General features: G+C 49.8%; 3 protein-coding genes across 3 annotated transcripts; all 3 read right to left on the bottom strand.

The window, feature by feature from the left end:
• Window positions 1-6,149: 6,149 nt before the first annotated feature.
• LOC144248440 (uncharacterized) lies at window positions 6,150-8,367 on the bottom strand. The gene has a single exon (XM_077790608.2). It carries the CDS (start codon window positions 7,994-7,996, stop codon window positions 6,659-6,661), a length of 1,338 nt encoding a protein of 445 aa, XP_077646734.2. The 5' UTR covers window positions 7,997-8,367; the 3' UTR covers window positions 6,150-6,658.
• A 19,593-nt stretch (window positions 8,368-27,960) lies between these two features.
• Window positions 27,961-29,231, bottom strand: LOC144248779 (olfactory receptor 14J1-like). Its single transcript, XM_077790774.2, has one exon. The coding sequence runs from the start codon at window positions 29,214-29,216 to the stop codon at window positions 28,284-28,286; it is 933 nt and encodes a 310-aa protein (XP_077646900.2). The 5' UTR covers window positions 29,217-29,231; the 3' UTR covers window positions 27,961-28,283.
• Window positions 29,232-65,624: 36,393 nt separating this feature from the next.
• On the bottom strand, window positions 65,625-68,434 carry LOC146767119 (uncharacterized). The gene has a single exon (XM_085581101.1). The coding sequence runs from the start codon at window positions 68,067-68,069 to the stop codon at window positions 66,624-66,626; it is 1,446 nt and encodes a 481-aa protein (XP_085437227.1). The 5' UTR covers window positions 68,070-68,434; the 3' UTR covers window positions 65,625-66,623.
• Between the last annotated feature and the right edge of the window lie 2,264 nt (window positions 68,435-70,698).

The following is a 70,698-nucleotide window of genomic DNA, read 5'->3' on the forward strand; positions in this document are numbered from 1 at the left end:
TGGCCTTTCCTTTGGGCTAGGAGTCTCTGAGAGTTTTCTGGAATCCTGGCCTCCAATTATCTGCTGTAATTAGTCCATGGAGAGGCTTTGTCAGGAACAACACTCAGTGGGGCCCATTAATGCTTCATGGTACTTCAGTTCTTTTAAGGTACTTGGTGTTTCCCTTTTTCTACAGACTCTATGAGAGGTTTGTGCAATCATGGCCCCAATTATCTGCTTTAATGACTCCCTTTAGAACTTTATACTGACACTCAGTGGAGCTCATGAATACTTTTAGATTCTTAACTTTTGTAAGGTACTTTGGATTTTCCTTTCCACATTGAGAGTTCTTTGCGCCATTTTCAGTCTCTGAGAGGTTTTTGTGCCATCCTGGCCTCCAGGTCTCTCCTCCAAGGACTCCATGAAGAGCCTGTGGTATAGATGGACCTTTGCAGTTCCCATTAATGCTTTAGACTCCAACCACTTTGGGGTTTTTCTCTGACTTTGACTTCGGGAAAGGTTTGTGCAATCTCCTCTCAGGCCCTGAGGTTCCAGGGCTCAGCTCCAAATGCACCCCGGGGCTCATTAGGGTCAAGCAATTCCTTACAAACCATGGCTCTGCCTTGTTTTCTCTCTGCTCTGGTGCAGTTCATCAGGAAGTTTCTGTAGTGGTTTTGGTTCACCGTTTTGAGATGTCTTGGCCAATGCATCAATTAGTGTGGTGGGCTCAGTGCTGGCTAATTACCAGTGCACTCACTAGAATATACTTACTCATTTCCTGCTGTGAGATAGGATTAGAAGAAAGGGAAAGTGGTTTCAAAATTTTAAAAGGGTATAAATAAAATTGTATTAACAATAACTAAAGAAAGAGTAATAAGAATCAGAACAAAATTTTCAGAACATTTCCTCTCTCCATAAAACCTGACAATGTAAAGAGACAAAACCTAAAATTTTCAGTCAGTTTACCACCTCTAAAATAGTCTTTTTTCACTTCACTTAGGGAGAGAAGTTCCTCTTGTTAATGTTATGGAGACTTATCCACAAGAAAACAGTTATCTCATGAGTTTTCATTTTCACAAATAGCAGTGGCCTGGAGAAATCTGCAATCGTGAACTCCCTCCCATCTTTTCCCACTTTTTCCCACAGCTGTGTTTATGGGCCAGGCCAAGTTATGGGGTATTAGTTTCAAAATGAGCTGTTTAAGAGCAAAGGTTCTCTTCATATGTTTCTGAAATCATCTTCATCTCTGGGAACAGAGGTCTTCTTCTCTCCCTGAGGGCACAGGGTCTCATCACTGTTCTCCCTTTCTCTGTTCAAACCTCTCATTGGATCACAGCTACTTCAACATTTGCTTACTTTAGCATGGAGGCCTTTGCTGAAACAAGTCATCTCCCCATAATTTCAATGCATTATAGTGAAAAAGATAGTCTGATGCATCAGTGACATCCTTCTCCATAGCTTTACAAGAGGATTCCAGCCCCAAGATCAAGGCATCTCCTCATCCCTCCCATCTGGGACTCAACTTCCCCTTCCCTGCCCTCGGTGTGTTCATGTTGCTCCTCTGTGTGCCTGCCCTGTGTCCTTTTCTCTCACGGGAGGGAGGATGGCAGCACTGTCAGAGTCAATATCTCCCAGGGCTGCAGATGGTTCCGTGCGCCCGGCCGGGCTCGGTGCTTGCGGCCGGAGCTGTTTTGCCATGGAGGTTTCTGCAGCGGCTGCGCTGGGGCTGTGTCAGGCTGGGCCGCGCTGGGGCAGGGCCAGGATCTCAGCAGCCAGGCCAGAGCCCAGCAGCAGCACGGCCGGGGCCGATGGCTTCTCCTGCCCTGCCCGCCGGCTGCGGGCGAAGCCCAAGGGCGGCAGAGCCTTGGCCGAGCCGGCCCGGCCCGGGGCTGCTCCTGGGGCCCGGCGGATCCTGGCCGGGCCCGGGCTGGCGGCGGGGCAGGGCTCGGCAGGGCCAGATGTCAGCACCCGCAGCCACGGCCCGGCCTCGGCCCCGCGGCCTCCCCTGCCCTGCCCGGCAGCCGATGGCGCCTGGCGGCTCCCTGGGAAGGGGCCCGGCCCCACGGCAGGAGCCGCCCGGCCCCACGGCCGAGACGGGGCTGGGCCGGCCTCGGCACCTCTGTGGGGCCAGAAGGGAGAGAGACCCAGCCAGGCTTTCTCATCTGTAACTTGTGTCTGCACAGAGGCGTCTGCAGCTTCCTTAGTGCTTTAACAGACTGTCAGCTCTCAAAGCTAATTACTGATTGTTTTTTGTCAGACACAGAGGAAACTGCTAGAAGCTTCTCCCAGGACATCCCTTCCGTGATGCAAAACCACCATGGCAGCACAGAGCACAGAGCTCCTTTGTCCATATGTAGTGGCTATGTGCCCAAGGGCTCAGAACCCCTCCTTGGGAGATCTCTGGGCCCTCTCCAAGGTGTTTTCAAATGAAAACATTCAGCTCAGAGTCTAAGAAAATCACCAGATGACAGGGCCAGCATGACCTGTCTGTCCTGGCTACTTTTGTGTAGGAGCATCCTTGGATCTACGGAAATTGGGAGGCCAAATTCTAATTTTGGCCATGGTCCCTGGACATGAAGGCCGGTTCTTTACCACAGGAATGAAGGAACAGTGTGCCAATGTTTCCTGGGGGAATGAGAGGTGACCACCAGAGGACAAGGACAGCCAGAGCTTGCAGGCTTCCAGGAGGCCCTGAGGTGTCACAATGCCCCCTTGGTGACATGAGGCCCTGAAGGGTAGGAATGGTCTCCATGGTTCCATCAGGCCCCACAGAGTCATAATGGTCTCTGGGTCCATGATGCCCCGCGGTGTCACCATGGCCCCTTGGTTCCATGAGGTGCCACAGTGTCACAGTGATCTCCATGGGAAGGAAAGAACTGAGCCCCAGTGTGGCAGGGGCAGCCACCTGAGGCCAAGGCCAGCCAGACTTGATGGTACTGGCAGATTTTGTCTGGGAGCAACCCTTGGATATAGGGAATTTTATAGGTGGAATCCAAATTTTAGACATGGACACTTGGAGGAGGATGGTTCTTTCCAAAGGAAGGAAAGCACGGAGCACCAGCGTTAGAGGGGCAGATGAAAGGCGGCCACCAGGGGCCAAGGGCAACCAGACCTCTCTTTCCTGGTAGCTTTTGTCTGAAAGCAACCCTTGGATATAGGGAATTTGGGAGTTGGAAGTCCAATTCCCGCAATTTCTGCATAGATAAGGACGGTTATTTTTTCCATAGGGAGGAAAGCACTGTTGTGTTCTGCTGCAGCAAAAGGCACAACAACTGCCCCAGGCCCCAGAGTCTCAGACCTCAGGCAGACACCAATGACCAACAGGGAAAGGAAGGCAACAGGACAGGTCTTGGTTTAGAAAACTGAGGATTCTTCATTTTCCCAGGGACATACACAAGAAACGAGGTGGTAGGGTCAAGACTTTTATATTACAGGGTAGGGGTGGAGTTTAGGATCAAGGTCCAATATTAAGAGGAGCAGGAGACTGCAAAGGGGTGGATTGAGGAGGACAATCAATGGAAAAAACTACAATGGGGACATTGCAGCACAATTTAAGCCAATAAGGGTACAGAAAAAGAAGAACATTCTGGGGCCATTCCTCATTTGATCAGATAGGGTAGAGTGTCTTTTCCCAGGTTTTCAAGGGCACACCCCACAGCGTGGAGGGGTGGAATCTTCTTTAAGTCACGCTCTCGCCGGATGCTGTGTCTGGGTAAAATTCCCACCTCATTGGGCAGGGGCACTCTACACCTTTGGTGCCATTATTTCTTTCTCCAGCTGTTTTATGCAATGAAATAAAACTCCAGCATCTGTGGAACCACCCTTCAATCCTTCCCAGGCTACTCCTGTTCTGTCCTCAGTCTGCACACAACTGAGCCCAGAGCCTGCAGCCTCTACGTGTTCGTTATGTGATGAAGCCTTCAAACCCCATCTTGGGAGATATTTGGGTCCTCCCCAAGGTCTGTGAAAATGGAAAAATAGTTATCAAAGTTATTTTCTCCCAAGTCTAGCAGTGACAGAACAATGGTCAATATCTTTAAACTGAATGAGAGTGCATTTAAATTTGTTAGAAGGAGGAAATATTTACAGTGATGAGAGTGGCACAAAATGGCAAATGTTTTTCCAGAGAAGTGGATTTCCCATCCCAGGAATGCTCAAAAATCAGGGAGTGTGTGCAACCTGACCCAGTGAAATCCCCTCCCCTCCCCAAGGATGGAATTCCTGTTGTGTGGGTTCTTGGATGTGCTGGGTGCCCTCACAACAGTTCTGGCCAAAATGTCTGCTGAGGGCAGCCAGGCTGCTGCAGGGCAGTGACCTCACAGCCATCACCATGGCAGCCCTGTCCCCTGGGCCTGGCTCTCCCCTTTCCTCTGCCCCTGCCTTGTCTCTGCTGGCATGAAGAGTTTGTTGATAATATCTTGTCCCCAAGGTGCTGGGCCAATGGCTTCCCAGTCAGGCTCCTGGAGCAGAAGTGGCTTTTCAGAGCCCAGCCAGAAATGAGCCCTGAGGCAGCAGCTCTGCAGCGCTGGCCACCAGGCCGGGTGCCAAGGGAGGCTTCTGGCCATGCCCTGCAAGCAGCTGCTGCTGCCAAGGTGCCTTTGGTGCCTCGGGCTGTCCCTGGCACAGCTCCCAGCACGGCACTCTGCCCTTGTGCCCGAGGCCTTCCCTGTGCTGGGGCTGGCCTGGGGCTGTTCCTGCAGCGGGACCTGTCCTGCTCCTGGCACAGGAAAGGCAGTTCCTGCTGGAGCAGGAGGCGCTGCCTGCAATGGGCTCAAACAACTCCAGCAAGGCCCTCTTGACTTCAAAATTGCTTCCTAGTGCAGAATATCCTATAATTGTTATAGATTCTGGACTGTGGAGTAAATAACTCTGGTTAAGAGCTTATTATCTAATCACGATCTGATTGTATTTATATAAATATATCTGGTATTCCATCATTAATCCTGTAGAGAAAATTGCATTGACAAATTGTTCAATTCTATCCTGTCCAATCATTTATACATAAACCTTTGACAAATTCTGGGGCTGGGTGTGGATTCAGTCACTCCCAGTCTTTTCTCTTAAAAGGAATTGTAGAAGTCTGGAGGCCCTGCAGGGGTTTGAGGATCCATGGTGGCTGTTGGGTGTCATTTTTCCATCTCATGACTCAGCAGGAGTTTCTCCAATAATGAAATAAAGCTTTTGCCTGAAGCTCCCACTCTGCACATGACAGGAGTATGTGTGACATCCCGGCTCTTTGGCAGCCTGGGGACTCCTGGGATGTCACTGTGGAGCCCCCGTGAGTGCCTGTGACACATCAGTGCCTTTGCAGCCCAAGGTTTCCTGGGATGTCACCATGGAATGGCTGTGACTGCCTCTGACCACACGGGTCTTGCCATCCCCAGAAACCCTTGAGAGGGCTCCATGGAGCCCCTGTCTCTGTGTGTGACACTCCAGCTCTTAAAAACAGCCTGGAGACTCTTGGAAAGTCCCCATGGAACCCCTCTGAGGGCCTGTGACAAATCTCATCCTAAGGAGGCAACCATCACCAGGAAACCCTGTTGCTATGGTCAGTTTCCATGGCAACCATCCCCACCCCTGTTGCTATGGTCAGTTTCCATGGCAACCATCCCCAGCCCCTGTTGCTATGGTCAATCCCTGGGCAGCTCCATGGAGACCCCATGCCAGGGGTGGTTGCCATGGACACCAGCTCAGGCCTGGAGCCCGTTGCCATGGCAACCATTGGCACTCCCATCCCCAGGGTCATGGATCCCAGAACCACAGAATTGGCTGAGCTGGGAGGAATCCATCAGGATCCTCGAGTCCAACTGCTGGCCCTGCACAGGACACCCCAACACTGCCAGCCTGGGCCTGGCAGCGCTGTCCAAACGCTGCTGGAGCTCAGAGAGCCCTGGAGCTGGGACCCTTCCCTGGGGAGCCTGGGCAGTGCCCCAGCAGCCTCTGGGCAAAAACCTTTTCCTGAGATCCAACGTAAGCCGGCCCCAACTCAGCTGCAGCCGCTCCCTCCACTCCTGTCCCTGGGCACCAGAGTGAAGAGGTTCCCTCAGCCCCAGCCAGGGACCCGCTCCCAAGGCTGCTGCCATGGCCACCAGGGCTGGCACCAGCTGGGATGCTCGGTTTCCACGGGCTGGGGTTCAGGAATGGCATTTCTCAATTTCCTGCTCCTGCTAAAACCTTGCATGCACTCATTGCCCTCCCACCTTCCATTGAATGAAAAAAGGGAAAGATCCCAGGCTGGGATAAGAACAATTTACTGGGAATAGCAACGAGATGAGGAACAAACAGGAATAGAAAAAAAATTGACAACAGAAGGGATAAGAAAACTATTTACAGGGAAAACTACATCACCATCAATTGTATCTTCCTGGCCACGTGTTTCCTCCTGCATGGAAAGGACACCCGTCTCCTCAGGGAAAGACAGAGAGAGTCCCTTTCCTGCCCCTGGCAATGACCTGAGGTGGGAGTGAATGTAGTGACAGGGCCATGGCCAGACCCTCATGTTCTTCAATCCCACATCAGGTCATTGGTAGGGGCAAGAAAAGGGACATATGTCTTCCCAGCATGGATCACAGGGAACATGGATCACCAGGGCTCTTCCCAACATTGTCCTCCAATGGGGAATGAAGATGGATCAGTGCACAAAGCTCTTCCTGCAGCTGGGGAATTTTCAGGACTTCCCTTACCAGTGGCTCCGTTGGTGTTTGGTCAAGTGAGAGCTCCGGGTGAAGCTCTTCCCACACTGGGGACACAAGTAGGGCCTCTCCCCAGTGTGGATGCGTTGGTGGCTGACAAGATGGGAGTTCTGCTTGAAGCCCTTACCACAGTCGGGGCAGAGGAAATGCCTCTCCTCGGAGTGAACCCGCTCATGCAGGAGGAGATTTGAGCTGCTGTGAAACCTCTCCCCACAAGTGGGGCACATGTAGGGCCTCTCCCCAGTGTGGATGCGCTGGTGCATGATGAGGTGGGAGTTTTGCTTGAAGCCCTTCCTGCAGTAAGGGCAGCGGAAGGGCCTCTCATCCGTGTGAATCTGCTGATGTACAAGGAGACTGGAGCTGCTGTGAAACCGCTTCTGACACTTGGGACACTCATAGGGCCTCTTCCCAGTGTGGATGCGTTGGTGGCGGACAAGGGCAGAGCTGCAGCTGAAGTCCTTCCCACATTCCCCACACTCATAGGGCCTCTTCCCAGTGTGGATGCGTTGGTGGCGGACAAGGGCAGAGCTGCAGCTGAAGTCCTTCCCACATTCCCCACACTCGTAGGGCCTCTCCCCAGTGTGGATGTGTTGGTGGCTGAAAAGGGCAGAGCTGCAGCTGAAGCCCTTCCCACATTCCCCACACTCGTAGGGCCTCTCCCCAGTGTGGATGCGTTGGTGCCTGATGAGGTGGGAGCTCCAGCGGAAGCCCTTCCCACACTCCCCACACTCATAGGGCCATTCCCCGGTGTGGATCATCAGGTGTCGTTTCAGATTATTGATCTGCCTGAAGCTCTTCCCACACTCTGAGCACTCGTAGGGCTTCTCCCCATCATGCTGCTGCTCAGGGACCACCAGCTCCGAGCTCTGCCTGGAGCTCTGGCTGAAGCTCTGTCCACCTTCCTGGCCCAGAGTGGGTCTTTCCTCCTCAGAGCATCCTGGGCTGGGCTTGCAGCCCCTCCTCCTGTGGTGTCGCTGGGGATTTTCCTCCCTGTTGGATTCCTGCGCTGTGGAGTTGCTTAAAACAGCTTCTTCCATAAGGTTCTGCTGCAGGGATTTATCCTTCCTGGTCTCCATCCTCAGCTCCTGCTCTGGGGTAGGAAGGACAAAGAGAGGATGGTATTTGCCTCCATGCCACAGGGAAGGGCAAGGAGATCCCCCCAGGGCATCCCCAGCAGGAGGGCACCAGCAGCGGGGCTGTCCTGCAGCCGGGGGCTGTGCTGGGCTGGGAGATGGAGCAGGAGAGAGGGGGAAAGGGGCACTGACTTCCTCCTCACCTGCTTGTGGGTCCTGAGGCATCTTCCTCTTCCTCACAACCTTCTCCATGTGGCGAATGTTTGGGTATGGGAAATCCTGTTTTGGGAGGAAAACAAGTGATGAGCAAAGTGAGTTTTGTACTGGCTTCAAAGCAAACCAGGGGGAGAGTCTAGCCAGAATGACAATTGAATAAGAAAATTAAGATCAAAGCAATGATACAGAAACGCTGGTTTAAACTCACAGAATCAGGATATAACCTGACACGCCGTTGCTCAGGGTGGTGGTAGCTGTCTAATGAACTGGGGGCTGCAATCCGGCTCTGAAGGTCCAGTGGTGCTTATGGAGCTCTTGTCCTCTGGGAATCCAGTAGTCAAGGTGGTTGTGGTGTTGCAAGGGTGAGATTATATCCAGGTAGGAATGCTTGGTTCCTCCCCCTGGGCGGAGCATCCCACAATGGGATGATGTAATTTTATCAGTGCTGCAGTGACACTCAATGGCCCATTAAGAGAAGATGGCCCCTGGAGGGTGTTATCAGGGCTGAGCCATGGAAGAGATAAAGAACACTGCCCCACCTGTTGATAACAGTTTATGGAGATGGGGACTGAAAACACTTTTGGTTACATCTGACACTGTAACCTGAAACAGTGAGGCAATCCCTGCTCGGGGTGGGGGGTGAACACCACCCCCCTTGCCCAAACTGGCTCAGGTGTAAAACCCCCACCCTGGGAAGGCCACGCACACAGGGGACAATGGCACACTTGCCCCGCCCCATGGGACATTTCTGTCCCTGTCACTCCCTTGCTCTCCCCCCTTTTCTCTTTCTTTCCATCTCTCTGTACCTCACATGTACTGGTCAATAAAATCCACTTTGGATTTGGTCTTGTTAGCACCTTAATTGGGGCAGAGGCATCTCTCTAACAATTTTGTTAACCAGATTGCAACATTATTTTGGCAGAGTGACTTCAGGGCACTGTTGTCTGATCCCAAGTGCCTTTCACAAAAGCCTGGTTCCCTCCTCTGAGGAGCTTGTGGCTCTTTCTGGAGGAAATCTTAGAAACTACAATGTAGCTTCCTCTTGAAATGAACAGGGTCTATGCCTTTATTAGTGTTCATCTCTTTATTAAAAAGTCAGCTCGGCGGGGGGGGAGTTGTAGCTTCTTCTGGTAGCCGAAGGGTGAGAAGGCTGCAGAGTCTGTCCCTGGAGTCTCCGTGGCATGCTGGCAGCCAGAGGTGAAGAGGTGTCCAGTCTGTATCTGAAGTCCGGATCAGCAGAGCGTCCTCTCTCCTTTCCTCCTGGCACACTGGTAGCCGCAGGGTGGGGGGATGTGCAGAGCCTGCTGCCGAGGTCCAGCAGCAGCTATCCCTCTCCTTCCCTCCTGGTAACACCAGGAAGAGTGTCTGATTCCTTGTGCCTGCTTCCCACAGCCCAGTCCAATCTGGTTCTCTGCAGTTATAGTGACAGGTTAAACACAGACTAGGGATGGGGTTCCCTTTTCCCCAACCAGCACACCCATCCAGCCCCCTCCACTGTGCCCCTCTTTTTCATTTTGGGGTGTTTTTCATCCCCAAAAACCCTCTCCCATGATTCCACTGGCTTATTTTGCATTCTAGTCCTAGTTTGGGTGGGGGTGTAGGTGATTCCCAGGAGCGATTAGCTAATTAACATTTCAATGTCAGTACTTAGTTCGAGCCAAGTGTCCCTGCCAGGCTGTTTTGTTCATAACACGCTGAGCAACTTTTGGGAGAACTTATGAGGAAAATTGCTTTTGTGGGTGGCCATTGTAAAGAAAATATTTTGTTGTCCTTCTCTGAAAAGTTTGTTAAAATCACTGGAGGAAAGGGAACAAATGATACCAACGAGACTGACAAGGATCATTCACCACGCGGTGAGGAACACAAGGCTACTAAAGTCCTACAAGAAGCCCAGCTCAAGTAGCTAAATTCCCAAATAACTCCTGAATTCACGGGCTTTTGGGGGAGAAGCATTATTTTCTTGGTCCCTCTCACCTTTGTGACAGCTACACAGACCTTTCCCTTCCTTTTAATAATCTGTATTGGGACAAATTTCGACTTTTCTTTAATCAGAACCTGCCAGCATCTGAGCTGGAACTGTGCTGGAACTGATGAAATTTGGAATTGCCACAGAATTGCCTCTGTTGTTGGTTTATTAATGTTTGGGATTTGTTTGCATTTTCAATACAAGTGACTTGTGGGAAGAGCAAATCTTCCTCAAGGCATTTTATGGAGGGTTAAATTTGATTTCTGCTGAGTTTGTTTTGTCCAGTGCTCAGAGGATGCTCAAGGGGTCTCTGGTTTTGGTTTGTCCCTAATTTTCTTCCAATTTGTCTTTATCACTTAAAAGCACTTGAAAAATAACTAAAATTGTTATTGACCAGAGATGTCAGAAGTCCCACCATTTAAGAGGTATTTGAGGTGGAATTTACTGTTTGGGAACATATTCTGGAGGATTTGTGGGATCTTGGGGGATATCTGGTAGTATTCTCCATATCTTTGCACTCCAAATAACAAGGTGGATTTGTCTGTCACCTCAAAATGACTGAATCCCACTGGAAACCCCTCAATCTAACCCCAAAATTGCTCAATCCCACCTCAAAATGGCTGGTTCCCACCTCAGCCCCATGCCAAAATTACTCAATTCACAGTCTCAAGGATGAGATGGGGTTGGAAGGAGATTGGGAGAAGTGAGATCCAAATTTGAGGTTGTGGGATCAGAATTGTGTGGGGCTGGGTGGTTGTGATTTATTTTGATAATAAATAAAACGATCAGAATTATTGATTTCTGTCCCATTCATTTTCTGTCAGTTCTGGTTTGCTTTTCAGAGTGCTGCCTTCTCAGCTGATTTTGTGACCTCCTGTCCCAGACTGAAAAGCAAGATGTGTTCTATTTGCCATCTGCATGGCAGTTGTCCTGTGTTAAGTGGGCAGTTTTCCTTATCTCTTCCACAATCAATCCTCCCTCAGGGGAGACATCTGCTGATAATGGGCTATTGAATGTCACAGCATGACTGATAAGAACTGTTGTGAGATGCTCCACCCAGAGGGAGGAGCCAAGCATTCCTACCTGCATCCAGTCTTGAGATTCTGGCCCACCAACACAGCTTTTCTGGGCTGGATTTTCCAGAGGAACAGCTGCCTCTTGCACTGCCTCTTCCGGAGAAGACACTCTTCTCTACAGGATCACTACTCCAACAGAACCACACCTATCACTCCAGGAGGACTGCAGCCACAATTCCAATTGGACTGTGACCAACAACCCGTTCAACAGAGTGTCAGGTTGTATTCTGGCTCTCTCAGTGTTGTTCTGGTTCACTGCATTGTTCATATTTTCATCTTCTTCCCTAATAAAAAACTGTTATTCCTCCTCCCATATTTTTACCTGAGAGCCCCCCTTAATTTCAAATTTATAACAATTCAGAAAGAAAGAGCCTACATTATTTCATTTCAGGGGAGGCTCCTGCCTTCCTTAGAAGACACCTGTCTTTCCAAACCCAAACACCTCCTTTCTCTCCTGCCTTCCTTTGCCTGCTCTGTTTCTCTCTCAGTGTCTCCCTTGAGCCAGGGAAGCTCCCACCAAAGACCCTGCCCTGATTTAATTCCCAATCCATGAGATGCAACAACCATGGGTGAAGTTAGGAAGGCTGGTAGTGAAATGTCACTGTAGGATCTTGCTCCACTTGGATTGTGGCTCCTAGTTAAGAGCTTTGCCTTCAAGAGCAGGAACATCTTTTCCTGTCTGGGAACTGGAATTCCAGCCCCTGGGAGTGTGTGCCATGGATCCCAGAGGGGCATTCCCGAGGCTCCCAGGGTTCTGCTCCTGCCGTACCTCCCAAGGAGCTCTGCAGGGCAGGGGACAAGGTGCAGCAGCTGTGTTGGTGCTCAAGTGCCACAACGGCCCCTGGTTCCAGGAGTTTCTGCACTGCCAACAGCGGTTCCTGGGTTCCATGATGCCCTGCTGTATCCCCATGGATATTTGGTGCCATGAAGTTCTTCAGTGTCACAATGCCCACCTCGCTCCATGAGCTTCTGCAGTGTACAAATGCGCTCCTTGGACGAGCAGTGTCACCATGGACCATTGGCTCCATGCAGCCCCGCTGGGTCACCATGGACTCCTTGGTTCCATGAGGTTCTGGGGGTGTCTCCATGGTCTCCTTGGATCCACAGTGTCACAATGGACCACTGGATCCACGTGGCCCTGCTGTGTCACCATGGCCCCTTGGTTTCATGGGTCCCCAGGGTCACAATTGACTCCTTGCTTCCATGTCACACCCTCAGTGCCAAAATGGCCAATTTGTTCCATGTGGAACACAAAAGATTGATAGAAACATTGAGCAAATCCTGCTTAACACAGCTAGGAACATCTGTTTGCATTCCAAAGAGAGGTTAAAGGTGAGGCTGGCACCAGCAGCTTCCATCTGCAACAGAGATCCAGGGAAAGGACAGGGACAGATAATTCAGCTGGGAGACTCAGAGAATTCTGCTTCCAGAGATCAGCTCTGGTCATACTGTCCCTTGTAGAAAGGTGACACCACTCCAGGCAGCCTGTACTGAGCAGGTGGCTCCTGAGTGGGGTTTGTTGTTTAGGAAACCTGCTCAAGCTTTTCCATTCTTTCTTTCTCAACAGGAAAACTTCTCCTGGACGTGTGTGCAAGCAGAGCCCTTAGGAGAGCAGGTGGGACATGGTGTAATGGGCTGGGACATGGAGCTGCAGAGCTCAGGGACAAGGTTCTGCTGCAGGGCACAGGGATGTCAGTGCCAGGTGGGCAATGTCAGACATGGTGAGGCTGGGGGTGAGGAGCAGCTTGTCCAAACAGGGTCAGCCCTCAGGGGGCTCATTCTTCTACATGCCCAGACCTCCTAAGGAGACAGTGAGCATCAAGATCACTTCTATCAGCTCTTCTCTGAACTGGAAAATAAAAAATACTCTGTTAAAATAAATAATTAATGTTCCATTAAATCTCTTTTCTTAAAGGATCTTTAAACTGACTCCAATCTGCTGTACAGGGCCTGAAAACTTGTAGACAATTGCAGGAAGAGGAAGCCCGCCCCACCGAGGGCTTTGTGTACTTTAATGAGCCCTACAATGGATCTTCAGCTGAGTCCAGGACCCTCAGGCACTGAGAGAAAGCTGAAGAAGCTGCTCATGAAGTCAGGAGCAAAACTCCAAGTCCCTTGGAGCATCACAGAGCCCCAATGAGGGCAGGGACTGCCAAAGGCTCCCAGGGACTGGTGAGAGCAGATCCTTGAGGCCAGGATTGCAGGGAGCCCAAGGCTCAGAGCAGGGAACTGCAATGCTGAGCAAGGCCTGGGCTTGCTGGGGGAAGCAGAAAGGCCAAGCCCTGAGCCCAGCCAGGCACAGCAGGGCCTGTCCCTCACGGGTGGCTCGGGGCTGTTTGTGGGGCAGGGGGATGTGAGGGGCAGCAAGGACAAATGCCAAAAATCTGCAACCCCTGCCAGTCTCCTCAGTGAGGGGCACGGGAGATCCAAGGTACAGCCCCTCTGTCGTGGTTTGACACAGAAAGAGAATTTTTTTCCCGAAGGAAGAGGTCAATTTAGATATTGACCAATTGAAGTTGAACACGCCTCTGAGAACACAGAGGAGTTAAAAGCAGAATTCCCAGGGGAACTCGCTCTCTTTGGTTCTGGTCAGCGTGCAGTGCAAACTCTCCCCTGCCCAGCCACGAGCTGGGTGGGAGAGGGGAAGCCCCATGGCCTGAAAGGTAGGTCCCAAGGGTGGTGGAAGGACTGGAACCGGGCTGGCCCCTGCAGATGGAAGGGTGGAAGAAATCTGGGATATCTCCATTCCCCCCCCCACCCCAGAGTTTCTCTCCCGAGAAGGAGAGAGAAAAGAGACAGTGGCAGTCAGCGGCGGGGGGAAGCTGCAAGGTGCCCAGTTGCGTGGGAGTTGCTGGATGTCCGGGCATCGAGCCATCCCTGGGAGTTCGGACTTTTAACCCTTCCTTGAGAAATGAAAGCTTGTGAATTTTTCCTTCCCCTCCTCGGTTTGAAAGAGAGGAAGAGGGACACCTTGGACCCTGGGATGTTAGAAGGAGGAATTCTAGATGGGAGGGGGACAAGGAGTGGCTTTTGGCTGGACTTTTCCGTGTTAGCCACAACCTGAACCAATCTTCTCCTTCAAGAGGGACTGTGTTTTGGGAGGATGCCAGTGAGTCAAGAGACCTGCTTCGGCTGGGAAAAAGACAAAAGTGAACAGAGAAATGTTAGGGGGTTTGTGGTGTCGCCCCCTTGTCCTGGAAAGGAAAGAGAAGAGAAGAAGATCTCTGCTCTCGAGCCCTCGGCCCCAGGGGAAAATGGGGGGGACTGTGGTCCCAAACAATGAAAAACTGAACTGTTGTTTTCTCCCCTCTTGGCAGGGCATCCTTGAAAGGAAAAATCCTAAAAGCAGTCTGTCCATCCATGCATTGGTGGTGAGAGCACTGTGCATGGAAAGGAGAAGGGTCACCATGGCAAACTTTTTCTCTGGGCGGTGCCATGTGTGACATGGAAACACAGGATGTGGAGTGTGTTTCTTGGGGGGTCTGTGGCACAGGGGAGACTCTGTTCCCTCGATGGACTGAGTATCGATTGTTTGGAGGGTGGAAACCTGATTGGGGTCCAGATTGTGTCTCACTGTGGTTTGTTGGAGTTGGGTGGTGGGGGGAGGAATGTTTTGCAAGGTTTTCATTTGATCTTTGTGTGCTTTTTTTTTTCCCTTCTTTAGTTTTCTCTTTTCTTTTGTAGTAGTAGTTTAATAAAGTTTTTTTCTGTTATTAAGCTTGGGCCTGCTTTGCTCTGTTTAGCTTCCACTTCACATCATTCAAGGGAGGGATCACATTTTCATGGGGGCACTGGCATTGTGCCAGTGTCAAACCATGACAGCCTCCGAGGAAAGTTCCTTCTGTGGGCCCTCCAGAGGTGCTGCCCGAGCCCAGGGACAAAGGCCTGGGTGCCTCTGTCCCTGCCCAGCCCTGCCCAGCCCTGCCCAGCCCTGCCCATCTGTCCTGGGGCTGTGCCCCCTGTGCACGCTGCTCCTCTGCCCTGGCCGGCTGCACTCGCCCATCCCACTGTGCCCCAGCATTTCTCACCCAGCGTTTCTGTGCCCTCCCTGGGCTTCCTGCACTCAGCGCTGCCGGCTCCTGGCACACACAGCCAGGCCAGGAGCCCACCCTGCCAAGGGCCTTTGGAGCTGGGCGGTGGCTGCGATGGCTTCTGAGCTCAGCAGCTGCTCCTGGGATGGCTCCATGGAGACCCAGCCCAGCAACGCTGCTGTGCATATTCCCTGCTGAGGGTCACACACCGGCGGGGCACATTCCCTGGCTGCAGGATTCGTGCCCGACCCAAGCACTGCTCTTATGGCTCCAGCACTGCTTTCCAGCAAACACAGGGGAAGGCAAACTGTGTGTAGCTCATGGTATGTTAGAGTGTCTAAAACTTGGTAAGTCACCAGTCTTAGAGGTGACATGCATTTGGAATTTATAAGATGGAGAACAAGATGGAAAAGGGGAGCATAGAAATAAATAGGGGAAAATATTTCAGATTGTTTCTTTTCATTTTCATTTCACTTCTGGAAAGCTGTTTTAGTTTTTCAGGAATCTTCTCCATAGTCCTCTTTGCTCTTCTCAAGAACCCTTCCTGGAAAATGAGGTCGAGCTCCTGTCACAGGATGTGCCACCAACTGCAGCTTCTCTTGGCTTTCCACACCCTGTGTGCTGCTGGACTCTTGCAGCAGAGCAGGACAAAGGTTTGGATAAGTTGACAGCTTGTGCTTTCTTTAACTGGTGGACTGGGGAGTTGTGCTGGGGGTAACGTTTTCATTGTTACTGTTGTAGGCTATGAAAACAGGAGGTGGTACCAGGAATTGTTAGGAAATACAAACCTGTCTGAATTCAGAGAAATAATCTCAAGCCTGCAGCCCAAAGTGGAGAGTTGTGTAATAATAATAACTCCAGCCTGTCAGTGGACATCTTGAAAATGATCTGGAATGTGAAAATGCTCTGATAGAGGGAGTTTGTTTCTGAGTTCAGTGTAGATGATTCCACATCTGGTGCATTGATGCATAAATCAAGAGTACAATCAGTTCCTGATAAGCACTAGAACAAGCTGGACCTCTCAGAGTAGCCGACTGAAAGAATCTGAAAAGGAGAAATGCAGGCAATGACTCGGTGAACCTTGCCTGGAAGAAAGGTGTTTTTCTTCTAATAATTACTAGTCCATTCCCATGGCTTTTGGCTTTATTAACAAGCACATTTCCATCCCAGATTCACCATGAAATGAGAAGCCTGAGCTTGTGGAAGTGCCTGAAAGATGCCCTGTTCCTCTGCAGGGACACTCAGGCTGGAGCAGGAGCCAGAGCCCACTCTGGGGAAGCCTCCTCTGAGCTGGAATTTGTGCTGTGCTGGGAGAGGAGGAGGAGGGGGAGAAGGCTGGATGCTGTGTGGCAGGAGCAGGAGGTTTGGGCCGCAGGACATTCCGTCTGCGCCGCTGCCCCGCAATGGGCGGCCGTGCCCGGGGCTCTGGGCCTGGCCCCGCGTGCGCTGAGCTCCCTGGGCTGGGCTCAGGCTCCCGCTGGGACTGGGCACAGGCTGGGCTCTCACTGTGCTCACCAGCAGGGAAAACACATCTGGGCTTTGACATTTCCTGCTGCTGGGAAGAATAATTGAAGCAAATTGAGAAGTTCTGGTTTCTGTTTCTCCTGGTGGATGTTTAAATTTAGTTCCACACTGCAGAGGCAATTTCTGTAATGGCCTCTGTCAGTTTATTCTATTTCATCAGCACCAGCAACAGGGCTGTGTTCGAGTACTGCAAATGTGACCTGTGTGGCTTTAATTCCCCTCACCTTAGTGCTCAGGAACTGGTGGGCATTCCAGTATCTGCTGATCTTTATGCCTGCAACAAAAATACTGACTTTGCTGTCATGAAAGCACTGTGGGTAGCACCAACTGAAAGAGGCACTTGCAGTTTTATGGATAAAATTCAGGTGGTAAGTAGCAGGGCAAGAGCAGCCGTGATCTGCAATTCCCAAGGCGAAGGCAGCAGCAGCCTCCTGCTGTCAGCTCAGGGTGAGTAAAACAGCGCTGAAAACAGCGCTGGAGCCCGATCCTTCCTTCCCCTGGGGGCTGGCTCGGGGCAGCACAGGCGGGCCCTGGGGAGCCAGGGCTGTGTGCGGGTGCTTGTTGCTCTGCTCCAGAGTCCATCTGGAAAAGCCCTCGGCAGCCGAGGCAGGAGCAGGCGGGAAGGGGCCGGCGCTGCTGCTGCTCCTGCCGGGAGCCCCGGCCGGGCCGGGCCGGCGCCCGCTGTGCTGCGGCTGCTGCTGCTGCCAGAGCCGGGCGGGGTCGGGACAGGGACGGACACGGCACAGCAAAGGCCGGGGCTGCAGGGCTGCTGGTGCTCGGCCAGCGCCGGCACAGAGCTTCAGCCCGCAGCCAGCCCAGAGCGAAAGGCTGGGAAAGGCTCCATTCCAGCCGTTCTTTGCTCGGCACTGGGAAGGGACTGAAATTAAAGGAGAACAGCAGGGCCCGACCCCTTCTCCTTTGGGAGGAGCCCCACGGCTGGGGCTGTGAGGGGCCATGAGGGGCTGTGAGGGGCTGTGAGGGGCTGTGAGGGGCCATGAGGGGACATGAGGGGCTGTGAGGGGCTGTGAGGGGCCGTGAGGGGACATGAGGGGCCATGAGGGGCTGTGAGGGGCTGTGGGAGGCCAGGCACCTCATGGAGCCAAGGATCCATTGTGACACTGCAGATCCAAGGAGATCATTGCTGACAGCACTGAACCTCATGGAACCAAGGGGCCATTGGCACAGCAAGGCCTTGTGTAACCAAAGGGACCATGGTGGCACTATGGAACCTCATGGTACCACAGGTCCATTGTTACACAGCAGCCACAGCAGGGCCGCAGAACCAAGGAGATCATTGTGACACTACACAACCCCATGGAATCAAGGTGTCCATGTTACACTATTGAACCTGATGGAACCAAGGGTCCACTGTGACACTGTGGAAACAAGGAGACGGCTGTTGGCAGTACAAAAGCTCATGGAACCAAAAGTTCATTGTGGGGACTCATGGAACCATGGAGACCATTATGTGACATGGGCAGTGGGGAAAAAGGCACACAATCAATATGATTGATAGCAAGCTCCAACTTTAATCAAAAAGCCACTTAGCTTATATAGGTATTCTACAAGCATAATCAGCAGTAAGATCTCATTAGTTAATTTACAAAGGTCTTTGTTTTATTTCTCCTATATGCAGTTACAGCTGCAGACAAGTTTCTCAAGCTAAGTTCTCATCTCTAAGTCACGTCTTCCAAGGACATTTCATCTTTGTTGAACATATCTTGTCTTACAGCCTGTTCTTGTACAAGCATATCTTCAAGGCTATGCCTGGCCTTATTATCTCATTCCTAGACCTTGTACAGAATGTGGTTTCCCAGGCCTAGACACAGAGCCTGGTTCCCAAGCTCTGTTCCCGGGTCAGACACAGCCTGATTCTGGGGTCTTAAACAGAGGTTTTTTGAAACAAGTATTCCATAGAATCATGGCCTTGTTCCAACAACCATTCTCCAAAAATTATGACATTTCAGGACTCACTGGAACCAAAGGGGCCATTGTGACACTGCGGTGACTTGTATAACCAAAGGGTCATTGTAGCATGGCATGGCCTCATGGAATCAAGGGGATCACAGTGACAATGTGGGGCTCCATAAGGGGCCGTGGGGCTCCATAAGGGCCCGCGGGGCTCCATAAAGGGCCATGGGGCTCTATAAGGGGCTGTGGGTCTCCATGAGACCACGGGGTCATTCTGATTGTGGAACCAAGCACACCATTGTTACACTATGGGGCATCATGGTACCAAGGAGGCCATTGTGAAGCATGGGGGAACCTGCTGAGACTATGGTGACACTTCAAGGGACACCATGGAACTGCAGGGCCTCATGGAACCAATGAGACCATTGTGACATGGCCCAGCCTCATGGGAGCAAGGGGCCCTTGTGACACTGTGGGGCCTTGCAGAACTGAGGGGCCATGGTGACCCTGTGTGGCACCATGGAACCCAGGAGAGCTCTGTGACACTGCAGGGCTCTGTGGCACTGAGGACTCATGTAACAGTGAGGAGCCCAATGGAACCAAGGATCCATTCCGTACTGCAGGGCTTCAGGGAACCAAGGTGCCAGTGTGACACTGTGGAACCAATGAGACCATTGTGACACTGCGGGGCTCCATGGAACCAATGAAACCATTCTGACACTCCGCGTCCCCATAGAACCCAGGGGCCATTGTGACACCACAGGGCCTCACAGAACCAAGGCAACCACTGTGACACTGCCAGGTCTCATGGAAGCAAGGGGCCATTGTGACACTGCTTCCCCATGGAAGCAAGGGGCCAGTGTAACACATCCAGGCCTGGTGGAACCAAGGGGCCATTGTGACCTTGGGGAACCCAACAGAACCAAGGGACCATTTTGAGACTCTGTGACCTCATGTAACCAAGGGGCCATTGTGGCATTTTCCCATGGAAACAAGGAAACCATTTTGACACTGCAAGGCCTCATGGAAGCAAGGGGCCATTGTGCCACTGTGGAGCCAAGGAGACCATTGTGATATCACTGGGCCTCATGGAAACAAAGATCTGTTGCAATCCTACAGGCCTTCATGGAACCAAGGAGAAATTGTGATGCTGCAGGGCCCCAAGGATCCAAGAACATGGAACAGGTCTGGCTGGCTGGGCCTCCAGGGGTTGCATGACTGGTCCAAGTGACCTTAGTGTGTTGAGGGTTGTTTCTCATCTGTCCCTGAAACCCTAGAGTTCCATGCTTTCCTTCCTGTGGGAAGAACTGTCCTTCTCCTCCAGGGGTTCATGGCTGAAATTAGGATTATTCCTCTAAATTTGATTATATCCAAGGATTATTCCCATGTGAAAGCTGCCAGGACAGACAGCTCTGGGCTGGCCTTGGCCTCTTTGGGGCCACCTCTCATCTGCCTTCAAAACACTGGGGGCTGTGCCTTTTCTTCCCATGGAAAAAAAATATCTTTCATGGCCAAAATTGAGAATCCACCTCCAAAATTCCTTATATCATGGACAGCTCCCAGACAAAACCTGCCAGGACTGTCTAGGTTCCCTGGGCCAGGTCTCATATGCATTTCAAACACTGGGGCTGTGTACTTTCCTTTGTATGGAACACAACTGTCCTTCTTGTCCCAATGCCCATAGTCAAAAGTGGGATTTGGCCTCCCAGATTATATCTATCCAAGAATTCTTCCCTGAACCCAGGTCTGGCTGGCAGGTCTGGCTGCCTTGCCCTCCTTGGGGCTGCCTCTAATCAGCCTTTGAAACACTGGGACTCCACCCTTTCCTTCCCATGAGAGCTGTCATTCCAGTCCAGGAACCCACAGCTGAAATGGAATTCCAACCCTAAAACTCCCCATATATCCGAAGGCTGCTTTCAGACAAAAGCTGCAGGTACAGACAGGTCAGACTTGCCTTGGCCTCTGGTGACAGCTTCACATCAGCCTTCAAAGCCCTGGGGCTCTGTGGTTTCCTTCCTATAGAAAAGAACTGTCCCTCTTGTCCAGGCGTTCTTGGCCTCAGGCACTTCACCACTCTACAGGGACAAAGGAGCTCTGTGCTCAGTGGGGTGGAGACAGAGGAGAGCAGAGGAGAGCCCTGGGAAGGATTGAAGGGTGATTGCAGAGATGGTGGATCCTTCTGACATAGCAGAGAACAGCCAGAGCAAGAAAGAATTAATGCCAAGGGCAGCTGGAGAGGCCCAGACCGGACAGCAGGAGAAAGGAATTTCCCTCCCAGGGCAGGGCTGTGGTGCAACACAACTCCAGAAGGAGCCTGGAGCAGCCCAAGGCTTTGTGTGGCCAGGCAGGGGCAGCAGGAGGCAGAGCTGCCAGCAAAGGAAGGGCCAGCGAGGTGGGGCAGCCGGGGGTGACGACAGCCTGCAGGGACAGAGGCACAGGGCAGGGACACCGTGGGACAGCCTGGGCTGCAGAGGGCTCAGGGATGTGCAGCAGCTGCAAGGCCCTGACAGAGCCAGCCTGTGCAGCCCTTTGGCCATGGCTGCTGGCCCTGGGCCTGAGGCCACGAGGGGACAAGTGACCCTTGCAGCCCTGGGGCCTCAGTGCCTCCTTGTCCCTGCTCAGCAGCCTGGCAGGGGCCGCCCCATGGTCCTGCCCTTGGCACTGCACATCCCCACATGCCAGTGCCCATCCCGGGAAGAGCCCTGAGCAATGAGGGAGGGACAGGATCTGCCTTGCCAGGGGCTGGGGCTCAGGCCTGGGCCCTTTTCATTCCTGAAACACATCCAGGTTTGCTCAGCACCAGAGACACCTTTCCCTTGCTTGTCCCCAGCTGTCACCAGTGCCTCCAGTGTTCTGCTCTGACTGGAACCTGGGGACACTTTCTCAGTCCTGTTCCTGACAGGGATATTTTCAAAGTACAAGAACTTCGGAGTTTCAATGTAACTGAGGTCTTGAGGGTTTTGTGACATCACTGAGGCAATTGTGACATCACAGAGCTGGCTGTGATGTCACAGAATATGGTGTGAGGCCATAGATCAGACTCTGCCATCATCGAGGGTGGCTCTGTGGCATCAGAGAGAGGGTTGTGACATCACCAGGTGGCTGTGACATCATAGAGCAGGCTGTGTCATTGCAGGGTGACTTTGTGACATCATGGAGTCTTCTGTGACATCACAGCACTGCTGTATGGCATCACAGGGTGACATCATAGAGCTGGATCTATGACATCACAGAGGCTGTGTGACATCACAGAGATGTCTGTGTGACATCACAGAGAGCTGTGTGACATCAAAGGAACAGTGTGACATCACAAAAAATATCTTTATGAAATCGCAGAGATGTCTGTGTGACATCAAAGGAACAGTGTGACATCACAAAAAATGTCCTTATGAAATCGCAGAGATGTATGTGTGACATCACAGAGATGTCAGTGTGACATCACAGGGACAGTATGACATGACAGAGATGGCTGTGTGATGTCATGGGGGTGTGACATCACAGATAAGTTTGTCTGACTTCACAGGAGTGTATGACATCTCAGGGGCTGTGTGACGTCACAGGAAGGCTGTGTAATATCACCATGCTCTTTTAAATGCTTTAAAGTTATTTTTAAGGTTTTCTATGCCTCCTAATGGTATATATGTCTTCTAGATTTCTCATACACTGTTCATGTAAATACTAATTGCTGTACATTCTTCTTTATAAGAAGGGAGAAATGCTGGACTGTTAGTTTAACCAGTGAAGTTAGAGAAGTAGCAATTACATCCTCCAATCCACTGCCACTGTGGACATTGTGACACTGTGGGGCCTTTGAGACCAAAGGACCAGTGTGACACTGTGGGGCACCAGGGAACTATGGAGGCCATTGTGACACTGAGGGGACTCATGGGATCATGAGGACCATTGATACACTATGAGGCCCCACGGAATAAGCAAAGCATTGTGACACTGGGAGTCCTCACGGCACCAGTGAGACCATTGTGACCCCCTGGGTGACCACAGAACCAAGAGGACCATTGTGACACTGTGGGCCTCGTGAAACCAAGAGGCCTTTGTGGCACTGCAGGGCTGTGGAACCAAAGGTCCATTGTGAAATTGTGGGGCCTTGTGTCATCAGCGCTCCATTGTGACACTGGGCAACCAAAGAAGATCATTGTGGCACCACAGGGCAGCATGGAACGTAGGGGCCATTGTGACATGATGGAACCCCATCAGGCCAAAGGTTCATTGTTATACTGCAGGGCTTTCTTTGGTTTGGAAAGACAGGTGTCTGCTAAGGAAGGCAGGAGCCTCCACTGTAATGGGAAAAAAAATGTAGACCCCCTCCCTCCGAATTGTTATAAATTTGAAACTAAGTGGGCTCTCAGGCAAAAATATGGGAGCAGGAATAACAGTTTTTTATGAGGGAAAAACATAAAAAGATAAAATAAGCAATGCAGTGAACCAAAACAACACTGACAGAGTCAGAATACAACCTGACACCCTCTTGGTCAGGGTGTTGACCACAGTCCGATTGGGAATTATGGCTGCAACCCTCCTGGAGTGTCAGGTGTGGTTCTGTTGGAGCAGTGATCCTATTGAAAAAGGGTGTAGTCTTCCTCTGAAGAGGCAGTGGAAGAGGCAGCTGTTCTTCTCAGAAAATCTAGCACAGAAAAAGCTGTGCTGGTAGGTCAGAGTCTCAAGACTATATATGCAGGTAGGAATGCTTGGCTCCTCCCTCTGGGCGGAGCATCTCACAATGGGATGCTGTCACTTTTCTCAGTCATGCAGTGACATTCAGTAGCCCATTAACAGCTGATATCTCGCCAGAGGGAGGGTTGGTTTGTGGAAGAGATAAAGAAAACTGCCCAAATAAGGGAAGATAACAGCCACACCTCTAGCAGATGGCAATGGAATACATCTTGCCTTGCAATCTAGGACAGGGCTGCAGGGAACCAAAGCTCCAGAGTGACACAGAGGGGCCTCCTGTCATCAATGGTCCATTGTGACACTGTGGAGCCGGGGGAGATCAGGAGACCTTTGTGACACAGCAAAGCCCCAGGGTCCAGACGTCCATTGTGACACTGCAGTGATAATGGAACAGAGGAGTGACGTGTCAGTGTGGGGCCTGGGGAACCATGGAGACCTTTGGGACACTGCAGGGCCTCATGGAATCATTGGGACCTTTGGGACACTGCAGGGCTGGCTGGAACCTAGGGGCCATTGCCACACTGTGGAAGCCCATCAAACCAAGAGCTATTGTGACACTGCTGGAGCCCATGGAATCAAGGCCCTGTTCCAAGGTGCCACTGTGACACTATGGGGCACCATAAAACCAAGGGAACCTGAAAGAGGTCTGGCTTTGCCTCCTGGGGACCACCTGAGTCGTCCAGCTGACCTTGTTATGTGGAGGGTCTCATCTGCTGCTGAAACACTGGGGCTCCCTGCTTTCCTTCCTATGGAAAAGAACTGTCCTTGTCCAAGTGCTCATGGCCAAATTTGGGTTCCACCTCCAACATGGCCTATTGTGACAGACTGGGGGAGATTGTTGGCTGGAAACATTTCATGTGTGGGGGAGGAAGGGGCAGGTCCAGCCCTGCCCTGCCCTGGAACCCCAGCCCTGCTCTGCCCTGGAATCCCAATCCCCTCAGAGCCTCTATCCCAGCCCAGCAGTGTCTGCCAGTCCCTGGCACAGCACAGGCAATGCTCCACAGCCACCTCTGGAGCCCCAGCCCAGCTCCTGAGTGACCAAATGACCCCAAGTCCCACCTGGGGGAAGGGCCCAGGAACACCAAGGGGTATTTAAGGCTGACCACAAGGCAAGTGCACATCTTGACCCTACCTCCTCTTGGAATTTCCATCTGAACATTGCTGGAATCCAAGAGGAGGTAGGGTCAAGATGTGCTTCTCTGTATTTTATTTTTCTCTCTTTCTGTATCTACCTCTTCTATTTCTGTACTCTTGCAAATATTGATTAACTTTAAATTGAACAGGCTTAGAGTTTGTGAAGTTGAATGGGCCAAGTTAATGCTTAGAGAAGTTTTTTTTATTGATTGAATGCCATATTAAAATGTTTGCCAAATTTTCTCTGATTTTTCTAAATTTCCTAGTAAAGGCTGTTTTGTTGTTCAGAGCTCCTGAGAAACTCTTGATAGTATTGCTCCAGTGCATCCAACTCAGAGGACACAAATTATTGTCATTCCTTTTAAATGTCTCCTTGAGAAAGTTTTTTAGTGAATGGGGCTCAGGGCTTGTCAGTCCTGCTTGGCACAGCCCAGGCAGGGCTTTCACAGCCCCATCCCACACCATTTCCCAGCTGGAGCCGCTGGTGCCTCTGAGTTCTGCTGCCCCAGCCCCAGGGACGCTCTCCTTGTCTGCCATTCCCCCAGGGTCTCTGGGCAGGGATGGCCTCAGTGGGGGCTGCTGACATCCTCAGACACTTGGAGGCTGCTGCTGAATTTTACTGCTCCAGAGGCTTCTTCAGCCTTCAGCTCTTCAGTTCAGGAATTCAGTGCCCCAGGGTTCATTAATATTCAGAACACCTTAAGGAATCAAGCCTCTGGAAACAATTTGATCTAAGTTTTCAAATCTTCTGCAGCTAAGTAGAATTCAGAAGTGTATTTGAAATATATTATATGTAGCAAGTCAGTGAGAAAAGATTTCCTAGGTCCTATTTAGGTTTTTTTTCCCCTTTTAATTCACTGTTATGTGCAATCTCCTATTGACACTGAATCCAAGCACCTCCTCATGCAATTTGAATAGATATGAAAATCAAATGTGGGCGTCAGAGGCTGCCTGGGGCACAGGGACCATGAAATAATCAAGTTTTCAATGATCTGTGAAAGAAGGAGGAGCAGCAACAAAATTTCCACACTGGAATTTAGGAAGGACAGCCTTTGGCCTATTTAGGATGCAGATTTGGGGAGTACTGAATCAGGTACTGATTTTTTAGGGGAAACAGCCCTTAAAAACAAAGGGGTCCAGGGAGAATGGACAGAGTTCCAGAAAGTAATCTTAAGGGGGAAGGAGCAGCCTGTACCAGTGAGGCAAAAATATGACCTGGTGAGGAAAATGACTGTCCTAGCTGCCCATGGAGACTTTGTGGGAACTCAGGGTAAAGAAGAATGTGCATCAACTTTGGACAGAAGGTCAGGCAACTTAACAAATGTTTAAGGATGTTGCTAGGTCATGCAGAAAATAAAGGAAAGAGGTGAAATCTCACTAAGAGATTAACCTGGCCACTTCTGTGAAAAATAATAAAAAATATTTTTATGAATAAATTAATAGCAAAACGTGGGATAAGGAGAACCTCAACTCTTTTTTGGATGCAGAGAAAAATAGAGTAAGTAAAGATAAGGAAAAGGCAAAACTATTTAAGACTTTGTTTGTCTCAACTTTCAATATACGGAGAGATTGTCCTCAGGACAAGAGTTCTCCTGAGCTGGTAGATGGGCACAGGGAGCAGAACAGCCCCCTGTAATCCAGGAGGAAACAGCTGGTGACCTGCTGAACCACTCAGATGCTCACAGGTGTATGGGATCAGATGGGATCCATCCTGAGGGGATGAGGGAGCTGGTGGATGAGCTCCCCAAAGCTGCTCCCCATCATTTACCATCAGTCCTGGCTCACCAGGGAGGTCCCAGAGCACTGGAGGTGCCAGTGTGAGCCCCCCAAGAAGGGCTGGAAGGAGGATCTGGGGAGCTCCAGGCCTGTCAGCCTGACCTCGGTGCTCGGCAAGGTTATGGAACAGATCACCTTGAGAGCCAGCACCGGGCACCCACAGGATGGCCGAGGGGTCAGAGCCAGCCAGCGTGGATTTAAGAGGGGCAGGTCCTTCCTGAGCAACCTGATCTCCTTTTATAACCAGGTGACCCACCTGTGGATGTGGGAAAGGCTGTGGATGTTTCCATCTGAACTTCAGCAAAGCCTTGGACACTGTCTGTGACAGCATTCCCTGGAAAAGCTGCAGCCCACGGCTGGGGCAGGTTCCCTCCTGGCTGGGAGATGGAAGAGCTGGCTGGAGGCTGGGCCCAGAGAGGGGTGGGGATGGTGCTGCACCCAGCTGGTGTCCAGTCCCTGGTGCTGTCCCCAGGGATCTGTGTTGGGCCCAGTCCTGTTTAACATCTTCACCGATGATCTGGGGGAGGGGATCGAGCCCACCATCCCCAGATTTGCAGGTGACACCAAGCTGGGTGTGAGTGTGGATCTGCTGGAGGGCAGGACAAGAAGACACAGCCTCCAGCTGCACCAGGGGAGGTTTGGGCTGGACAAGAGGAAGAAGTTGTTCACAGAAAGGGTGAGTGGGCATTGGAATGGGCAGGCCAGGGGGGAGGTGGCAGAGTCACTGTCCCTCTCCAGTGGCACTCAGTGGCATGGTCTGGGTGACAAGGCGGTATTAGGGCATTGGTTGGACTTGATGATCCCAAAGGTCTTTTCCAGCCTATTTGATTCTGTCATTCTGTGATGATTGGGACACTCTGGGGCCATTGTGACCCTGCAGGGCCTCGTGGAGCTAAGAGGACCACGGTGACACTGTGCAGCCCCATAGAACCAGGGCTCCACTGTGGTGCTCTGGGGCCAAATGGAACCAGGGAGTCCCTGTGACACTGGGTCCTGGTGGAACCACAGAGGCCATGGTGACACTGCGGGGCCTCGTGTGACCGAGGGGTTTCACCACTGTGACACTGCCAAACCAAGGAGAGCATTGGGAGAGTCCAGGGCCAAGTGGAACGAAGGGGCCCTTCTGACACTGCGGGGCCTCATGGAACCAAGGGGACACTGTGACACTGCAGGACCTTGTGTAACAAGGGCCACTGTGACACTCTGGGGCCTCAGGGAATTTGGAAGGCCGCTGTGACACTGTGTGGCCTTGTGAAAACAAGGAGTCCATTGTGACACTGAGGGGACTTGTGGAACCACAGAGAGCATTGTGACAGTGTGGGACCTCATGTGACCATGGGGCCTTTGTGACACCCTGGGGCCCCATGGAACCAAGGGGCCACTCTGAAACTGCGGCACCACGAGAACATTGTGACACTGTGAACCCCATGGAACCAAGGAGTCCATTGTCACATTTTGGGGTCCATGGAACCAAGGAGACCAGTGTGACAGTGCAGGGCCTGGTGTAACCAAAGGGACATTGTGACACGGAGGGGCCCCTTGGAACCAAGGACATCTTTGCAGATGACACCAAGCTGGATGGGAGTGTTGATCTCCTGGAGGGTAGGAGGGCTCAGCACAGGGCCCTGAACAGGCTGGATCCTGGGCCCAAATCCAACAAGGTGAGGTTTAACAAGTCCAAGTGCCGGGTCCTGCACTTTGGCCACAACAACCCCTGCAGCGCTACAGGCTGGGGACAGAGGGGCTGGACAGCAGCCAGGCAGAAAGGGACCTGCAGGGACTGATGGACAGCAGGCTGGACATGAGCCAGCAGTGTGCCCAGGTGTCCAAGAAGGCCAATGGCTCCTGATCTGGATCAGGAATGATGTGGCCAGCAGGAGCAGAGCTGCTGTGCCAGCACTGATCTGCCCCAGCTCTGCACACAGACATTGCTGCTGCAGCTCCAGAGAAGGCAACAAAATGACATCTTTGCAGAAAACTGTGCTGGGAGATCCTTTAGTTCCTATACATCCACTGAGAGCACAGCCCCTAATTGACACAGTGTGTGGCCACAGGGAAGGTGAAGAGAATCAAAATGAGAAATGGCACAAACCATGACATTTTTTGTCGACAATATTAAAATATAAAAAAAAAGGAAAAGAAGCTCCAGAGGAAAACAACAAGAAGTATCAAAGATGACTTTTATTACAAATGATTTGCCAAAATTGGCCAACTTTTTAATGTTCTTGAAACCATCCAGTCATCAGTCTCTTCAGTGCAGCCTTGAGCTCCTGGTTCCTCAGGCTGTAGATGAGGGGGTTCAGGGCTGGAGGCACCACCGAGTACAGAACTGACACTGACAGATCCAGGGATGGGGAGGAGATGGAGCGGGGCTTTAGGTGAGCAAACACTGCAGTGCTGACAAACAGGGAGACCACAGCCAGGTGAGGGAGGCAGGTGGAAAAGGCTTTGTGCCGTCCCTGCTCAGAGGGAATCCTCAGCACAGCCCTGAAGATCTGCACATAGGAGAAAACAATGAACACAAAACAACCAAATACCAAACAGGCACTAACAGCAATGAGCCCAAGTTCCCTGATGTAGGATTTGAAGCAAGACAGTTTGAGGATCTGGGGCACCTCACAGAAGAAGTGGCCCAGGGTATTGCCATGGCACAGGGGCAGGGAAAATGTATTGGCTGTGTGCAGCAGAGCATTGAGAAAGGCACTGGCCCAGGCAGCTGCTGCCATGTGGGCACAAGCTCTGCTGCCCAGGAGGGTCCCGTAGTGCAGGGGTTTGCAGATGGACACGTAGCGGTCATAGCACATGATGGTCAGGAGGGAAAGCTCTGCTGAGATGAAAAAGACAAAGAAAAAGAGCTGAGCAGCACATCCTGTGTAGGAGATGTTTATGGTGTCCCAGAGGGAATTGTGCATGGCTTTGGGGACAGTGGTGCAGATGGAGCCCAGGTCGCTGAGGGCCAGGTTGAGCAGGAAGAAGAACATGGGCGTGTGCAGGTGGTGGCCGCAGGCTACGGCGCTGATGATGAGGCCGTTGCCCAGGAGGGCAGCCAAGGAGATGCCCAGGAAGAGGCAGAAGTGCAGGAGCTGCAGCTGCCGCGTGTCTGCCAGTGCCAGCAGGAGGAAGTGGCTGATGGAGCTGCTGTTGGACATTTGCTGTGGCTGCACATGGGCACCTGTTCATGGAGAAAGGACAGTGAAGAGTTAGAGGAGATACCTGTAACCAAAATCAAAGCCATTTCCCATACACCCTCCTCTGTAGCACACACAGACCCATTTTGTGTTTAAGAGTTATGGGGATTTCATTATAATCTCCCCAATATTTTCCCCAGTATTCTTGGATATCGAAATCTCTGCATATCTATTTCCCGCAGGGAGAACAGAGCGAGTTCTATGAGGCAAAGTGAGGACTTGAGAGTGAGGGTGTATGCTTTGTCATTCTGACCTATTCAGATTTCCCTCGGCTTTACCCTTTATCAGCTGCAAGGTGATCACCTTCCCACATTTTCCCATAAAAACCCCCAGGTACTTCTGAGAGCAGATGGATCCACCACAGCCCAGCTCCACATTTGTTGCGAAGGACTCACATTGATCATTTCACCAACCCTACCACATTTTCAGTCTCAAAACACCTTTGCCTTCACCTATCAATCTTATCACTCAGAGATGCTCTAGGACAGGTTTGCACCCTGGATTGAAGCTCCCAGCTTGGACTGAAATCTCAGGGACACTTCCAAGTGTCCCTCTGATGGCACTGGATGAAGGGAGGTGCAGCTCCTTCCCTGGCTGCACTGCCAGCATTGCCCAGAGCCGGGCACTGGGGACAGCTGTGTCACCCTGAGCCAGCTGTGCCCCTGCCAGAGCCCCCAGTGCCGGGCAGCTGCTCCCAGCCCTGTGCTCTGCAGTGGGAACTGGGCCCGGGGCTGCAGAGCTGCCCCACGGCTCTGCTGCAGCTCTGCCTGCACAGGAGGGGCTGCACGCCTTGGAGCCCCGGCCCTGAGGGCAGAGGCTTGGCTGGGGCACAGGAGGGAGGGGGCTTGTGCAGAGGGAGGGGCTGCACTGGAGGGGATCCTCTGGACATCTCTAAACTCTCCCTGCCTCAGCATTTCTGGGATTCGTTCTCTCCCCTTCCCTGATCTTCTCTCTGCTTCCCGGAGATTTTCCTCCTGCAGCTATTTCCCTGTGCCTGATCTCTCCCTGCCAGCACTCCCAGACCCCAAATCTCTGTGCACTCTCCTTGGCCTGACAGAACCCTGCCTGTTTGCAGGGCACGGTCTGGGGGCAGGTTCTGTTTGCAGCTTGGAGAAAGGACAGCTCAGACTGAGCCTGATGGCTCCAGCAAAGGTGATGCTGCTGCTGTCCATGGGCAGAGTGGCTGAAAGCACAATAGGGATCTCCTGTGAACCTACAGATCACTAAAAGTAACAGTTCAGATGTCTCATGCACTTGTCAATATTCATAATCAACCTTTAATATTTATCCTTCTTTCCTTGCCTCTCTTCAATAGTAGACAGCTGACTACAAATTCTTAGGAAATTTCCACATTTTTATGAAAATCCTTGTCTTGGAAATATTCCATGACTAATCAGAAACCCTCAGTATGTCAGAACTACATGAGCATTTCACCTCCCCTGCACCAGAAACACTTAGTACTCACTGGGTCAGTGGGCATTGGGATGTTCCAGCTTTAGGAGATCTCTCCAGGAGCTGCAGCTGCATTGTCCTGCAGCCAGAGGTTCCTGTGCCAAGGGCTGGCAGTGATTCTGCCCCAGGCACTTCTCAGCCCCTTCCCAGCCCTGACTGATTGAAGCTCTCTGCGCCTCTCTGCTGTGCCCAGGCTGGCTGCAGGCAGTGCCCCAGCCCTGCTGGGCTGGGAGAAGAGCTGCTCAGCAAGAGAAATGTGCTTTTGAAGCTCTGCTTGGTTACCAGGATCACCCTCTGTGCCAGGAGCCCGGCCCAGCTCAGCAGCACAGACACAGCACAAGGACTTTAATGACCCTCTGGGGCTTTGTGCTCAGGCCCTGAACATCAGGCCCTGAGAGGGAGCTGCAGAAACCTCTCCAGAACTCAAAGTCACAATCCAACTCCAAAGTTTCTTGGACTTTTAATGGGTCCCACTGAGGGACATGACTGAGAAAGTGTCCCCAGGCCCCAGGCAGGGCAGAGAACTGGAGGCACTGATGCCAGGTGGGGACAAAGAGAAGCCAAGTCTTGGTGCCCTGGGGCACAGCAGGGTCTGTGCCACCAAGGGCTGTGAGGAGACACCTTGTCCTGAGGCCCTGGGGCCTCCTGGCACAGCCTCAGCCAGGCTGGGCACTGTCAGCCCCTGGTCCTGCCCTCAGCATCCCCCCCATGCCGACATCCCAGTGGGGTCAAGGATCTGCTGGAAGGAGTCCCTGGGGAGCCTTGGTCAGGAATGGTCCTGGGGCTCCTTCATGCTTCCATGGACTGCAGGATTTTCATAGGACTTTGGGTTTGGCTTTTGTCTTGCAGTTTCTGAGAGGTTTGTGCAATCATGGCCTCTAATTATCTGCTTTAATTAGTCCCTGGAGAGGCTTTGTCAGGAACAACGCTCAGTGGGCTCATTAATGCTTCAAAGTACTTCAGTTCTTTTAAGGTACTTGGTGTTTCCCTTTTGATACAGACTGTGTGAGAGGTTTGTGCAATCATGGCCCCAGTTATCTGCTTTAATGAGTCCCTTGGGAGCTTTGTACTGACACTCAGTGGGGCTCATGAATACTTTCAGATACTCAACTTTTTTCAGGGTCTTTGGATTTTCCTTTCCACACTGAGAAGTTTTTGTGCCGCTTTGAGTCTCTGAGAGGTTTTTGTGCCATCCTTTTTGTGCCTCCAATTCTGTTTTCCAAGGTGTCCATGTGGAGCCTGTGTTGGGCATGGACCTTAGTGGGTCCCATTAGTGCTTCAAGACTCCTTGGGGTTTCCCTCTGCATTTGACTCCTTGTAAGATTTGTGCCATCTCCTCTCAGGCCCTAAGCTTCCAGGGCTCAGCTCCAAATGCAGCATGGGGCTTATTAGGATCAAGCCAGTCCTGACAAACCATTGCTCAGCCTTGGTTTCCCTCTTATCTGAAGCAGTTCATCAGGAAGTTTCTGTGTTGGTTTTGGTTTGCCAATTTGAGATTTTTCAGTTAATGCATTCATTGATGTGGTGTGTTCAGTGTTGGCTAATTACCAGTGCACACACTAGAATATACTTACTCATTTCCTCCTCTGAGGTAGGATTAGGAAAATGGCAAAGTGGGATCAAACTTTAAGAGTAAAGTTTATTAACAGTAACTAAAACAATGAGTAATAAGCAGCAGATCAAGACTGTCAGAATACTTTCCTTCTCCATACAACCTGACAATGTAAAGAGACAAAACCTAAAATTTTCAGTCAGTTTACCACCTCTAGAATAGTCTGTCTTCACTTCATTTAGGGAGAGGTGTTCCTCTTGTTAATGTTATGGAGACTTCTCCACAACAAAACAGCTATCTCATGGCTTTTCATTTCCACCAATAACAGCTGCCTGGAAAAATCTGCAATTCTGAAGTCCCTCCCATTTTTTCACAGCCTTTCCCACAGCTGTGCTTATGGGCCATGTCAGCTAATGGGGTATTAGTTTCAAGATGAGCTGTTTAAGAGCAAAGGTTCTCTTCATCTATTTCTGAAATCATCTTCATCTCTGGGAACAGAGATCTTCCTCTCTCCCTGAGGGCACAGGGTCTCATCACTCTGCTCTTTGTCTGTTCATACTTCTCATAGGATCATAGCTACTGCAACATTTGCTTACTTTAGCATGGAGGCCTTTGCTGAAACAAGTCATCTCCCCATGCTTTTCAATGCCTTATTGGGAAAAAGAGAGTTTGATGTATCAATGACATCTTTCTCCACAGCTTTAGCAGAGGATTTCAGCCCCAAGATCAAGGCATCTCCTCATCCCTCCTATCTGGGACTCAACTTCCTCTTCCCTGCCCTCGGTGTGTCCATGTTGCTCCTCTGTGTGCCTGCCCTGTGTCCTTTTCTCTCACTGGAGGGAGGATGGCAGCACTGGCAGAGTCAATATCTCCCAGGGCTGCAGATGGTTCCGTGAGCCCGGCCGGGCTCATTGGCCAATTCTAAATTTGGTCATGGTTCCTGGACACGAAGACCCATTCTTTTCCTTAGGAATGAAGGAACAGGGCCGCACTGTTTTAGGTATAAATGAGAGGTGACCACCAGAGGACAAGGCCAGCCACAGCTGCCAGATTTTCTTCTGAGACATACCTTAGAATATAGGAAATACTTTCGGTAGAGTGTCAGTTTCAGCAATGGGCATCTGAAATGACAAAATATTCTTTTCCATACAAAGGAAATCATAGAGCCCCAGTGCTCCAGGAGCTAAAGAGAGGCAGCCCTTGACATCCCAAGATCAGCCAGACCTGTCAGGTGGCCCCTGGGAGGCCAAGCCAGACAGACCTGGTCCATGTTCCCTCACTTCCATGGGGCCCCACAGTGTCCCAATGGTCCCTTGCTTCCAGGAGGCCCTGAGGTGTCACAATGCCCCCTTGGTGACACCAGGCCCTGAAGGGTCAGAATGGTCTCCATGGTTCCATCAGGCCCCACAGAGTCATAATGGTCTCTGGGTCCATGAAGCCCCATGGTGTCACCATGGCCCCTTGGTTCCATGGGCTCCAGTGGTGCCACAATGATCCCCTTGGTTCCATGAGGTGCCCACAGTGTCACAGTGATCTCCATGAGAAGGAAAGAACCGAGCCCCAGTGTGGTGGGGGCAGCCACCAGAGGCCAAGGCCAGCCAGACTTGATGGTACTGGCAGATTTTGGCTGGGAGCAACCCTTGGATATATGGAAATTTGGAGGTAAAACCCCAGTTTTGCACATTCCTTTGTAGACAATAATGAGGGCTCTTTGCCATAGGAAGGAAAGCACCAAGTGTTTCAAAGGCAGATGAGAGGCAGCCCCCAAGAGGCCAAGGGCAGCCAGACCTCTCTCTCCTGGCTGATTCACTTGTGAAATCAACATCCTTGGATGTTTGGAATTTTGGAGGTGGAATTCCAGTTTTGGCCATGGGTGCCTAGACAGGACGAATTATTTTTTTCCTTTAGGAAAGAGAAGTGCAAAGTCCAAGTGTTCTGGAAGAAGATGAGAGGTGGCCACCGTAGGCCAGACCACCCAGACCTGTCTCTCCTGACACCTTTCGTCTAGGGGCTGTCCTTGGACACAGGGCATTTTGGAGGTGGAATCTCATTTTTGGCAATGAGCACCTGGACAGGAAGATGAGTTTTTTTCAAAGAATGAATGCACAAAGTCCCAGTATTTCAGAGGCAGATGAGTGCCAGCTCTCAGGAAGCCAAGAACAGCCAGACTTGTCAGTCCTGGCAGCTTTTCTCTGGGAGCTATCCTTGGATATAGGGACTTATGGCGACAAATGCCCCATTGTGGCCATGGGTGCCTTGTCGAGATGGATTTATTTGTTTTCCAATACGAAAGAAAAGCACATGATCCCAGTGTTTGAAATGCAGATGAGAGGTGCCCTTGGGTGGCCAAGGCAGCCAGATCTGTCTCTCCTGGCAGATTTAATCTGGGAACAATCCTTTAAATATAAGGAAATTAAGAGAACAAATCCCACTTTTGGCCATAGACCCCTGGAGGAGAAGGACAGTTTTCTCCCACGGGAAAGAAAGTCCAGAGCCCCAGTGCTTCAGGGGAGATGAGAAACAGCCCTTGAAATGCCAAGGTCAGACGGACCTGTCAGGTGGTCCCAAGGAGGCCCAGCCAGCCAGACCTGTTCCATGTTCCTTTTGTTGTGTGGGACCCCACAGTGTCACAATGGCCCCGTGCTTCCATGAGCCCTTGCAATGTCACAATGGCTTTGTGGTTCCACAAAGCCCTGATGTGTCACAATGGTCCCTCGGCTCCATGTGCCCTCGCTGTGTCACAATGGCTCTTCTGTGACACTGCGGCTGCACAAGGTCACCATGGACCTTTGGTTCCTTGGGGTCTCTGAGTTCACAATGGTCTCCTTGATTCCATGAGGCAGCACAGTGTCACAATGGCCCCTTGGTTCCATGAGGTTCTGCAGTGTCACCGTGGTGTCCTTGGACCTCCATTGTCACAACTGACCCGTGGTTCCAAGAGGTTCTGTAGTGTCACTGTAGCAGTCTGAGGCCCTGCAAGGCCTCCCTGGCGGTCACTCACCTAAGATAAGAAATGCCGAGTCACGGTGATGGGAGCAAAGAAGCCCCTTTTCTGCATTCAGACCCTTGTTATCTCTCTGTAAGGCTATTGGGTTGTATTCTTCCCAGCTGTGGTGACTGGACAATTTCCAGCACCCCAGTACCCTATATAAACACCCATTTCTGTCCAGTTCGGCAGAAGAACTGACACTGCATCCCTTCAGAGGAGCTGGCAATAAAGGACATTGCTGTGGAACCGCATACAGCCTTCTTCTCTCTCTCTATCCCTGTGTGTCTGCCAGAGGCACTTGTGAGCGCAGAGCTGAAATCACTGAGAGCTGAACTCACAGAGCTGAAATCACTCCAGAGCTGCTCGCTAAGTTGCCTGTGGCTGGGAGCTGAACCGAGGGACCCAGACAGGCTGAGCCTGACAGCGCAGTGCTATCCGGGACACCCACGGCAGTGGCAGCCCGGGGGTCAGATGCACCCCTGAGCCCCAGTCCGCATTACGCCTGAAGGGAGCACTGGCATCCTGGCACCCCTGAGAGCAGCATTCCCTGTGAATCATTACTGCCTCAGGTGCACTATGACCCCTGGAAGATAACTCCTCCATTATAGAAGAAGTTATCTGAAGAGGTGTCCAACGAACCTGCACATCGCAATCTGGGACGAGGTCCTCAGGAGTTGGACTGCATACCACTCACCCAGCAGTACTTTTGATCCACATTTGGCTGAAGAAGTGTGAGTTTAAAACAGCCTTTTTGCATGCTTTTATCTTGGGTCATTTTTTGGGTTTAATTTTTTTCTTTTTCTTTTTCTTTTTCTTTTTTTTTTTTACTGCTGTGGGGGCAAATGGAACTATACTGAAATGGGATCAAAATTTAGTAAATTAAAACGATCCCAGAATGAGACTTATATTTACAAATCCTAGAAATCCTGTCTGCTAACAGCTTTTCTTTCTCTAAAGGCAATCTTTCAAAAGCTAACTTGAAAAAAATGATAGAATAGAATAGATAATTTCCCAGTTTCCAGATACTAACACACAAACTATTGGTTTAGATTCTTTTTGAGACACAGTCAGGACACTAATATACGCTTTCCAAACTAATGAAAACTCTTCTGTACCTAAGTTTCTACCCCTATTTCACTCAATTACTAAAGCAGTCTAAAAGACAAATTCTCTGCAGCTTCCTTCTGCTGAGGAAATCCCACCCTTATCTTTCTCAACAGACACTATCCCTTCAAATGCTGATTTGCCAGATAACATTCCTCTCTCAATTCCTGGGACGGGGAACACGGAAATTGTCCCACCCCACCCACCCGCGGGGTCCGTGGAGCCCACCCATCCCCCGGCTCCCCCTCGGCCGCGGCAGGCGCGGATTCCGCTCCCGGTCCCGCAACACGCGGCGCGCTGCGCGCCCCGTGCCCCGCTCAGTGCTCGGCTGTAACTGCGTCGGTTTCCATCGGGAACGCCCTGCCTCGCTCCAAAACCTCCTCGCAGCCCCCGTGACTGCCCCAGCCCTGCAGCCGTGCCTCCCGGCCCCGCTGCGGCTCTCCCCAGCCCGCTCCCACCCCTGCCCGCCCAGCCCCGCCGGGATGGCAGCAGCTCCCCCAGCCCCACCGCCTCCTCTGCCCCGCTCCTCCCGTGCCCTCTCCCCAAGCGCTGCACCCACCCACCCACCCTCAGCGCCCCCCGAACGGCACCTCCGAGACCCCCACGGGGGCACTCCGCTTCCCCACGCACCTCAGCCCTGCGCAGGCTGTGCCACAGCGGCGCTGCCATCGCCGCTCCACTGCTGCCTCCCTCTAGCCAAGCCCAGCCAGCTGCCCCCTCGCACTCTGTCCAGCCCCCACACACCTGCAAACCCTTGTCCAACACGCTAAAAAAAGCGCAGTGCACCTCCTGCTCGCTCTCACTACTCATCTGAGCACAGTGAGTCCGACTCTGACACAGAGGACATTGATCCATGGGCTCTAATCAAAATGGAAGTGACTCGGGCAGGGGATTGGGAACTAGCTCAGAGAATTTCTGCCTTCCCAGCAATTTATATAAAGGGGAAAAAAGGTGGGGCCACCACTAAAACAACGTGGGAACCTAACACAAAGAACTGATACAACTATTAAATATAGCCAAAGAACATGGTAGAAGTTCACATATTTTCAGAAATTTCCTGGAAGCTCTCTTTTCAGCACATATTTTGGTACCTCACGACTTTAAAAACATTTCCCACTGCCTTCTTTCCCTGGCAGAATATATGCTATTGGAAAGGCATTGGAAAAGACAATTAAAAACATTTCAGAGACTTATACTCAAGATGCAAATGGGCCAGATTTTACAGTCCAACAGCTAGCTGGAGAAGGGGATTTACAGAAACCCTGTGAGCTGTGAGAACCCCAGCCTTGGTCAGGGGTCTTGTGTGGTGGTAAAGTCTCTCCTCCAACCTGTGCTTCCAAAGGAAAACTCCGCAGTCTCTTGTTGTTCAGTCTCAAGGCAGTTTATTGCGAGTTATCTAAAAGATTGTCTTCTCTGGCTAACTGCGGTTTGGTCAGCAGCCCAGGCAGAGGCACACACACCCCTAACATCCTCTCTGTCTTCTGTCTTCTTCTTCTCTCCCCCGTCCCTGGCTGCTGCTATTTTTATATGATATATTACATGTTATATGTTTACAGTTTTTCCTCAATACCTACTACCTATGTTACAAGGTGCTTTTCTACTCTAAACCAATCCATAAGTGCCAGCATCACCAAGAACATGGGGGCAAGGAAAAAGAAGGAGGAAGAACAGGATCAGCCCACTTTCCTCCATCTTAGAACTTCTGACCCCCATGTACAAAGTGAAAACCCCCCTGTACAGGTGCTAAAACCCCCATGTGCAATGCTAAAAAAATTCCCCTCTACTTTATAACTACTTTTACTGTACTATCTAACACTTTGTGACTGTTCCACCTCCAAAGTTGGTAACTCATTCCATGGCTCAAACTCAAAATCGCAGCTGTTTGCAGCTGCCTGCCAGGGTCTAAAATGATTCTGACCAAGGCCTGGAACCTCTAAAAATGTCTGAGAGAAATTTTGAGTTCCAACACCTGCCCTTTGTCCTTTTCTTTCACTGGAGGGAGGATGGCAGCACTGGCAGAGTCAATATCTGCCCAGGGCCTGCAGATAGTTTTGTGACCCCGGCTGGGCTAAGTAGCCAATTCTAAATTTGGCCATGGTTCCTGGCCATGAAGACCAGTTTTTCTCCATAGGAATGAAGGAACAGAGTCCCACTATTTTCGGGGCAGATGAGAGGTGACCACAAAGGGACAAGGCCAGCCAGAGCTGCCAGATTTTGTTCTGAGAGAGACCCTTGAATATCAGAATTTTTTTGGCAGAGTGTCAGTTTTGGCAATGGGCATCTGAAATGACAGAGAGTTCTTTTCCATACAAAGGACAGCACAGAGCCCCAGTGCTCCAGGAGCTAAAGAGAGGCAGCCCTTGGCATTCCAACATCAGCCAGACCTGTCAGGTGGCCCCTGGCAGGCCAAGCCAGCCAGTCCTGGTCCATGTTCCCTCACTTCCATGGGGCCCCACAGTGTCCCAATGGTCCCTTGCTTCCAGGAGGCCCTGAGGTGTCACAATGCCCCCTTGGTGACACCAGGCCCTGAAGGGTCAGAATGGTCTCCATGGTTCCATCAGGCCCCACAATCATAATGGTCTCTGGGTCCATGAAGCCCCATGGTGTCACCATGGCCCCTTGGTTCCATGGGCTCCAGTGGTGCCACAATGATCCCCTTGGTTCCATGAGGTGCCCACAGTGTCACAGTGATCTCCATGGGAAGGGAAGAACCGAGCCCCAGCGTGGCAGGGGCAGCCACCAGAGGCCAAGGCCAGCCAGACTTGATGGTACTGACAGATTTTGTCTGGGAGCAACCCTTGGATATAGGGAATTTTAGAGGTGGAATCCAAAATTCAGACCTGGACACGCAGAGGAGAACGGCTGTTCTCTGCATGGGAAGAAAAGCACAGAACACCGGTGTTTCAGGGGCAGATGAAAGGTGGCCACCAGAGCACTAAGGCAGCCAGACCTCTCTGTTCTGGTAGCTTTTGTCTGAAAGCAACTCTTGGATATAGGGAATTTGGGAGGTAGAACTGCAAGTACGGCCATTTCTGTGTAGATAAGAAGGACGGTTCTTTTCCATAGGAAGGAAAGCACAGAGCCCCAATGTTTCAAAAGCAGATGAGAGGCAGCCTGTGTGTTTCAGAAGAGACCAACGGCAGCCAGACCTTTCTTTCCTGGCTGCTTTCACTTGGGGCATCCTTGGATGTACAGAGTTTTGGACATGGAATCCCAGTTTTGGCCATGGGCACCTAGACCAGATGAATTATTTTTTCCTATAAGAAAAAGAAGTGTGAAGTCCAAGTGTCCTGGAAGATGATGAGAGGAGGCCCCCCTTAGGCCAAGCCAGCCAGACCTTGGCACCTTTCATCTGGGGGCTATCCTTGGACACAGGGAATTTTGGAGGGGGAATCTCAATTTTGGCTGTGGGTTCCTGGACAGGAAGAAGAGTTCTTTTCATAAGGAAGGAAAGCACAGGGCCTCGGTGTTTCAGAGGCAGATGAGTGCCAGCCCTCAGAAGCCAAGGCCAGCCAGACATGTCTCTGACCTATCTTAGCTGCTTTTGTCTGGGAGCTATCCTTTGAAATAGGAAATTCTGGAGGCAGATGCCAAATTTTGGCCATGGGTGCATAGTTGAGATGGATGATTTCTTCCCATAAGAAAGAAAAGCACATGGTCCAAGAGTTTCAAAGGCAGATAAGAGGTGGCCCCTGGGTGGCCAAGGCAGCCAGAGTTGTTTCTCCTGGCAGATTTCATCTGGGAACAATCCTTGAAATATAAGGAAATTTGGAGAAGGAATCCTGGTTTTGTCCCGGGGTCCCTGAAGGAGAAGAAGAATTCTCTCCAATCGAAAGGAAAGTCCAGAGCCCCAGGGCTTCAGGGAAAGAGAAGCAGCCCTCGACATACCAAGGTCAGCCAGACCTGTCAGGTGGTCCCCAGGAGTACTGAATCAGGTACGGATTTTTTAATGGGAAACAGCCCTTAAAAACAAAGGGGTCCAGGGAGGATGGACACAGTTCAAGACAGTAATCTTAAGGGGGAAGGAGCAGTGCGTCCCAGTGTGGCAAAGGATGAGCTGGTGAGGAAAATTACTGACCTGGTTGCCCATGGAGCTTTTGTGGGAACTCAAGGGAAGGAAGAAGGTGCATTAACTTATGACAGAAGGTCAGGCAGCTTAGGAATTGTTTAAGGATGTTGTTAGGTCATGCAGGAAAATAAAGGAAAGAGGTGAAATCTCAATAAGAGATTAACCTGGCCACTTCTGTGAAAAATAATAAAAAATGTGTCTATGAATAAATTCATAGCAAAACGTGGAATAAGGAGAAACTCTACCCTTTTTTGGATGCATTGGAAAATAGAGTAACTAAAGATAAGGAAAAGACTGAGCTACTTAACACCTTGTTTGTCTCAATTTTCAATATATGAACAAGTTGTCCTCAGGACAAGAGTTCTCCTGAGCTGGTAGATGGGCACAGGGAGCAGAACAGCCCCCTGTAATCCAGGAGGAAGCAGCTGCTGACCTGCTGAGCCACTCCAATGCTCACAGGTGGATGGGATGGGATGGGATGGGATGGGATCCATCCTAGGGGGATGAGGGAGCTGGGGGATGAGCTCCCCAAGCTGCTCCCCACCATTTACCATCAGTCCTGGCTCACCAGGAAGGTCCCAGAGCATTGGAGGTGCCAGTGTGAGCTCATCCCCAAGAAGGGCTGTAAGGAGTATCTGGGGAGCTCCAGGCCTGTCAGCCTGACCTCGGTGCTCGGCAAGGTTATGGAACAGATCACCTTGAGAGCCACCACAGGGCACCCACAGGATGGCCGAGGGGTCAGAGCCAGCCAGCGTGGATTTAAGAGGGGCAGGTCCTTCCTGAGCAACCTGATCTCCTTTTATAACCAGGTGACCCACCTGTGGATGTGGGAAAGGCTGTGGATGTTTCCATCTGGACTTCAGCAAAGCCTTGGACACTGTCTGTGACAGCATTCCCTGGAAAAGCTGCAGCCCACGGCTGGGGCAGGTTCCCTCCTGGCTGGGAGATGGAAGAGCTGGCTGGAGGCTGGGCCCAGAGAGGGGTGGGGATGGTGCTGCACCCAGCTGGTGTCCAGTCCCTGGTGCTGTCCCCAGGGATCTGTGTTGGGCCCAGTCCTGTTTAACATCTTCACCGATGATCTGGGGGAGGGGATCGAGCCCACCATCCCCAAATTTGCAGGTGACACCAAGCTGGGTGTGAGTGTTGATCTAGTGGAGGGCAGGACAAGAAGACACAGCCTCCAGCTGCACCAGGGGAGGTTTAGGCTGGACAAGAGGAAGAAGTTCTTCACAGAAAGGGTGAGTGGGCATTGGAATGGGCAGGCCAGGGGGGAGGTGGCAGAGTCACTGTCCCTCTCCAGTGGCACTCAGTGGCATGGTCTGGGTGACAAGGCGGTATTAGGGCATTGGCTGGACTTGATGATCCCAAAGGTCTTTTCCAGCCTGATTCTGTCATTCTGTGATGACTGGAACACTCTGAGGCCATTGTGACACTGCAGGGCCTTGTGGAACTAGGAGGAGCATGGTGACACTGTGCAGCCCCATAGAACCAGGGCTGCATTGTGGTGCTCTGGGGCCCAATGGAACCAGGGAGTCCCTGTGACACTGGGTCCTGGTGGAACCACAGAGGCCATTGTGACAATGTGTGGCCTCGTGGAAACATGGAGTCCATTGTGACACTGAGGGGCCCCTTGGAACCAAGGACATCTTTGCAGATGACACCAAGCTGGATGTCAGTGTTGATCTGCTGGACGGTAGGAGGGCTCTGCACGGGGCCCTGCACAGGCTGGATCCAAGGCCCAAATCCAACAAGGTGAGGTTTAACAAGTCCAAGTGACGGGTCCTATACTTTGGCCACAACAACCCCTGCAGCACTACAGGCTGGGGACAGAGTGGCTGGACAGCAGCCAGGCAGAAAGGGATCTGCAGGGACTGATGGACAGCAGGCTGGACATGAGCCAGCAGAGTGCCCAGGTGGCCAAGAAGGCCAATGGCTCCTGGCCTGGATCAGGAATGGTGTGGCCAGCAGGAGCAGAGCTTCTTTGCCAGCAATGATCTGTTCCCAGTTCTGCACCCAAACATTGCTGCTGCAGCTTCAGAGAAGGCAACAAAAGGGCATCTCTGCAGAAAACGTTGCTTGAGGTACCGTTAGTTTCTTTAAAGCCACCAAGAGTGCAGCCCCTCATTGACACAGTCTGTGGCCACAGGGAAGGTGGAGAGAAACAAAATCAGAACTGGCAAAAGGAATGGCTTTTCTTTGTGGACAAGATTAAAAAAATAAAACAAAGAAAAAGAACCTCCAAAATGAAACCACCAAAAAATATCAAAGATGAGTTTTATTAAAAGTGATATGCAGAAACTGGCTGGCAGTTTAATGTTTCTGAAAACATCCAGTCATCAGTGTCCACACTGCAGCCTTGAGCTCCTGGTTCCTCAGGCTGTAGATGAGGGGGTTCAGGGCTGGAGGCACCACCGAGTACAGAACTGACACTGTCAGATCTAGGGATGGGGAGGACATGGAAGGGGGCTTCAGGTGAGCAAACATGACAGTGCTGACAAAGAGAGAGGGTCCCGTAGTGCAGGGGTTTGCAGATGGACACGTAGCGGTCGTAGCACATGATGGTCAGGAGGGAAATCTCTGCTCCAGTGAAGAACAGAAAGAAAAAGAGCTGTGCAGCACATCCTGTGTAGGAGATGTTCCTGGTGTCCCAGAGGGAATTGTGCATGGCTTTGGGGACAGTGGTGCAGATGGAGCCCAGGTCGCTGAGGGCCAGGTTGAGCAGGAAGAAGAACATGGGCGTGTGCAGGTGGTGGCCGCAGGCTACGGCGCTGATGATGAGGCCGTTGCCCAGGAGGGCAGCCAGGGAGATGCCCAGGAAGAGGCAGAAGTGCAGGAGCTGCAGCTGCCGCGTGTCTGCCAGTGCCAGCAGGAGGAAGTGGCTGATAGAGCTGCTGTTTTGCTGTGGCTGCACATAAGCCCCTGTTCATGGAGAAAATTACAGTGAAGAGTTAGAGGCGTTACCTGTAACAAAAATCAAAGACATTTCCCAAACCCCCTCCCCTGGAACACACATAGACAGCATTTTGTGTTCTACACTTCTGGGGTTTTCTTCATAAACACCCTTATATCAGTCCTGCTGTTCCTGGAAATCAGAAACCCTCCGCATTTCTGCTGCAGTCAGGGAGAACAGAATAAGTTCTGTGCGGCGAAGTGATGAGAGGAGAGTGAGGGGAGATGCTCTCTCATTCTGACCTCTTTTGAATTTCTCTGGGCTTTAACCTTTCTCTGGGGGAGGATGATCACCTTTCCACATTTTCCCTAAAAATGCCCCAGGTACAGCTGAGAGCAGATGGATCCAACACAGCTCAGCTCCACATTTGCTCATTTCACCAACCCAGCAGCATTTTCAGTCTCAGAACACCTCTGCCTTTTCCCATCAATCTTATAACTCAGAGATGCTCTAGGACAGGTTTGCACTCTGCATTGAAGCTCCCAGCTTGGACTGAAATCTCAGGGAGACTTCCAAGTGTCCTTCTGATGGCACTGGATGAAGGGAGGTGCAGCTCCTTCCCTGGCTGCACTGCCAGCACTGCCCAGAGCCGGGCACTGGGGACAGCTGTGTCACCCTGAGCCAGCTGTGCCCCTGCCAGAGCCCCCAGTGCCGGGCAGCTGCTCCCAGCCCTGTGCTCTGCAGAGGGAACTGGGCCCGGGGCTGCAGAGCTGCCCCACGGCTCTGCTGCAGCTCTGCCTGCACAGGAGGGGCTGCACGCCTTGGAGCCCCGGCCCTGAGGGCAGAGGCTTGGCTGGGGCACAGGAGGGAGGGGGCTTGTGCAGAGGGAGGGGCTGCACTGGAGGGGATCCTCTGGACATCTCTAAACTCTCCCTGCCACAGCATTTCTGGGTTTTGTTTTCTCTCCTTCCCTGATCTTCTCTCTGCTTCCTGGATATTTTCCTCCTGCAGGTGTCTCCCTGTGCCTGATCTCTCCCTGCCAGCACTCCCAAACCCCAAATCTCTGTGCACTCTCCTTGGCCTGACAGAACCCTGCCTGTTTGCAGGGCACTGGCTGGGGACAGGTTCTGTTTGCAGCTTGGAGAAAGTACAGCTCTGTCTGAGCCTGATGGATCCAGGAAAGATGTTGCTGCTGCTGTCCACGGGCAGAGAGGCTGAAAGTACATTAGGGATCTCCTGTGAACCTACTGATCACTAAAACCAAAAATTTGGATGCCTCAGGTACTTGCCAAATTTCATTGTTAATAATTCATAATAAATCTTTAATATTTATCCCCCTAACCCAGACATTCTCCAGTATTAGGAAACTGAATACGAAGTCATCGGAAATTTCCTCACTTTTATCAAAATCCCTTTCTTGGAAATATTATATGTCAGATCAGAAGCCCTCAGCATGTCAGAGCGTCATGATCATTTCACCTGCCCTGCACCAGAAATACTCAGAGTTGTACTCACAGGGTCTGTGGGCATTGGGATGTTCCAGCTTTAGGAGATCTCTCCAGGAGCTGCAGCTGCATTGTCCTGCAGCCAGAGGTTCCTGTGCCAAGGGCTGGCAGTGATTCTGCCCCAAGCACTTCTCAGCCCCTTCCCAGCCCTGACTGATTGAAGCTCTCTGTGCCTCTGTGCTGTGCCCGGGCTGGCTGCAGGCAGTGCCCCAGCCCTGCTGGGCTGGGAGAAGAGCTGCTCAGCAAGAGAAATGTGCTTTTGAAGCTCTGCTTGGTTACCAGGATCACCCTCTGTGCCAAGAGCCCGGCCCAGCTCACCTCCACAGACACAGCACAAGGACTTTAATGACCCTCTGGGGCTTTGTGCTCAGGCCCTGAACATCAGGCCCTGAGAGGGAGCTGCAGAAACCTCTCCAGAAGTCCAAGTCAGAATCCAACTCCAAAGTTTCTTGGACTTTTAATGGGTCCCACTGAGAGACACGACTGAGAAAGTGTCCCCAGGCCCCAGGCAGAGCAGAGAACTGGAGGCACTGATGCCAGGTGGGGACAAAGAGAAGCCAAGTCTTGGTGCCCTGGGGCACAGCAGGGTCTGTGCCACCAAGGGCTGTGAGGAGACACCTTGTCCTGAGGCCCTGGGGCCTCCTGGCACAGTCCCAGCCAGGCTGGGCACTGTCAGCCCCTGCTCCTGCCCTCAGCATCCCCCCCTAGCCCACATCCCAGTGGGGTCAAGGATCTGCTGGAAGGAGTCCCTGGGGAGCCTTGGTCAGGAATGGTCCTGGGGCTCCTTCATGCTTCCATGGACTGCAGGATTTTCATAGGACTTTGGGTTTGGCTTTTGCCTTGCAGTCTCTGAGAGGTTTCTGCAATCACGGCCTCCAATATTCTGCTGTAATTAGTCTTTGGAGAGGCTTTGTCAGGAACAACAATCAGTGGGGCCCATTAATGCTTCAAGGTACTTCAGTTATTTTAAGGTACTTGGTGTTTCCCTTTTGATACCAACTCTGTGAGAGGTTTGTGCAATCATGGCCCAAATTATCTGATTTAATGAGTTGCTTGAGAACTTTTTACTGACACTTTGAGAAACTCAAGGTTTTTAAAATACTTTGGATTCTCCTTTCCACCCTGAGTGTATCTGAGAGGTTTTTGTTCAATCCTGGCCTCCAGTTCTCTCCTCCAAGGAGTCCATGAAGAGCCTGTGTTGGGTATGGACCTCAGTGGGTTCCATTAATGCCTTGAGACACATTTGGGTGTTTCCTCTTGACTTTGACTCCGAGAAAGGTTTGTGCCATCTCCTCTCAAGCCCCAAGATTCCAGGCCTGAGCCCCAAATGCACCATGGGGCTCATTAGGATCAAGCAAGACCTGACAAACCATGGCTCTGCCTAGATTTCCCTCTGCTCTAGTGCAGTTCATCGGGGAGTTTCTGTAGTGGTTTTGGTTTTTCAATTTGAGATTTCTTGGCCATTGTATTAATTAGTGCGGCAGGTTCAGTGTTGCTTGATTACCAGTGCACACACTAGAATATACTTACTCATTTCCTGCTCTGAGATGGGATTAGGAAAAAAGGCAAAGTAGGCTCAGAAGTTTAAAAGAAAAGTTTAAACTTTTAAAGAAAAGTTTATTAACAGTAACTAAAAGAAAGAGTAATAAGAATCAGAACAAAACTTTCAGAACACTTCCCATCTCCATACAACCTGACAATATAAAGAGACCAAATATAAAATTTTCTGTCAGCTAACAGGGAGAAAAGTTCCTCTTATTAATGTTATGGAAACTTATCCACAATGAAACAGTTATCTCATGGATATTCATTTCCATGAATAGCAGCTGCCCAGAAAAATCTGTAATTGTGAAGTCCCTCCCATTTTTTCACAGCCTTTCCCACAGCTCTGTTTATAGCCCATGTTAACTTATGGGATATTAGATTAAAGATGAGCTGTTTAAGAGCAAAAGTTCTTTTCACCTATTTCTGAAATCATCTTCATTTCTGGGAACAGTGGTCATCTGTCCCTGAGGGCACAGGCTCTCATCGGTTTTCTCTATTTTTCTCTGTTCAAACTTTTCATGAGATCACAGCTACTGCAACATTTGCTCAATTGAGCATGGAGGCCTTTGCTGAAATAAGTCATCTCCCCATACTTTTCAATGCATTATAGGGAAAAAGAGAGTCTGATGTATCAATGACATCCTTCTCCATAGCTTTACAAGAGGATTTCAGCCCCAAGATCAAGGCATCTCCTCATCCCTCCTATCTGGGACTCAACTTCCTCTTCCCTGCCCTCGGTGTGTTCATGTTGCTCCTCTGTGTGCCTGCCCTGTGTCCTTTTCTCTCACTGGAGGGAGGATGGCAGCACTGGCAGAGTCAATATCTCCCAGGGCTGCAGATGGTTCCGTGAGCCCGGCCGGGCTCGGTGCTTGCGGCCGGAGCTGTTTTGCCATGGAGGTTTCTGCAGCGGCTGCGCTGGGGCTGTGTCAGGCTGGGCCGCGCTGGGGCAGGGCCAGGATCTCAGCAGCCAGGCCAGAGCCCAGCAGCAGCACGGCCGGGGCCGATGGCTTCTCCTGCCCTGCCCGCCGGCTGCGGGCGAAGCCCAAGGGCGGCAGAGCCTTGGCCGAGCCGGCCCGGCCCGGGGCTGCTCCTGGGGCCCGGCGGATCCTGGCCGGGCCCGGGCTGGCGGCGGGGCAGGGCTCGGCAGGGCCAGATGTCAGCACCCGCAGACACGGCCCGGCCTCGGCCCCGCGGCCTCCCCTGCCCTGCCCGGCAGCCGATGGCGCCTGGCGGCTCCCTGGGAAGGGGCCCGGCCCCACGGCAGGAGCCGCCCGGCCCCACGGCCGAGACGGGGCTGGGCCGGCCTCGGCACCTCTGTGGGGCCAGAAGGGAGAGAGACCCAGCCAGGCTTTCTCATCTGTAACTTGTGTCTGCACAGAGGCGTCTGCAGCTTCCTTAGTGCTTTAACAGACTGTCAGCTCTCAAAGCTAATTACTGATTGTTTTTTGTCAGACACAGAGGAAACTGCTAGAAGCTTCTCCCAGGACATCCCTTCCGTGATGCAAAACCACCATGGCAGCACAGAGCACAGAGCTCCTTTGTCCATATGTAGTGGCTATGTGCCCAAGGGCTCAGAACCCCTCCTTGGGAGATCTCTGGGCCCTCTCCAAGGTGTTTTCAAATGAAAACATTCAGATCAGAGTCTAAGAAAATCACCAGATGACAGGGCCAGCATGACCTGTCTGTCCTGGCTACTTTTGTGTAGGAGCATCCTTGGATACACGGAAATTGGGAGGCCAAATTCTAATTTTGGCCATGGTCCCTGGACATGAAGGCCGGTTCTTTACCACAGGAATGAAGGAACAGTGTGCCAATGTTTCCTGGGGGAATGAGAGGTGACCACCAGAGGACAAGGACAGCCAGAGCTTGCAGGCTTCCAGGAGGCCCTGAGGTGTCACAATGCCCCCTTGGTGACATGAGGCCCTGAAGGGTAGGAATGGTCTCCATGGTTCCATCAGGCCCCACAGAGTCATAATGGTCTCTGGGTCCATGATGCCCCGCGGTGTCACCATGGCCCCTTGGTTCCATGAGGTGCCACAGTGTCACAGTGATCTCCATGGGAAGGAAAGAACCGAGCCCCAGTGTGGCAGGGGCAGCCACCAGAGGCCAATGGGAGCCAAACTTGATGGTACTGGCAGATTTTGTCTGGGAGCAACCCTTGGATATAGGGAATTTTATAGGTGGAATCCCAATTTTAGACATGGACACTTGGAGGAGGATGGTTCTTTCCATAGGAAGGAAAGCATGGAACACCAGCGTTAGAGGGGCAGATGAAAGGCGGCCACCAGGGGCCAAGGGCAACCAGACCTCTCTTTCCTGGTAGCTTTTGTCTGAAAGCAACCCTTGGATATAGGGAATTTGGGAGGTGGAAGCCCAATTCCCGCAATTTCTGCATAGATAAGGACGGTTCTTTTTTCCATAGGGAGGAAAGCACTGTTGTGTTCTGCTGCAGCAAAAGGCACAACAACTGCCCCAGGCCCCAGAGTCTCAGACCTCAGGCAGACACCAATGACCAACAGGGAAAGGAAGGCAACAGGACAGGTCTTGGTTTAGAAAACTGAGGATTCTTCATTTTCCCAGGGACATACACAAGAAACGAGGTGGTAGGGTCAAGACTTTTATATTACAGGGTAGGGGTGGAGTTTAGGATCAAGGTCCAATATTAAGAGGAGCAGGAGACTGCAAAGTGGTGGATTGAGGAGGACAATCAATGGAAAAAACTACAGTGGGGACATTGCAGCACAATTTAAGCCAATAAGGGTACAGAAAAAGAAGAACATTCTGGGGCCATTCCTCATTTGATCAGATAGGGTGGAGTGTCTTTTCCTGGGCTTTCAAGGGCACACCCCACAGCATGGAGGGGTGGAATCTTCTTTAAGTCACGCTCTCGCCGGATGCTGTGTCTGGGTAAAATTCCCACCTCATTGGGCAGGGGCACTCTACACCTTTGGTGCCATTATTTCTTTCTCCGGCTGTTTTATGCAATGAAATAAAACTCCAGCATCTGTGGAACCACCCTTCAATCCTTCCCAGGCTACTCCTGTTCTGTCCTCAGTCTGCACACAACTGAGCCCAGAGCCTGCAGCCTCTAGCTGCTCGTTATGTGATGAAGCCTTCAAACCCCATCTTGGGAGATATTTGGGTCCTCCCCAAGGTCTGTGAAAATGGAAAAATAGTTATCAAAGTTATTTTCTCCCAAGTCTAGCAGTGACAGAACAATGGTAAATATCTCTAAACTGAATGAGAGTGGATTTAAATTTGTTAGAAGGAGGAAATATTTACAGTGATGAGAGTGGCACAAAATGGCAAATGTTTTTCCAGAGAAGTGGATTTCCCATCCCAGGAATGCTCAAAAATCAGGGAGTGTGTGCAACCTGACCCAGTGAAATCCCCTCCCCTCCCCAAGGATGGAATTCCTGTTGTGTGGGTTCTTGGATGTGCTGGGTGCCCTCACAACAGTTCTGGCCAAAATGTCTGCTGAGGGCAGCCAGGCTGCTGCAGGGGCAGTGACCTCACAGCCATTCACCATGGCAGCCCTGTCCCCTGGGCCTGGCTCTCCCCTTTCCTCTGCCCCTGCCTTGTCTCTGCTGGAATGAAGAGTTTTGTCATTAATATCTTGTCCCCAAGGTGCTGGGCCAATGGCTTCCCAGTCAGGCTCCTGGAGCAGAAGTGGCTTTTCAGAGCCCATCCAGAAATGAGCCCTGAGGCAGCAGCTCTGCAGCGCTGGCCACCAGGCCGGATTGCAAGGGAGGCTTCTGGCCATGCCCTGCAAGCAGCTGCTGCTGCCAAGGTGCCTTTGGTGCCTCGGGCTGTCCCTGGCACAGCTCCCAGCACGGCACTCTGCCCTTGTGCCCGAGGCCTTCCCTGTGCTGGGGCTGGCCTGGGGCTGTTCCTGCAGCGGGACCTGTCCTGCTCCTGGCACAGGAAAGGCAGTTCCTGCTGGAGCAGGAGGCTCTGCCTGCAATGGGCTCAAACCACTCCAGCAAGGCCCTGCTGACTTCAAAATTGCTTCCTAGAGCAGAATATCCTATAGGTGTTATAGATTCTGGACTGTGGAGTAAATAACTCTGGTTAAGAGCTTACTGTCTAGTCATTATCAGATTGTATTTATATAAATATATCTGGTATTCCATCATTAATCCTGTGGGACAAATTGCATTGACAGATTGTTCAATTCTACCTGTCCAATCGTTTATACATAAACCTTTGACAAATTCCGGGGCCAGGATTGGATCCAGTCACTCCCAGTCTCCTCTCTTAAAAGGAATTTTAGAAGTCTGGGGGCTCTGCAGGGCTTTTAGAACCCATGGTGGCTGCTGTGTGTCTCCATCTCATGACTCAGCAGGAGTTTCTCCAATAATGAAATAAAGCTTTTGCCTGAAGCTCCCACTCTGCACATGACAGGAGTGTGTGTGACATCCTGGCTCTTTGGCAGCCTGGGGACTCCTGGGATGTCACTGTGGAGCCCCCGTGAGTGCCTGTGACAGATAGGTGCCTTTGCAGCCCAAGGTGCCCTGGGATGTCACCATGGAATGGCTGTGACTGCCTCTGACCACACGGCTCTTTGCCATCCCCATAAACCCTTGGGAGGTCTCCATGGAGCCCCTGTCTCTGTGTGTGACATTCCAGCTCTTGAACAGCCTGGAGACTCTTGGAAAGTCCCCATGGAACCCCTCTGAGATCCTGTGACAAATCTCATTCTAAGGAGGCAACCATCACCAGGAAACCCTGTTGCTATGGTCAGTTTCCATGGCAACCATCTCCAGGAAACATTTTTCTATGGTCAGTTTCCATGGCAACCATCCCCAGCCCCTGTTGCTATGGTCAGTTTCCATGGCAACCATCCCCAGCCCCTGTTGCTATGGTCAGTTTCCATGGCAACCATCCCCAGCCCCTGTTGCTATGGTCAGTCCCTGGGCAGCTCCATGGAGACCCCATGCCAGGGGTGGTTGCCATGGACACCAGCTCAGGCCTGGAGCCCGTTGCCATGGCAATCATTGGCACTCCCATCCCCAGGGTCATGGATCCAGAACCACAGAATTGGCTGAGCTGGGAGGGACCCATCAGGATCCTCGAGTCCAACTGCTGGCCCTGCACAGGACACCCCAACACTGCCAGCCTGGGCCTGGCAGCGCTGTCCAAACACTGCTGTGTGGAAAAAATGACGGGAGACAAGTCCATTCTATAATGTCAACAAGTCTCAGTTTATTTCAAGCACACATGTATAGTTATACCCGTTATAATGAAGCTCATGCATATTGCAAAATTTAAGCTCATCATTGGTGTATGGAAAACAGGTCAACCCCGCCTTTGGAGCTTTCTAAGCTTGCTTTGTTTTCCCTTACATTTATCTATTTGCTGAACATTCTACTGTTGAGAACCAGCTTAGCCAAGGACATAAGATATTATTGCTACATCTGCTATTGCTGCACTGTGCAATTTTCAGCTACTGCTTCACTAACTGCACGTAGTCATGTCCTTTCTCACGAAGCCATTCTTCCACAAAACTCTCCATATTTCCCCCGTTTTTGTTTTGTACCATTAAGTTAGTTGTCCACATCTTTTGAACCATGCGTTCCACCAGCTTCTGAAGAGAGTTAAACAAGCAGGGCAAAATCAGCAAGAGTAGTAAAACAACAATCAAGATTCCCACTGCATACATGATAAAAGTTCTTAGCCAAGGACCAATCCCTAAACTTTTAAGCCATTCTTCTATCCCTAGACCATCTTCTTCTTTTAATTGATGAAGGCCCTGTTGTAGTTCTTTAATCTTAGCATGTATTGATACAGAATGATCAGAGAGATTCATGCAACACATTCCTTCAAATTCCTCACATCCATGTCCCTGGGCTAACAACAAAAAATCAATGGCTGCTCTGTTCTGCAGTACAGCATGATTTACACTTTGTACATCCATAGCAAGCATAGCTAAAACCTCTGATGTTTTGTTAAGTTCATCTTTAGTCCAGCATCCCAATTGTTCAGCTAACACCATAGCCTTTTTGGCAGCTCCTCCTGGTAACAGGGTTGCCACTATTACCTGTTTTAAAGTACTCCAAAATTGAGGTTGTCCAACCTGATCACATTCTAAGTCATGCACATCACGCCTCTTCCTTGTCTTCCCTAGCCTGTCCCATTGCATTAGCAAGGATATATTAGGATGGAACAGTGCTAGTTTTCCTAGGTAACAGGGTCCCCCTTGTGGTTTTACCGGAATTCCATTCCAAGCTCTATCTCCACAAATCAAAAACACACCCTTTGGCAACCTTAAGGGTTTCGTTATCTTGGAACCATCACAGTTGGAATATAACTGAGATGATACCCTTTCTGAGTCCAGTGAAGAGTCCAGAGAAGCCCATTTGTTTCTTGGGTTATTTACACTCTGCAAATTCAATGGAACAAAGCTAAACCATCCTCCTGTTGAAACATTCCCTAAACTAGCATTAGCACTTCCAAAGAGATCTAATTCCTCTGGTGGAGATTGCAATGTTTCTTTAAGTGACAGTATCAACAAACATTGCCTATAGCCATCTCGTTGAGCTTCTGTATAACCAATATTCTTGTCTGGCCCTTTCACCTTTGCAAAATTCTTGCAAAGCGTCTGATTCCTTATCAACCCACAAAATTCCTCTGGTCTCCAGACAGGAACACCTGTTAGGCAGGTACGAAATGGATTTGTCACTCCTCCCAAGCTAAGGCATAGTGAACTTTGATTAGTCATGTTAGCCAAGGTTACCCAAATATTTTCTCTGGGCTGATTAAATTCTATTAGTCCATGACAAAGATTAGTCAAAAGAACAAAATAGATTATCCACTTTATTGCTCTCATGATTTCTTCTGCTTGGATTTTAATTTTAATGTCTGCACATATTTAATAAGCTTATCTAATTCTATGTCTGGATTTCCTACTACTGGTTTTCCTAAATAAGATCTTATAGATACCTTCACTTGCTTTTGACACCTTGTTGATAAAACTTTTGAATTTGCTTGCTTAATTAATCTATCACAAGCGTGTTCTGCTTCCCACCTATAAAAAGCTAGTATCTTTTGTTCTGGTGCTTCAAATAACTGTAAAGCTATAGCAACTCCTAAGCCTGTGTCTCGTATTAAATCTCTCTGCCAAGAATCTACTAGTTTTTGAAAGTCACAATGTTTACACCAAAAATGTCGTTTTAAAGATACTTGATCTTCCCAGTATGTTTTTCCACAACCCCCACAAACAAAAGCAATCCAACTGTTACAATTAAAATTCCCACAACTAAGACACTCAGGATTCTTTGGTCCTAGAATATGAACAGTCTGTAAAGCCTCAATAGCTGTAACAATTGCCGTAAAAGTTGACTCTGAAGGCAAAAGTTGATCAATCACGGGGGAAAGTCCTCTTATCTCTTGAAGAATAGGTCCCACTGTGCGAATCAGCTTCTCTTCAATTCTCCTCTGGTCCTGATCCGTCAGGCGAGCTAAGAGACGACTCATCCAGAGCTGGTTTGGTCCACTTTGCTGGCACCCAGAGTGAACCTGTAGGGGTGGAAACACAAAGATATCCCCTTCCCCAATATAGGACCTTTGCTGGGTTCTGCCAAATACCTGTTTTAGGGTCCCTATACCTGACCCATACTTCTTTGCCCTTTTTTCTCATTTCTTTTTGACCATAATGAACCATTGCAGGTGGTGCCTCTGAATCCCCAAATACACACAAATGATTAAGAACAAAGAGCACTTTCATTAATCTTTCCTGAACATCTCCAATCTCTCTATGTTTTTCCAGATATCTCTTCAAAGTTCCATTTGCCCTTTCTACAATTGCTTGTCCAGTGGGAGAATGTGCTATTCCTGTAATGTGCTTAATTCCCCATGATTTTAAAAATCTATTCACCCTGCCACCAATGTATGCAGGACCATTGTCTGTCTTAATCTGCTTTGGCACTCCCATTACTGCAAAACAACTACACAAATGCCTTATAACATGTAATGCTTTTTCTCCAGCTTGAGCTGTTGCCCAGATGTATTTACTATATGTATCTATAGTAACATGAACATATTTCAAGCGACCAAAACTATTTACATGAGTAACATCCATCTGCCAGAGTTCATTAGATGAAAGACCTCGTGGGTTAACTCCCCATCCCATGCCATGACCCCCATTATGATGACTACAGGTAGGACAAGCTCTCACTATAGCAGTAGCATCTGCATGGGATATTCCAAACTCCCGTTGTAACCCTTTTGCATTCTGATGAAACATAGAATGTGCCTCCCTAGCAAGCATTTGCCCTGATAAAGGAGAAGATTGAGTCACTGTGACGAGCTTATCTGCCCGAGCATTACCCTCTCCTAAGCCAATTTCCCATTTGTGACTTCTTATATGGATGATAGCATAAGGATGTTCTCGGATTTTTACTGCTTTTTGAAGTTGTATGAACAGTTCAAATAGTCTCTGATTCTGTACTTCCTTGATAGCAGCGTCCTCTATTCTTTCCACGACACCAACTACATACAAGGAATCTGTAACAATATTCAAAGGCCCCTTCAGGACTGTTAGAGCCCATACCACAGCTGCTAACTCCAAGGTCTGAAGGGTATCTGAGTCATTTGCAGTAAGAATTTCATGATTCCAGACTCCCTGCTCCTGCCATGTAATTGCTGCTGTTCTTGACCTCTTCCCTGCATCTGTGTATGCCGTTATTGCACCAGGAATCGGCTCCTTTTCTCGCTGTGGCCGAACCATCCAACTCAATTTTCCAATCCACTGTAATGGAGGATTTTTAATACTTTCAGTTATGACAGCACCTCCTATTCCTAGCAGAGCTTCTTGCAATTCTTCACTATTGACCAAATACCATTGTAAAGAGTCCTTTTTCATAGGAATCTGTATTAGTTCAGGCTCTCGCCCATCAACCTGCAAAATTCTCTCACGACCCCGTCTTATCAAAGCTGCTAACAGTTCAATTTTTTGAATTAAAGTTTTTGTTTGCTGAAGTGGAGGGGATAACCATTCCAACACCCTTATCTCCCCCGTTTTTGTTTCTAGCTGTGTTAAAGCTCCCAGCAAATGTTTTTCACCATACCATATAGTGAGATTAAGCGGGATTCCCAGTATTCGCCGATGTACACGACCCTGAACCACACAGTCTGTAATTTGCTGAAGAGTTCTTTTCTGCTGAGGATTAAGGATCACTGGTGCTGTTGGGTCTGTGCCCTTCAATAAGGGTCTAAGAGAATCTAACAGTTCATTTGGAAGGCCCACTATAGGTTTAAGCCATTGTAAATCACCTAGTAATTTCTGAGCATCATTTAAAGTAACAATCTGTGTTTTCAGTTCTAATTTCTGAGGTGTTACCAAACTTTGAGACAATGTCCATCCCAAGTATTTCCAAGGAGAAGTTAACTGTATTTTCTCTGGGGCCACAACAAGCTTAAAACGTCCCAGCAAGTTTTGTACATGTTTAACCTGTTGACTTGTAAATTACTTAGGCTGAGCAATCAAAATATCATCCATATAGTGATAAATGATAGCTTGTGGCCACTGTTGCCTCAATGGTTGTAATGCAGAATCTACGTAAAGTTGACATAAAGTAGGGCTGTTACGCATACCCTGAGGCAAAACCGTCCATTCAAATCTTTGATCTGGACCTTCTCTGTTCAGAGCTGGCAAAGTAAATGCAAAACGCTTTGTATCCCTGTCATGCAAAGCTATTGTGAAAAAGCAATCTTTGAGATCTATTATCAATAGAGGCCATCCTTCAGGTAACATTGCTGGATTAGGCAGACCTGGCTGTAGAGCACCCATTGGCTCCATCTGTTTATTAACCTCCCGCAAGTCATGTAGCAAGCGATATTTCCCTGACTTTTTCTTTATCACAAAGATAGGGGTATTCCAAGGACTTGTAGATAATTTCAGATGCCCTTGTTGATATTGTTCAGTGACCAAGGCATGAGCATGTTGCAGACTTTCCCTTTTTAAAGGCCATTGCTTTACCCATATAGGCTCATCACTTTTCCAAATTATGGGAATCGGGAAAGTCCAAGCAATGGCTATTATCCCAAAGGGTGCTCATTTGTCAGGACAACCCCTAACTGTGTCAAAATGTCTCGCCCAATTAGGCATTGCACCGTAGGTGGTAACTGAACAACAGAAAATATTGCCTTTATGATTTTACCATCTATTGAAACAGTAAGAGGTGGCGAGCGACTTGCAAGAGTTAAACCTCCAACTCCTGTTACTGCTGTAGCAGCTGGCTGTAAAGGCCAATGTGCAGGCCAACACTGTGGTGCAATAATACTTGAATCAGCACCCGTGTCCAGCAAACCTGTAAGCATGCATTTTTGTCCCTTATATTCCAACAAAACCTCTTTTCTTGGTCTGTCATTCAGATCCAAAGTTAATAGAGTCAAACCTCCTGTAGATCCAAATTCATCTCCTCCACGGCTTTTCCGTGAGGATACAGCCTTAGTAACTTGCTCTAGAGGAACCAATTGAGCAATCCTTTGTCCTTTATTAATCCGAATAGGAGGAAATGGAGTATGAACCATAATCATAATTTCACCAGTATAGTCTGTGTTATAAACGAGCACAATAGGCTGTCAAATCCAATTAAAAGGATTTATTAATAGCGGAAAGCGAAAGCAAACCAGCGCGCGCTGGGCGGCAGTCGTTTCAACTACCGCGCCTAGCTCTTTGTTTCCCCCCCACTTATTGGGTTGTCTCTTCCGGATGTGTGACGCTCTGGTGACGCTCTGGTGTCTTTTCTGCGCAGGCACACCCTGTTGTTAGGTGGTCATTCTCTGCCTCTTGGTGGCGCCAGTGGTCTTCTTTAAGGTTGTCTCTGCGACCTGGAAATTCCCTCAAAAAACAAGAAATGTTATCTCTAGGCACGTTTACATGTTTTGCCAAGTCTGTAACGGAACTATCCTTGAAACATATTTATTCGCTTAGGTGTTTGGGTGCCTAGCAGCAGCTTTTTCAAAACAGTTTTAACTCCCTAAAAAGTTTGTAACGAAGTCGTCCTTGAGAGATAGTCACTGGAATGCATGAGATAGACACTGGAATGCCTGGCAAGATGAGAACATGTTCAGACAAGTAAAAACTCTAATTAAAACTCTATTCTGTGAATATGAGAGACTCTATATTATGAACAAAAAGGCCTTATTTTCCTAACAATATCCCCCCTTTTTATTTTAACCTCCTTTTTGTTCATTAAAGCGCTCTAATTCTCTTTTGCTCAATTCTAAATATTCTTCAGTCTCTACTTCGCTAAGTGGCTCATACTTTGGCCTTACTATCATTAAATGTGCAGCTTCTAACCTATTTTTCACTAGTGTAATAAGTTTGCTAAGAATGCATGGCCCAAAAGTAAGTATTAGAATTAGTAAAATTACTGGTCCTGCAAGGGTGGACAATAGAGTGGTCAGCCAGGGAGAATATGTAAACCAGGATTCATACCAACTCTGCTGGGATTCTCTTTCTCTTTTTCGTTGTTCTATTTGTTTGCGTAACTCAGCCATCATGTTTTTTACAATACCTGTGTGATCTACATAAGCGCAACATTCTTCTTGTAAAGCAACACATAGTCCCCCTTGCTGTAAGAACAACAAATCTAATCCCCTTCGGTTTTGGAGGACTACTTCAGAAAGGGATTTTACTGATTTAACTAGTTCACTTATGGCTTTATCTATTCTACTCAGATCCTCATCTACAGATGTGCGCAGAGCTTTCATACCTTGGGTTTGACTTACTAGGGATGCGACCCCTGTTCCTACTCCTGCTCCTCCTATGCTGAGCAAGATTGCTACCGTTAGTGCTGTAAGTGGTTTTCTCTTAACCAGGTAGTGTTCAGGGGTCTTTTGATGTTCTAGCACGTATTCTTTTGGGTGGTATACGATTCTGGGGATTATTAGAACTTGAATGCAGAAGTCTGAATTATTAAAGGCTCTTACCGATAAGCAGGGTGTAACTCCAAGTTGTTGACATACCCATTTAGTATTGACTGCTGGCATAAGCCAATCAAAAGGCTTGTCTGCTTTGCTAATGCTCATTGTTGTGTTGCAGAGGTGTCGCATATCTGCTGGAACTTCTCCTACACATCTTCCTTGCCCACTAACCTGGGACAAGGTAATGCCTGGAACATTATCTCTTTCTTTTTTCCAGAGACACTCTTTTGGATTTGTACCATTTATTTCCCTTGCCTCAGATGTAATCCCAATAGCTTTATAAAAGGGTGGATTTATCATATAGCAAAGCCAACATCCTTTAGTTAGGTTAGGATGGGTATGATTCAAAACTCCAAAAGTAGCTTGCATGATTTTCCATAAAGTTGTATACCTCTGCACTAATAACTGAGGTTCTTGATTACCTTTGTCTATAACATTATCTCTGGCTTTATTACTTTCTTTTAAGTCATTGCTTATTACTGGATTTGGGCCTATAGGGCTAGGGTCGTGTGGCGCTACTTCTTTTTTTATTTGAATCAGATTTCCCGGATCATGTCCTTCTATCCAATGCCTAACTCCCCATGTTTTGCCTATTAACCACCCAGAATCGCTTGGTTGAGTGACATTTAGGTAAAGAAAGGTGCAGTTTCCAAGTAAGTTTTTCCCAGTCCAAGGCCACTCTCGTGGTCGTCTACATCCTACTGGTTCATGTCCTACCTTTAAATATTTGTCTAATCCCCCACCTGGAGCCCACGCTGATGCTATTGTTTCACAGCCCCAATAGGCACAGTAATAATGTTTGGGGTAATTACAGTATTGCTTCCCTGGGTTTGAAGCGGGGCACATATAGAAGCTTGTTAAGTTTAACAGTCGCCCGCATTTTAAATTCCGAGTTAAATCACAGATCCCAACTTTGAAGCTTGGTGCTCCAGGTCCCGTTATTGTTTGTAAAATATGACGGGTATCGTGATCCTCCCATCTGCTTAAGGTCCATTTAAAGGGTTCATGTAAATTAACTGTAGCACTCTGAAGGGGAAACCATACAAACATAAAAACCCATAGGATTGACTGATACGCACTGCAGGGGAGGATGTTACTTATCATGCTCAGTTTTACATTCCCATTTTCCCCCATTCCGTTGTCACCATTCTCATACTCATGATGATTTACGTTCTCTTTCAAGGTTTGGGAGGGCCCCTCATCCCCACTATCTACCTCTCTGTCTCGCCTGTCAACTTGGTTGCTACAAGTTACAGGGCAAGCCATCTTCCCGACAGCAGAGATATTCTTCAGGGGTGGGATCGTTCCCTCTCTCCCACTTTGATCTCCGGGAGATCCAATTTTTTGTATTCAACTGTGGGGTGTCGCACCTGAGTTTTTTAACTAATTTGCGACACTTGACCTGGACTATATCCGTGAGGAACGGACCCAGGGGCTCGTTGGAATGGTAACAGTGGAATTCAGGGTTTATTCCCTTTATGAAAACCTCACACCACTCAGGGGATCCTTTAGTCAATTCCCGAGTGGCAACCTTGTAATTTAGTACTTCAGATGTCAATTTGCGCTGCTCCAGCCAGCAGCGTTGACATACACTTTTTGGAGCTCTCCCCTTTCTGCAGTGAGCCCACCACAATCCTTTACAGATTTTGCAGGAAAAACAGGCAAAAGGGTAACAATGACAATCTAACCAGCTACACCTTACTCTAATACTTTGATGTTCAGCGTGGCCCTCCCCTTCCCAAGGTCTCTGTTCTTTTTCAAGTCGGATGAACCGATAGAAGGGCTGCTGGGCTGAATCCTCTAGACGTTTACAGTATCCTGGAGGTTTTGTTTCTCCAACTAGTTGTACTTGCAGTTCCCAGTTATCTCCAACCCAAATGTCTTTAGAGCTGATAGAGTTCATGAAAATTATTTGTAAGTTCTCTTTACTGTTAGCTTTAAATCCCCCGGCTTCCCGTCAATTTTCCAGCTCGTTTCTTTGGAAGCTGTATGAAATCGAGTTGGATCCACCGGCCCCTTTATTCTGCTAGCATGAGTCCATCCCTTCTCTGCTGTACGGACTGCGGAGTCAGTGGTGATTAAAACCAGGTATGGTCCGTCCCACTTTGGGGTGATTGAATCTTCCTTCCAGCTCCGGATGAGGACCCAGTCGCCGGGTTGTACCTGGTGTAACACAAGATCTAGGGGTGGTCTTTGGGCCCACATCCCTTTTTCCCATAACTGTTTTTTATATTTCATTAAAATGGTTAAGTATTTATTAATACTTTGATCAGTAATATTAGGATTGGTTTGAACTTTTTCTAGGGAATAGGGCATCCCATATAGCATTTCAAATGGGGACAGTCCTATATCAGTTCGTGGCTGAGTTCGAACATTTAATAATGCCAACGGCAAACATTTTATCCAGGATAATTGAGTTTCTAGTACTAATTTGGTGAGTTGTTTCTTAATTTCTCCATTCATTCTTTCTACCCTTCCCGAACTCTGTGGATGCCAGGGAGTATGTTGTTCCCATTTTGTGCCCAGAGCTTCTGCTAGCATCTGTGTTATTTTTGAAGTGAAATGGGGGCCTTTATCAGAGTCTATCGTTTCTGGGACCCCATATCTAGGTATTATTTCTTCCAGCAAGGCTTTTGTTACTGTCCGAGCTGTTTCTCTGGCAGTGGGGATTGTTTCTACATAATGTGTTAAATGGTCCACTATAACCAAAAGATATTTTAGTCTCCCTATCTTGGGGAGCTCAGTAAAGTCTAATTGCAGATTTGAAAAGGGCCTCTTTGCCACTGGCCTCCCACCCAGGGGTAGTTTCCTTAGGTTTCTCCTGTTTACTCGTAGACAGGTTGGACAACTTCTAGTAATCCCTTTCGCTAAGTCATGTAGGCCCACTGTCATATAATGGGTGGCAAAGTGATCCACCAGTCCTTGAGCGCCCCAGTGTGTTCTCTGGTGTAATTTACTGAGCATCCGCTGGGCTATGGCTCTAGGTAAAACCTCCCTCCCATCCTTTAACAGCCATTTCCCTGATTCCTCTTTTATTCCCAATTTTGTAAGCTTCTCCTGTTCTTCTATTGTAAATATAAGCTTATCCTGGGTAGTCGACCCAGGGTTCTTTGGGGTATCTACAAGGTCCTTCCTAATTCCCTCACTTAAGGTTAATGTTTTAATAATTGCAGCTTTCTTTGCCTCATAGTCTGCCGCATTGTTACCCCTACTCCGGTAATCCATTCCCCGTTGATGCCCTTTTAAATGGACCACTGCTATCCTGGTAGGGCCTCTCAAAGCCCTCAGGAGGGCTATTATTAGTTTCTGATGGATTAAGTCCTTTCCCTGTGAATTTACGAGGCCTCTCTCTTCCCATAATTTCCCAAAAGTGTGCACCACCCCGTATCCATATTTAGAATCTGTATAGATGGTCCCCTCTTTTCCTTCTAATAGTTCCAAGGCTCTTAGGATAGCGTATATCTCGCAGGCTTGGGCTGACCATGTTTTGTCTAGGGGTCTAGATTCGATTACCTTTAAATCAGGCCCCCCCACTATGGCATATCCTGATCTCCTTTGACCCTCAACTACTCTGGATGATCCATCAACAAACAATTTTTCCCCAGTCTCTAATTCCTCTTCTTCCAGGTCAGGTCTAATTTTGGTTTGTTCTTCTATAGTAATTACACAGTCATGTATCAGTGATTCAGTTTCGGGCTCTCCGAAGAGGAAGGAGGCTGGATTTTGTAATGAGGTGGTTTCTAAAGTGAAATTAGGGGTTTCTAATAGAATCCCCTCATATTTTAGGAGCCTGGCATCAGAGATCCATTTGTCTGCTTTTTGCTGCATTACACTCCGTATGTTATGTGGAGTTAATACCTTCAGAGTGGCATTAAAGGTGATCTTCCTTGCTTCTTCTACTAACTCCGCACAGCCTGCAATTATTTGTAAACAGCCCGGCCATCCCCTGCTTACAGGGTCTAAAATTTTAGACAGATATGCAATAGGTTTCTTTTTCCCCGCCCAGTCTTGGGTAAGTACTCCATAAGTTACTCCATCTGTGATATTAACAAATAAAAAGAAGGGCCTCTTTAAATCTGGGAGGCTTAGGACTGGAGCATGGACCAGAGTTTCTTTTAATTCTTGGAATTTAGATTTTTCCTCCTCTGTCCACTTGAGGTGCCCGTCTTGGGTAAGTTTTTGATACAGAAATTTTGCCTTCCCGCTATAGTTCTCAATCCACTGCCTACAATATCCTGTAAGTCCTAATACCTGACGAATTTGTCGTTTACTTTGCGGTAGAGGCAGAGATAGGATTGCTTGTACTCTATCTGGATCAATTCTCTTTTCTCCCTTTTTCAAATAATGTCCCAGGTACCTAACTTCTTCTTCCACAAATTGTAGTTTTGCTTTAGAGACTTTTAATCCTTTCAGTCCCAGGAAATTCAATAGTTTAATACTTTCCTTCCGGACTTTGTTTTCTTCTTTACCTGCTATTAACAAATCATCCACATACTGAACTAGCTTTACCTCTGGGTCTGTTTTATAGTCTTGCAAAATTTGTTCCAGGGCTTGCCCGAATAAATTGGGTGATTCCGTAAAGCCTTGTGGAAGTACCGCCCACCTGAGTTGCTGTCGCCTCCCCGTGTCAGGGTCTTCCCATTCAAAGGCAAAATAATCTCGACTGGATTCGTCCAGAGGGCAGGCCCAAAAGGCATCCTTCAGGTCTATTACACTATACCACTCATTTTCAGGTCCCAGTTTGCTTAAAAGAGTATAGGGATTTGCCACTACTGGGAATCGGGCTACAGTTCGCTTATTAATTTCCCTAAGGTCGTGCACCAGCCGATAGGATCCGTCTGCCTTTTTTACCGGGAGTATAGGGGTGTTAAAAGGCGACATACAAGGCTCTAGCAGTCCTTGGTTTAACAGCCTTTCAACCTCAGGTTTTAACCCTCTCCTCCCTTCTAGTGAAATTGGATACTGTTTTATTCTTACTGGGATTTCGGGATTTCTGATCTTTACTGTAAATGGGGTTATATTTAATTTGCCCACAGTCCCTGGATTATACCACACTTCGGGGTTTATTTTCTCTTCATCTTCTAAACGGAGGGAACAAAGTCTGATCTTTAATTCCTTCTCTACCACCTCAATTTGAACTCCCAATTCGACAATCAAGTCTCTCCCTAACAAATTGTAATCTGCTTCAGGAACTAATAGGAAGTCACCCAACCCCACTTTAGTTCCCGATTCCACCACCACCCCTTTAATAATTTGTACTTCAAAAGGTTCCCCCTTAGCCCCTATTACCGTGGCTGTCTGTTTTGACAAATTACAGCCCTGAGGCAGAAATTGAATAGTAGATCTTTCTGCCCCTGTATCGACCAGGAAATCTATTTCCTGGCCCTGGGGACCCACCTTCAATTTTATCAAGGGCTCTTTCTGATGTTTCCTGGTCCCCATAAAATAAAGCCCCTGACTCCCCTATTCGATTTTGAACTCCTCCTCGTCCCTTAGCCTCCTCCTGCACTCCCTCTTGAAATGTCCCTTCTTACCGCAATAATAGCATACCCTTTCTCCTACCTTTCCCTTGTCACCCCCCCCCTTCCAAGTGACTCTCTTTTGTTCTTCCTCTACCCGCCTGCTTTCCCTCACTGCAGCAACCATCATTTTCACCTGTCTCTTCTGACTTTCATCCTCTCTGCGGACATAAACCTTCTGCGCCTCTCGCAATAATTCTGCTAAATCCCTATCCTGCCAATCGTCCATTTTCTGTATCTTCCTCCTAATATCATCCCAAGATTTAGAGACAAACTGGACTTTAAGAATTGCCTGTCCCATTGGGTTATTCGGGTCTAACCCCGAGTACAGCTGGAAACTTTTCCTTAACCTCTCTAACCATTCAGTGGGGGTTTCATCCTTCTTTTGTCTGTCGTTAAATGCTTTATTTATATTCTGGCCCCTAGGAACGGACTCTCTTATGCCATCAATTAATATGGTTCGAAAGTCCTGCATATTAGCTCTATGGGCCGCATCCTGGTTATTCCAATTAGGATTTTGGAGAGGCCATTTGGTGTCGGCTGGCTGCTGGGCATGCGCGGGTAGGGCATCCCAGGCTCGCATTCCAGCAATTCTTATCATGTTCTTTTCCTCGGCCGTGAATAAAATGTTAAGTATAGCTTGTAATTCCTCCCAAGTGTATATATTAGGACCTAAAAATTGATCCACCCGCTCTGCCACACCCAGGGGGTCTTCTAGCAAATTTCCCATCTCCTTCTTAAAGTCTCTAACATCCCCCGAACTTAAGGGCACCGAAATAAATCCAATCCCCGGCTGTGGTCCCCCCATCGGCATTTCCCTTAGAGGAAATAGTTTGCCTTGCGTCTTACTCCGGGTAAGAGGACCACGCGAGCCTGAGGGTTGATCAGAGTCTGAGTCTGATTCTTCCTCATCCGATTGTGGAGGAGGAGGGGGTGCATTTGGTGCAGGGGGAATGTAGGGCGGGGGTGCAATAATTACTTCTTCCGCTCGCCCCTTCTTTTTCTTTCCCCCTGAAACCTCCGAGAGTTTAAACACGAGCACCTCCGGCTTTTCTATCCAGACTTGGGCATAGGCACTCTCCTCAAGGTTAGAAGGTTGTTTAGCGTGTACCCAACCATTCAACAGTTGCTTTACCCAGTCCTCTGAGGACCCAAAGATGGGCCAAAACACACCTTTAGAAATCTCTTGTCCTCCCCATACTTCTATGCAATAGTGTATCATCTTTGCCTTATCCTTCCCAGGTGCCCCTGGAAAGTGCTCCCAATTTGTTAGCATAAACCCTAAGGGACTCTCCTTAGGAATTGGGGGAAGTTTTACCCCCACCGGGGAGGGGGATTTATCCTTGCTTCTCCCCTGCCCCATGTCCTCCGGAGTACCTTCAATCACTCACGACAGCACAATCGCTTCCCCTGGTTCGTGGCCCAGGCCCTCGCGGGCTCTGGAAAACGCACTACTGAGGGTCCACACTCGCTTGGAGAATCCGGCTGCCAGTCCTCCTCTCACACACACACACACTCGCCGTACTCCGGGATCCCGAACCCCGCCCGAACGGATCCCCTTTATACTCACGCGTCCTGCGCCTTCGTCCGGACTTTTGTGCACAAAAATTACGGGGTACCCTGGGCCCGCTTCCCTTTCTTTGCTTTCGCTCTCTAGGCTTTTAGGTTCGTCGGTCGGGATGAGGGTAAAAACCCCGGTCTGAGTCCGCTCAAGGGAGCGGAATCGTGGCGCCCCTCTCAGAGAGAGGTTCCCCAGATCCCGATCCGAGTCACGGCACCAAATTGTTATAAACGAGCACAATAGGCTGTCAAATCCAATTAAAAGGATTTATTAATAGCGGAAAGCGAAAGCAAACCAGCGCGCGCTGGGCGGCAGTCGTTTCAACTACCGCGCCTAGCTCTTTGTTTCCCCCCCACTTATTGGGTTGTCTCTTCCGGATGTGTGACGCTCTGGTGACGCTCTGATGTCTCTTCTGCGCAGGCGCACCCTGTTGTTAGGTGGTCATTCTCTGCCTCTTGGTGGCGCCAGTGGTCTTCTTTAAGGTTGTCTCTGCGACCTGGAAATTCCCTCAAAAAACAAGAAATGTTATCTCTAGGCACGTTTACATGTTTTGCCAAGTCTGTAACGGAACTATCCTTGAAACATATTTATTCGCTTAGGTGTTTGGGTGCCTAGCAGCAGCTTTTTCAAAACAGTTTTAACTCCCTAAAAAGTTTGTAACGAAGTCGTCCTTGAGAGATAGTCACTGGAATGCATGAGATAGACACTGGAATGCCTGGCAAGATGAGAACATGTTCAGACAAGTAAAAACTCTAATTAAAACTCTATTCTGTGAATATGAGAGACTCTATATTATGAACAAAAAGGCCTTATTTTCCTAACAGTCTGCATCAATGACACCAGGCAGCACAAATAATCCAAGCATAGAGGCCGATGATCTTCCCAATAACAAAGCTCCCATTGTCCTGCCCTCGATTATAATAGGTCCATTAATTCCAGTGGGGACCTTCTGCGGCTGTGGTGTCATTAAAGTCACTTCTATTGCGGCTGCCAAGTCCATCCCGAGGCTCCCTCTTGTGGCTGGACGCAAGGTGTCGCTGTTGGAAAGGCTGGAGCAGCTATTTGTGTCACAGCGCGGCTGCTCTTGTTCGCGCTGTTTCGGGCGTTTCCCGGTCTCCTCTTACAGGCAGCAATGTTATGAGTATCCGATTTGCACTTAGGACACCATATTCCAGCAGCAGAGCATTCTCGCCGAACGTGTCCTGTCCCTCCACATCGGAAACATCTCATACGGCTGCCGTAAATATTTCCCTAGGTTGCTACTGACGCTTGGAGGGGTGCAAGAGCAGCTAACACTTGTGTCTGTGAAGCTAACATTTGTGTCTGTGAAGCTTTTGCCTGCTCTTTTAATCCCTCCCCCAGCTCTTTAATAGCCTCAACTAAAAATGCCTGCTGCCCCGTTGGTATAGTAGCCATCCTCTCTAATGCATCTTCTATAGTCCAATTAGCTCCTAATGTGTTTAACACACTTCTTGTAGAAGCATTACAATTTTGCAAAGCACACTGCTTCAACAATGATCCACACATAAACTCAGGCACTCCAGCTCTCTCTATTGCTGCCGCTGCCTTATCAATAAATGCTCCAAAAGTCTCATCCCTTCCTTGTTTAATTCCCATATACGCTGGCAAACCTCCCGGGTCTTTCACCTTATCTATAGCCCTTCGAGCTAGTCGCATTGCCTCTCGACACTTCTCAGGTCCTAGCATAGCTTGTGCCTCAGTGCGAAAATATGGTCCTAAGCCCATCAATTCATCCATAGTTACTCCATGAAGAGGATCTCCAGGCTGTCTTTGTATAGCTACAGCTTCATTAACTTCTGCCTGCCAATGTGCACCAAACAAAAGCCTCTGATGTGGCGAGAAAATAAGCTTAGCAAGACTTCTACAATCTCCTGGTAGCAATATATTAGTACTCCAAACATAATCCAATATCTGCCTAGCCGGTTCACTAGTAACTCCAAATTGACTCACTGTAGCTCGCAACTGTGACAACAACTTCCAATCTAATGGTGTAATCTGAGCTGTTAACCCCCCGCCTGCCTGCTGCTGAAAAATTACAGGACAAGCCAGTTCTGTTGCTAGTTCCAAAGCCTGCCCATCTCCTTTGTCCAGCTCCTCTCTTGCCAAAGTCGCCCAAACTTCCCTCCGTTCCCTGGCCAGAGCCTCCGTTAGGTCAGACTCTGCCCTAGGGGTCGGCTTACTGGCAGACAAACTTTGACGAACTGTCGATTTCTGTTCTGAGGGGGCTGGAGGAGCCGTGGGCTCACAACGTGACTCTGTTTCCGTGTCTTCAGGCACAGGTCGCAAGGGAGGTAACTCCACTGTAGACACAGCAGGTGGCATGGAAACACCAGGCAACCAATCTTCCCCGCTAAAACCTCTATTTTTCTCTAGTGCTGAAGTTCTCTGTTCAGCAGCTTTCTTTTCTGCCTGATGTTGTAATAACTCATTGTGAACTATCTTCCACCACTTTCCCAACTTTTTGGCTGTCTTATCATCATCTAAAACTTCCTCCCATAGTTTATCCCCAAACTTACGCCACTCAGACAACTCATGTACTGTATGAGGATTTACAAAGAACCCCTTAGAATACCCATATGTTAATAACCCTGGCAGATCTTTTTGCAAATCAATGCCTTTAATCTGCCTTTTCTGCAAGAATGCAGTAAATAAATCATATGCTGCTTGCCTCTCCATACCTATATTGTCAGCGCTGTTGCAGCCCTCCGAGGTCGTCGGCAGCACGTATCGGCCAGGCTTGCCTCTGCAGTCACCTGGGGCACAGTGCACTCTATTTCAATTCAGCACTTTTGCCGTCCTGGCTGCATCAGGACCCGAACCCTTTTTCGTCACTCCACCGTGGCGCCTATCACGTCGATCGGGTCACCATTTTGTGGAAAAAATGACGGGAGACAAGTCCATTCTATAATGTCAACAAGTCTCAGTTTATTTCAAGCACACATGTATAGTTATACCCGTTATAATGAAGCTCATGCATATTGCAAAATTTAAGCTCATCATTGGTGTATGGAAAACAGGTCAACCCCGCCTTTGGAGCTTTCTAAGCTTGCTTTGTTTTCCCTTACATTTATCTATTTGCTGAACATTCTACTGTTGAGAACCAGCTTAGCCAAGGACATAAGATATTATTGCTACATCTGCTATTGCTGCACTGTGCAATTTTCAGCTACTGCTTCACTAACTGCACGTAGTCATGTCCTTTCTCACGAAGCCATTCTTCCACAAAACTCTCCATACTGCTGGAGCTCAGAGAGCCCTGGAGCTGGGACCCTTCCCTGGGGAGCCTGGGCAGTGCCCCAGCAGCCTCTGGGCAAAAACCTTTTCCTGAGATCCAACCTCAGCCTGCCCCGACTCAGCTGCAGCCGCTCCCTCCACTCCTGTCCCTGGGCACCAGAGTGAAGAGGTTCCCTCAGCCCCAGCCAGGGACCCGCTCCCAAGGCTGCTGCCATGGCCACCAGGGCTGGCATCAGCTGGGATGCTTGGTTTCCACAGGCTGGGGTTCAGGAATGGCATTTCTCAATTTCCTGCTCCCACTCAAACCCCGCAGGCACTCATTGCCCTCCCACCTTCCATTGAAGGAAAAAAGGGAAAGATCTCAGGCTGGGATAAGAACAATTTACTGGGAACAGCAACAAGATAAGGAACAAACAGAAACAGAAAAAATATTAACAACAGAAGGGATAAGAAAAACCAGTTACAGGGAAAACTACATCACCATCAATTGTATCTTTTTGGCCACGTGTTTCCTCCTGCATGGAAAGGACACCCTTCTCCTCAGGTAAAGACAGAGAGAGAGTCCCTTTCCTGCCCCAGTAATGACCTGAGGTGGGAGTGAATGTAGTGACAGGGCCATGGCCAGACCTTCATTTTCTTCAATCCCATATCAGGCCATTGGTAGGCGCAAGGAAAGGGACAGGTGTGTTCCCAGCATGGATCACAGGAAACATGGATCACCAGGGCTCTTCCCAACAGGGTCCTCCAATGGGGGATGAAACTGGAGCAGTGCACAAAGCTCTTCCTGCAGCTGGGGAATTTTCAGGGCTTCCCTTACCGGTGGCTCCGTTGGTGTTTGGTCAAGTGAGAGCTCTGGGTGAAGCTCTTCCCACACTGGGGACACACGTAGGACCTCTCCCTGGTGTGGATGCACCAGTGCCTGACAAGGTGGCAGTTGTGCTTGAAGCCCTTGCCACAGTCGGGGCAGAGGAAGCGCCTCTCCTCTGAGTGAATCCGCTCATGCCGGAGGAGATGGGAGCTGCTCTGAAACCTCTTCCCACAAGTGGGGCACATGTAGGGCCTCTCCCCAGTGTGGATGCGCTGGTGTGTGACGAGGGTGGAGCTGTGTTTGAAGCCCTTCCTGCAGTCAGGGCAGCGGAAGGGCCTCTCATCCTTGTGAATCCGCTGATGTACAAGGAGATTGCAGCTATTGTGAAACCTCTTCTGACACTCGGGACACTCATAGGGACTCTCCCCAGTGTGGATGCGTTGGTGGATGATGAGGTCGGAGCTCTGTCTGAAGCCCTTCCCACACTCCCCACACTTGTAGGGCCTCTCCCCAGTGTGGATGTGTAAGTGGCTGACAAGATGGGATTTGCAGCTGAAGCCCTTCCCACACTCCCCACACTCGTAGGCCCATTCCCCGGTGTGGATCATCAGGTGTCGTTTCAGATTGTTGCTCTTCCTGAAGCTCTTCCCACACTCCAAACACTTGTAGGGCTTCTCCCCATCAGGAAGCTTCTCAGGGACCACCAGCTCTGAGCTCTGGCTGAAGCTCTGCCCACCTTCCTGGCCCAGGGTGGGTCTTTCCTCCTCAGAGCATCCTGGACTGGGCTTGCAGCCCCTCCTCCAGTGGGATCTCCAGGGATTTTCCTCCCTGTTGAATTCCTGCGCTGTGGAGTTGCTCAAAACGGCCTCTTCCATGAGGTTCTGCTGCAGGGATTTGTCCTTCCTGGTCTCCATCCTCAGCTCCTGATCTGGGGGAGGAAGGACAAGGAGAGGATGGGATTTGCCTCCATGCCACAGGGAAGGGCAAGGAGATCCCCCCAGAGTATCTCCAGCAGGAGGGGACCGGCAGCGGGGCTGTCCTGCAGCTGGGGGCAAGGCTGGGCTGGGAGATGGAGCAGGAGAGAGGGGGAAAGGGGCACTAACTTCCTCCTCACCTGCCTCGGTGTCCCAGGGCATCTTCCTCTTCCTCGCAAACTTCTCCATCTGGGAAACGTTTGGGTATGGGAAATCCTGGTTTTGGAGGAAAACAAGGAATGAGTACAGTGAGTTTTGTAGTGGTTTGAAGGCAAACCAGGGGGACAGT

This window comes from Lonchura striata, chromosome 5 (assembly GCF_050655825.1).
Source record: "Lonchura striata isolate lonStrDom1 chromosome 5, ASM5065582v1, whole genome shotgun sequence".
NCBI lineage: Eukaryota > Metazoa > Chordata > Aves > Passeriformes > Estrildidae > Lonchura > Lonchura striata.

Coding starts and splice junctions, on each gene's coding strand:
- LOC146767119 (XM_085581101.1), bottom strand. CDS start 68,069: ATGGAGAGGCAAGCAGCATATGATTTATTTACTGCATTCTTGCAGAAA.
- LOC144248779 (XM_077790774.2), bottom strand. CDS start 29,216: ATGTCCAACAGCAGCTCCATCAGCCACTTCCTCCTGCTGGCACTGGCA.
- LOC144248440 (XM_077790608.2), bottom strand. CDS start 7,996: ATGGAGAAGGTTGTGAGGAAGAGGAAGATGCCTCAGGACCCACAAGCA.